Consider the following 72089-nt stretch of genomic DNA (forward strand, 5'->3'; position numbering starts at 1 on the left):
GCGTACAACGCCAAGTGAGGGGGGCGGTACATTTTCAGCGCATAAACGCTTGCTCTGAAGGAAGAACACTAACGGCACCGAAGACAAAGCCCGCCGAGAGATGTTTGGCAGCAGCCAAGCAGGGTATGGTTGGCGGCGGCGGAAATATGAATTACTTGCTTCTCTCTAACTGCCCGTTTACGTTTTAAAGGGGTGGAGACACCAAATTTGTGGTTCGCGCGTTCTTAGTTTCAAACGCTTCTTATGGCTCCAGGAAGCATGACACACACTCAAATATTCATGTATTCACAGTGAATAATTTATTATCGCATTTTTAGGTGAACGATTTTCGGTTTCGGTTTCGGAACGCCGAGTTGTACAGTGACGTCACAGAGGGGGAAGATCAACTACTTCGCCTGGTCACGTGGGCCCACAAAAGTTGTGACGCACCTACTGCTGCATCGTCCGAGGTGTATCTACCATGCATCGTCTGCTTTCTCACACACGTGCTGAGCAGCGCATGAAAAAAAAAACAACGGCATGGCTATAGCAGCTCGGATTCTGACGGATCTGATTCCAATGAGTGAGGACATCGACTTCTTTTTGATCACACGCTAATATCGCCTTCGCGGGTTCGCGTGAGGATGCGAAACACTTTGCAAAATGCCAGTGAGCATCGCTGCGCCGCTCTACCCAAGCTGCGCCCACAACCGGTGTCACACTTCCCCGCCGTGCAGCAGTACCTGAGCGCTGCTTGGGATGGTGTACAAATATCACAAGAAAAGACAAGATCGCCTAGTTATCAGAACTGCCAGCTATACTCGAGCAGCGACAAAGCATATACCTGCTTATGTTGGGAGCTTTCGGCAACGGCACCGCTCGCGGGCGCTCCGGGCGACGAGCTCTGCTGCTGCCTGGCTGCCGTGGTCGTCGCTAGGCCTATAGCCTGTTTCGCAAGCGGCCGGCGCTTCGGAAGTCGCCTACTTTTCACAAATAGCTTTAGTGTCAACAGCATCATCTCACAATAAAATAATAGTATGGTCAATCTCCTCGACGCCTTCGGCAGCGGAGCTTGCGGGCGCCAGGCGAGCCGGACCCGAACGTCGGGCCAGCGGCAGCTGCGAGGCGGTTGTGGCAAGAAATTTGCTCATATCACAGTTGTTACCTCTACCAGCAGCTCAGTATTAGTCAGCGATCCTCAAAAATGACAATTTTTTCACATTTCTTGTCCCATGGTTTATTATTTACGTCAAGAACACCCTTCAGCTCGCTTTTATGACGTCGGCAGACGGTATCCAGGCTGGCCGACCGGCCGGCAGGCTCGGCGTACTTCACGTCCGCACAAGAAAATACAAAACAGCCATGCTACCAAAAAGGATATGCTTCCTAGATTCGAGATACGACAGCAAGACTGTGCTAAAAGTGGATCTTCGGCAACGACACTGCCTGCGGCAACGCCGGGCGACGACCTGCGCGCTGGTCCCAGACTGCCCTAGTCGTCGCTAGGCCTAGCTGGTTTCGTATCGACTTCGCAGCTGAGGGCGCTTCGGGACTGGCCAGCGTAGGGTGCCTCGATGCCAGCGCTGTGTTTCAGGGTGGGGACACCCACTCCTTTCGGCGCCATCTTGGTTCTTTCGAATGCGCCGGGTGTGTTGCGGCGGCAGGTTATCTATCGGTCAGAGAGAAGGGGACGGGCGTGTAAAGCCAATACCACCGTGATGTAAATGTAATTTTCTTCTCTGCCGTCTGGTTAGCAGTCTGCTTACATAAACAGTTGGTTTCCAAAGAGGGTGTGCGACACATGTCCCGTGTATCGTAATCTGAAGGTGGCAATATTTTCTTGCGAGGTTACCCTTTTTTATGAACATTTTTCACTCGTATGCTTCCCACAAGCATCACTGGAATTATTATTACAATTATTATTGCACTTGGATGGAATATTGTGTTCGCAGCACTTTTAATAATAATTTGTTTCTTATTATAGATATGATTAATGTGACTAGAAGAAAAATGACACGTTGCATAAGTAAGCCCAAAGCAGTTAAAGTGCCTATTGAAGAGGAAAAAAATTACTAAGAACATTTTTCAGCAATCAAACACAATTTATTTACAATATTAAGTAGTCATTTCACTTTATAAGCTCTCAGGAAGGTTATCTGGTTAAAATGTGCTTGCCTTACTGTAGGCTCGTACCTGCTACAGCCTTGCTAGCTTAACACTCGGCTGGTTTTTCAGGAGTGTTAAGCCATCGCGGATAGATGCGAAGCCGTGTGGAGACAAAGCGCTCAAGAAGTTTTCCAATCACATCTTTGTGGAGGCAACATGGGTTTCCTGGCAAGGTTACATGCTTTCCAATAATTTTCTTCAGTGCTTTCAAAGGCGTGCTCAGATGGGTCAGATCTTGAGCTTCAGCAAAGGACTTGAAAGCACTCACACTGGAAGACAACGTCCACCACTTGTCTGCTTGCATATATGAAATTTCTGCCACCTTGGACATATTGTTTTAGTTGAGTAAACAATTACTAAGAACACTTCTCATCAATCAAACACAATTTATTTACAATATTAAGTAGTCATTTCATTTTATAAGCTCTTAGGAAGGTTGCCGCAAATAAAACGCGACAACTGGGCACCGACGGACAAAACGAAAATATACGAGGTCGAGTGTCACGCTAGTAAGACTGTAGCAGGTACGAGCCTACAGTAAGGCAAGCACATTTTAACCAGATAACCTTCCTGAGAGCGTATAAAGTGAAATGACTACTTAACATTGTGAATAAATTGTGTCTGATTGCTTAAAAATGTTCTTAGTAATTTTTTTCCTCTTCAATCGGCACTTCTGTCAGCCTACTCATGCAACGTGCCATTTTTCTTCTAGTTACATAAATATGACTACAAATCCATAATAAGAAACAAGATTATAAGCTCTCGGGATGGTTATCTGGCTAAAATGTGCTTGCCTTACTGCAGACTCGTACCTGCTACAGTCTTGCTAACGTAACACTGGGCTGGTTTTTCAGGAGTGTTAAGCCATCGCAGATAGATGTTGCCCTTTCGCGCTCGATCCAGTGCACAGAGGGACACAACAGCCAGTCATGTTTTGTTAACAAGCACGCACATCACAAGGCGCTACACAAAACACGAGCTATCGCTCCACAACGCCACCAGGACAGTGAAACAGAACGCACGCACGCAGGTCCGTTCGGGTCGACGGCCGGCCGGCAAGAACCAACATGGCGCCGAGAGGCAGCGCAGGGTGATACAAAGGCTGTCCCCACCCTGAAAAGCAGCGCTGGCATCGAGGCACCCTAGGCCAGCGCTCAGAAACGTGCTCCGCTCGGCACCCCTTTACTGTGAACTCGTCCCATAATAAGAGATATGTTCGATTTCCACGACGTCTTCATCAACGGAACAGGCGAACCGCACCAGGTAGCAGCAGCACAAAACCGGCTATGGGATGAAATTTGCTTGCTTCGCAGTCATCACTTCTACCAGGAACTCGGTATTTGCCAAAGATCGTCAGAAACGATGCATTTTTGATATTCATATATCCCAGGGTTTGCTATGAACGTGAACAAACAATACTATCGCGTTCTTCAAATGCCGGCGGTCGGCACGAAGACTGGCGCAGGCCGCCCGGCTCCAAGGAGTGCGCCCTATGTCATTATGACGCTGCCGCTCTCCGCGTTCGCATTGGCTGCCGCTTCCCGTCGTTGCGTTTGCCGCGAGCGGCCCGCCGTTGACATCTAGCAGGCCGGACGCAGGCGGCGAGCTGCAATCGGACGGTGCGACGCTGCTCGCAACGGCGCGCCGCAAACCGAGCGAGGGGCGGTTTGCAGCAAACGCGGCTCGCTGGTGCGTCGACTGCGCTCACGCGGCTGTGCCCCGCTCATCGTACGTCACTGTATTTTGGTATGACGTCACTAAAACTTTAATTTTTCTTCCCACCTTGTGACGTCAGGGTCGATGGCGCTAGCGATGGCTCTAGATCGTGAGAGTGAGCATTTAGGTAATCTTTGGAACCGAATTAAAATATTTTTTAAGCGTTTGTTGTGTCCAACACCTGGCTGTCAGTGCCCTTGCATACATAGGAATCCCATAGCAGGCTTTTTATAGCTTCAAAATTTGGTGTCTCCACCCCTTTAAGTTGAAAGCCTTTAAGCGCTCATACTCGCGGCCATAACTCTGTCCATCCTTCCGTTACATCTCAACTGAAAGCCATAACTAGTCATTACTGGTCTGAAGTCATGAGTAACTAGTGATTAACCAGCCATGACTAGTTAGTCATCACTGGTTAGTCATGACTTGTTAGTCAGTCATTAGCCAGTCATGACCAGTTAGCCATTAACCAATCATGACTAGCTAGTCAAATTAATTAGTCATGAATAACTAGTCATTAACCAGTCATCACTGGTTAGTCATGGCTGTTCATGACTTGTTGATTAGTTAGTCATTAACCAGTAATGACTCGTTAGTCATTAAACAATCATGACTAGTTAGTCATTAACAAATCGTGACTAGTTAGTCATCACTAATTAGTCATGACTAGCCAATCCAAGTCGCCCCATAGCAGCCTCGCGTGTGCCTACGACCGTCGTCTCGGTGGCAAGGCTTTCGCCTCGCGCACTTCAGACCGTCAAAATGCCCCCTGAATTTTAAGGCGAAAGCCTTTAATGCCTCATACTGTTGTTAGCAGACGCGTCGGCAGGAATGTAGACAGACGCGTCGGCAGGAATGTCGACAGACGCGTCGGCAGCCGTGTCGACAGACGCATCGGCAGATTTGTCCGCCTTTCGGCGTCACTGCTTACAAAGAAACTGCGCCGAGGGTGGGAATCGAACCAGGGCTTTGCCATTTGAAGAAGAGACGCTACCACTCCGCCACGAAGGCTGGTTCCAGCATGAATAAAGGCGCATCTAGTGAATGCATAGGTTTCATAAATAAAAGGAATAAAGTGAAGGAAAGGAAAATAAAAATGAGAAAATAAGCAAAAATAAAAGCAAAATAAAATAGGATATTAAAATAAAAATAAAAAACAAAACAAGATAGGAGCAAAAATAAAAAGAATATGAAAAATAAAACCGTAAATACAAACAAACAGTGCGCCAGGAAACGCTTTCGCCTTGCAGCACTTTAGAGAGCCAAAGTGCCCCCTGAATTATATTATTTGAGTCCTCGTCAAGGGCTACAATAAGCTGTCCTTGATGAACCAGAGGTGCCTCTTGGAACTCTTCCTCCTGGAGACACGTTTCCTGTTCAGGTCTTTGATGACCAGTGCAGCTTCTGTTGGGTTCCGGGTATGATGGAGCATCGAGCCTTCAAGGTCGAAGTTCTCATGGTCAACGTAGGGCTCGTGTGAAAGGCCGCCAAGCTGGTCATCTGATGGCGCATGCCTTAAAGGCGCACTGAAAAGGAATCTGAACTCGTCTTTTTGCCGCGGGAACTCGATCTACACGTTCCTAGCATTCTTAGAAACTGCGGCTTATTGCCCTGTGTGGCCGATTTTCCTAATTAAATCGAATTAACGTCCGGCTCCCGCCTTTCTTTTTGAATTCTCCCTCGTACGGTGGGCGGAGTCGACCAACGCGTGGAGTACCCTTCAGCCAGCTCCGTGGAGGCTTTGCTTTCGCTGCATTTTGTTTTTTAGGTTTCCGTGAATAAATAGTTTCATTTGCAGATAATATAACCGCAAAATAAGTCCGCAGAAATAAAAATACGCGCGGACTATTTGCTTCTACGGACTACTACGCATTACTCCGCCGATGGCAGAGCGGCAAGTCGCCACGGGACTGGGTGAAAGCACTCCCCGCGTTGGTCGACTCCGCCCACCGTACGAGGGAGAATTAAAAAAAAAGGCGGGAGCCGGACGTTAGTTCAATTTAATTAGGGAAATCGGCCACACAGGGCAATAAATCGAAGTTTCTAAGAATGCTCGGAACGTGTAGATTGAGTTCCCGCGGCAAAAAGACGAGTTCAGATTCCTCTTCAGTGCACCTTTAAGTTACCTGAAATAAAGATGTCAATGAAATATTTTCTCGTATCGCTTTAGAAAATATAAACGTTCAGTTTTTAGTGGTGTGCAGTATTTTGCAAATTCAAAATAGCAGAGAACCAGTACAGAATGTGTCTCGAGTGGTAAATGGACGTGGTTAATCTCTGTCAAAGCTTTCGACACATCCTCACATGACTCATTAGCGCAACCGAGTAAACAAAAGGAGCAAAACAGTGTTTCTCCTCGTTTCCACGGAATCCTCTTCTTCGGCCACCCAGAGATATCGAGAGGCCGCCTCGCTCTCAAGCCACCTTGTTAGAGGCAGTAAATATTTCCTCCTCTCTGCTGTCAGCAAAAGAGAGGGAAAAATACCTTTAAAGGGACAGTGAGGAGAGCTTTATTAATATTTTTGTTATAGCAAAATCCGACAGTTCGGCATTTCATGGCTTTGTTGCCACTTGGCCGGCAGCGAAAGATGCATTTATTTCTGAGAAATTTGGATTCGAAGTTGAAAAAGTTTTTCCCGCCGCTCAGATTCAAACTTGGGATTCTGCTATGACGACACAGGACTAAGTGACGTGAAACATACGTGCCCATGACGTAATGCAGACTCCGTGATTTCTGACAGCCAGCACAGCGGCCTAACAGCAGCCGAAATGAAAGCTACCGCCGGCCGCAATAGCCGATAGGTGCCTTCAACGTGCGGCCGCACGTTGAAGGCATCTATCGGCTATTGCGGCCGTCGCTACCGTCGCTTCGCTTACGTTTGCACCGGCGTTTTGCCAGCGTTACGATGAATCCTGTTCTTGAAGTCGTCAACGAAGTTCTCGCAAATAGGCACCTTTAGCATACCATACCTTCTTACCGTTAGCGGAATAGACCAGATTCTTTTACCCTCACACGCAGGCTGCAGGCGCGCCCCTACTCTCGACACCAGTCGCCATCTATCGGCGCGCGCGGACCGATGGACTGCGGATCGCGCCGGCGCCGCGCGTGGAATGCATGTTTACGTGTTCGCTTCTGTCGTTGTAGTGTTTCGTCATAACGTATGAGGGTGTGTGCGGTGCGTCACTACTCACATTTTCCCTCTACCAGACAGTACTGCGATTATCTTGAGCGCAGTTAGTCGTTAGCGTGACATCTCGTTAGCGTGAGTTTTTTTCCGTTGATTTGGATGTGAGTAAGTGCGGCGAGGCAGTGCGCGTCTGTCGCGTTGTTTGTGCCCACCATGATGATATTGATATTGATCATTAGCGCTCGTGTACTGTCTTCACCTTTTCTGTGTCTCGTTTTTCACGCTACGTTTTTCAATGATGATATTCTGCTGGCTCAGGATTCTAAACGCTGGCACCACAGCGGCGACGCTGCTCAGGGAAATTCTGGAATAGTATTGCAAACAGCAAGGATTTTTCCCGCGGAGTAGTCGGCCAGGTAGCGTACGGACTGGAAACCGGCACTTCTAAGCAGATTTCTGCGCTGGCGTGTCGTTTGTTGCCGTCTTTTACGTGCGCTATCATCTATGATAATTTTAGGCGCAGGAATGTGGATTTATTGATTTGAATCAGTGGTGTAGTAAATGGATAGGCGAGCTGCAGACTGAAGGTTGTCCCGACGAAGCGCGTGTTTTCCATCACCTCCTTGCGCTGAGCTTGCTCTAGTTTCCATTAAACACATTTCATGCACAGGATTGTAAGCACGACCGCTACCGATTTGAGTTGCTCTTTCCGCACGCATGTCATAGGGATCGGGGGGGGGGGGGGAGGATTTACCGTAGTGTCTTTCTGCTTTTGCTATCTACCTTAATCATAGGAAAATATGCGCGATTTTAATACATTCATTCACACTTAGCCAAACGCCTACGGAACGCTGTCACACGCGGCGAGAGCTACAGAATAAAAGGAACGCGACTTCGGACTTCAGAATTCGTGAAAGCTGGATTCGGTGCTAATATCTATTCAAGATTTGATAATTTGAGCAAAAGTACGTTTTTACGCACCATTTTGTTTTTTGTTGGCGCTGCGACTCAGATAAGCTCACAGCGGTAATTTGTTGATAAACTGGCGCACCACGCATGCGACAAAAAGCCCTGTTTGTGGGTGGTACTTTATGGCCGAAGGATTAAGAGTGCATGGGAATTGGAACTGCATGCTAGCCGCACACCTAATACTTGATATTGAACAAAAAGTTTGTTTTTTTTTTTGCAGTGGACCACCAAGACGATAGCGATATAAGCACGAGCGCGTTCTAAGCGTCAGCGCAATTCACGTGAATGTCAAACTAAATGTCATTAAAACCCATCAATGTGCTTCCTTTGATAACGTGAACACTTCCTGCAACCCAGCTACGCTGCGGAAGTATGCTCCGCAATGTTTTTTTAGCGCCCGAAGCGCGGCTATATGCAGGCGCGGCCGCGGAGCTGCCGCAGCCCCGCAGTCCCCAAAGAAACGCCCGCACCGCGGCGCACCAGTCGGCGGAAAATGGCCGTGCCCAGGAGCGGCTCTGGATTCTGGTCTATAGGCGCTGATTGGTCCCGATGCTGCAGGCGCGCGCGTTGCTGCCGGGTACGTGGCGCCATCTGGCGACGTCAAGGAGATTTACGCATGCATTGGCTGCGCCTCAGTGATTTGTGGCTCCTCGTGTGCCAGTGTTACTAGAACCATTGGTTCTAGCAATATTGTTTTGTCCTATGACGTCATGAAGCTTGTACTTGCGAGTTTGGCCTGTGGCGGCGATACCTGTGTTTTGGTTCTTGCTCTTTTCTACGTTACAAGAGCTTTGTTGTCAGTATGAGTGGCGTTTTTGTAATCAGGAGCTGGTATTCTGTCGATACAAGCCAACTTCGATTTCTCCTCAGTGTCCTTTGAAGAGCTAACCGTGGTCGCAAGAACACAGATCATGGTCGAGGCCGGAGCCCAGATTCACGACTCGTATCATGATCTGAACATGAGTCCGGACACACTCACGACTCAAATCGTGATCTAATTGTGAGTCCCAACCACGGCTTAAGAATATATTGTTACACCGTGGTTCGGACTTTTCTTGCACCGTGGTCCGAACTCACTCATGACTCGTATCATGATCTGAACGTGCGTCCGGACTCACTCACGATTAAGATCATGGTGTTAATGTGAGCCTGAGTAAGCTTGGTGAGTTGTCCCGAGCGAGTCTGTCGGCCTATGAACACGACACGTGGTCATACTACCAATTGTGTAACAGAAAACGGACATATTTTTACCACCGAACACATGCAAGGGGCACTTGGTCGCTTCGAACACAGCTGGCAACATGGTGGCTTGCAAACGCATGAATAACCCTGCTAATACCTTTGGTGTGAAGCACTGCTATCGTCGTCTTAACAAAAGAAAGACAATTATTAGTAAAAACAGTGTCAGGCATCCGTAGCGAAAGCAATCAGAGTAATAAAAAACGAAACGAAAACAAAAATGCTAAGAACAACACAGAGCTGATTCATACGCAAGGGATTACAAGCGTAATGCATGGGTTTCCGAGCTGTCCTGTTACCGGCTGAGTTCGATGCGATCATGTGATGTGTGACGTGTTCGCTAGTGTAAATATGCCTCTTTTCTGACGAATAAACAGCTACTAGTGTACTGTCTTAATGGCGCTGCTGTTCTGTTCAATCGTGCACCAATTTGCTCAAAAAATCCTTTATTCTGACATACTGTTCAACAAAATTTGTTGTAAGATGTGCCTCATGTTCACGGTACGCACAAAGCAAAATTATGCAGACACTTAAAGCATCGTCAGGCAGTAAGACATAAAGTCCGTTCGTGTGACATGCTTTATGCAGGTGGCAGTGTAAAATTTGTAGGGAACACGCTCAACAGTATTCAGTACATATGGCAGCTCCTTCAGTGAGTGCAAATCAACATTGCACACGTCTGGTTATGGAGCTGATCCTGCCAGGGAGCTATATTCAGAAGTCCATCATTCACTACAATCAACCTGTTTTGTGCTTAAAGTTGTGACTCTGCAATGTCTAGCAAGCAAATAGCAGGTTCAAAAAGCAATGCAGATAATTCTTCTTATGTAACGTAACACTCACAGATAACTGATCTCAGTGCTAATTTCATGATGTACATTTGTGCCACAGAAATAATTAGTGTGAGTAGTTACTGAAACTTTGTGAGACCAAAAGGGTAGCGCAAAAATAGAGGCACCCTGCAAGCTATCTGCTTGCTGCACGGCTTCGTGAACGCGCCTTTCAGACCTCCTAAAAGCACTCTGCTGGCCTACGACGTTCTAACGGCGTTCAAATCCAGCGCGTCGCCAGCCAGGACAAGTCGCAGTAGCAAGTCAAAAGCTCTCCACCAGATGACGCCACATTTATTACAGGTCTGTGCACCTACGCTTGCGATTCTTGCGGCCTATGCTTGCGACGTTGCGTTACGTCGGCTGCAAAAATCTATCGCAAAGCCGCCAGATGGCGACACGTATTCCACAAAGCTGTCGCTCTTCCGGTTTTCGTGGCAGCGTCCGCACGTCTGCAGCATGTTCCAACTCGACCGACGCTCCGTGCACGAATTACAAAAGCGGCAAGTATTTGGCGCTGCTGCAGATTCGACAAAGGTATACAAGTGCAGCCTGTCAGTCTGTCTAGTGTCCTTTTCCTGCACTAACTACGCTGAGAGCTTCGGCGATTATCCAGACCTGAATGCTGGACTTCCTCTTTCTCTGTGTGTTTGCTTTAACTGGGCGAAATGGAATCCGCTCTCGAAATGAGTTCGCGTAACGAGTTTTGCCTGTTTCTTAGCCCTCGCGCAGGCGGCTGCCACTGAGTAACGTCAGGCTCTGGGAGAAAGAAGGAATGCAGTCAACGAAGTGATGCTTCGGTGCCGAGAGCGACGACAACCGGTTGGAGATGTAAGCAAGAAAACAGGCACATTGGACAACCGGTGCTCGAGATAACGCGAATACAAGTTTATCGCTGTTCGTAATAAATGCATCACGCTTCCTCGAACCACCTCAACCCTCTTAGATTATGCACGTCCGGTGGTCGAACATCTACGTCGCTGGGAATAAAACGTATTGGGTCCGTCCGACATACCATTAGCTACAGCCAAAATTTGGGTGCAGCATGTTAAAACATATGTAGCAAAGAACCATGCGTCGTTAGCCCGCGTAGCAAAAGCCACAATGGCGCTTTCCCTGTGCCATAGTCGCCACATGCCAAGAGCTCGGCACCACATAACCTGCTCCAAAAGTCCCGTACCAGAACCTCATCAGAAGCCACGGATGCTATTCTCATCCTAGGTGTCTTTAACGGATAGTCCTGATGTCTTAATATAATCTGTGTTTCCATTTTAGACACGCACACGCACATACACTAGAGACAGTGAGAAAGAGGGCGTACAAATGGTAGGGTTTCATTGACAGGTGGGCTTTTTTTTTCTTCATGAGCATATATGAGAGCAGCCTATTCTCATTTATATTGTGGAGTGCTGATTTTTTTATTCTCTTTTCCAACACTGTAGCGATCTTTTTGGATTTATTTCTGTGCATCTGAACCGTCGTATGCGTTTATGGCTTACATTATTGGTATATCTACTGTCACGTTAAAATGCTCATTTATCCGCCTTTTTTTGTTTAGTTAGGTGACATAGTGCTCATCTTTGTAACACATACCACACATTTCGGTCAACTCAGCAGCTCTGTTCTATATAGCAGTATGGATCCAAAGGAGAAATTTTGTATTCTTTTACTAGTTTTTTTTTGTGCTGTGTCTGTTTCTAGGAAGGGCCTGCTCCGCTCATAAGGCTCTCTCCCAGTACGTAATGGTCTATCCATATAACGCGGATAATTAACAATGTTCACAAAACTCTCGGCTACCTTCGTCGTAATTTACGTCTAGATTCACCAGCAGTTAAATTACTAGCTTATAAAACATTAATTCCGCCAAAGTTAGAATACGCATCTCCCATTTGGGACCCCGCTCAACTTAACCTAATTCTATTGAACTTGCCCAAAATCGCGCCGTTCGATTCATCTACTCAAACTACTCATACTCCACCAGTGTTACTTCCCTCAAAAATAATGCATGCCTACCTAACCTCAAGCAACGTCGCACAGCTGCAAGGCTGTGCTTGTACCACAAAATGTATCATAACTTTTCTTACAACTGTCCTATCCAGCCTGCTCATCGTTCTTCAGCCCGCACAAGCCACCAAAATGCCGTCTACCCACCTCCTGCTCGCACCGTGACCCATCTTCATTCCTTCTTCATCCAAACAGCGCGTGACTGGAACAGTCTTCCCACAAGTACCATCCTTCATACAAACCCGGACCATTTCAAGAAAGCCATCGAAAAAATCTGTTATTAACACCAGATTGCTAGCCCACCCCTCATGTAAAGCCCTCACCCGGGGGCCCTTGAGGTATTTGTAATATTTATTTATTTATTCATTTATTTATTTATTACCTCAAAGGCCCCGGTTGTGGGGCATTACATGAGGGATGGGCGGATTACATGCAGATTATATAAAGATTACAGAGTACATAAAGATCAGGATACATAAAGATTACAGGATACATAAAGATTACTGATTACATAAGGATGGCCTCAATATTTTTCTTGAAGTCGATGCAGTTCACGATGAGTACGGCTTCCGGCGGCAGATCGTTCCAGTCCCGAGATGATATGACAAAAAAAGAACGGAAATGAGATGTTGTTCTTGCAGCGGGTGGGTATACGGTCTTGATGTGGTTGTTGCGGCTAGAAGGACGATGAGCTGTTGATATGATAGATGATCCTAAAGGTGAATGATAGAACTTGTGGAATAGGCATAGTCCAGATATTTTTCTTCTAGTTTCAAGGTTAGGCAAGGATGCTCTGGATTTTAAAGAGGACACGCTAGTATAGTAAGAGTAGTCACAATAAATAAAACGGATAGCGCGGTTTTGAACTTTTTCAAGGATTATAGAAAGGTTAGATTGATGAGGATCCCATACTGCTGACGCGAATTCTAGTTGAGGTCGGACGAATTTTTTATAAGCTAATAATTTGATAGAAGGGGTAGTAAAACGAAGATTTCGACGTAGGAAGCCAAGGGTGCGGTTAGCGTCATTAGCGATGTTCGTGATATGCGAAGGCCATGTTAGGGTATGAGTTAAGGTGATGCCAAGATACTTACAGGAAAGAACAGATGATACTTCAGAACCGAAAAGAACATATTTTGAGGGAATATGGGATTGCCTGCGATGAAAAGAAAGCATGCATGTTTTAGTAATATTAAGGGACATTAGCCGATGTTTGCACCAAGTTTCGATTTGGGTTAGATCAGTTTGGAGGGTGTCAGAGTCAGTTCTGCTGGTAATAGGGCGGTAGATTACACAGTCGTCGGCAAATAATCGGATATTCGAGTTGACGTTAGAGGGAAGATCGTTAATGTAGATTAGAAAAAGCAAGGGTCCAAGCACTGTGCCTTGTGGTACACCTGAAGTAACGGGGGAATAAATAAAAGTAATAACAGCGCGGGATGACCAAGACAGAATAGGACACAGGACGAGCGCCCTCCTTCACATAGGGCCATTGGAAACCATGTCGCGGGAGCGGCATGCCCTCAGGAAACATAAAGCAGAGCCGCCTCTACGTACAGATCTGTGTAAGCGCGGAGAAAGAAAAAAAATTCAGGGGCACTTTGGCTCTGTAAAGTGCTGCAAGGCGAAAGCCTTTCCTGGCGCACTGTTTGCAATTGACTGCGAGACTGTTTGTGCTGTACTAGTGCTTTATTTGACTACGCACTTTGACTACACATTACAACTACACACTTTGATTGCCGACTTTGACTGCTTCTTCAGCACGACTCTCTCTGCTTCGTTGAGTTCGGTTGTATCCATGGCTCTGTTCGCAGCACGGTGTATTCTTACACCGTGTTTCGCAGTAATGAGGTATATAATGCGGTCGCCACGGACGCCTTACGCCACCTGTCGGAGCGGACGACAACTATTTTTCATTAATTGTCTGCTCCTTTTAAAAGGGCCGCCGCGGTGGCTCAGTGGCTATGGTGCTCGGCTGCTGGCCCTAAAGACGCGGGTTCGATCCCGGTCGCGGCGGCTGAATTTCTTTGGAGGAGAAATTCGAGGCCCGTGTACGGTGCGATGTCAGTGCACGTTAAAGAACCCCAGGTGGTCGAAATTTCCGGAGCCCTCCACTACGGCGTCTCTCATAGCCTTAGTCGCTTTGGGATGTTAAACCCCATAAACCAAACCAACCTTTTAAAAGGGGGCGTCAGTCATCCGTGGGTGACCTCATTACTTCGAATCCGCGCACTCTGACGTCATAACCATTTGGACCAACCGAAAAGCGTGACATCTCTGTTGACAACCTTGTCGACAACGATGAGGCATTAAAGGCTTTCGCCTTAAAAAACGCCTCAAAGGACAGCGAACGCAAGCAAAGCGGCGAGACAGGTGCGAGAAGGTATCAGGAATTTGAAGGACTGAGAATTTGAGGTCTCTTCGGATATATGTTGATACCAGTGGTGTTCGATCCGTAGAACTCGCATGAATCGCTCTGTATCCCTCTGGTTTCCTGGAGTAGGGGACCAGAGGTGGGTGGGGAAGGGTGAGGGGATGTTGGGAAAGGGGCGTACGTGCCATGAGGATGCATTGGCAGTTCCATTGGAGAAATCTATAGAATGGGGGGCGTGTCATAGTCTGATGCGTCCTCGGGGTGGGGGCTCTGAAACGGCCACAGGGCTATTTCTTTTTGAGGAGGGGGAGTCGGATGGGAAGGAGAGGGCTGTAAGTGTATGTTGGATTTGTTCTATGAATTCCGCCCGCTTGGCGGCGGCGTTGGAGAGTAGTGAATAGGGCTGTGAGTTGAGTGATCTGCAGTGTTTGTGCCTGAATTTGTTGTTCTATGGCTTCTTGGCGTTGTGGTATGGAGGGTTCCTTCTATCACAGAGACACCACACCCGACCTGTCCTTGGCTCTGTCATCATCATCATCAGCCTGACTATGACCACTGCAGGGCAAAGGCCTCTCCCATGTCTCTCCAATTAACCCTGTCCTGCGCCAGCCGCGGCCACCATATTCCCGCAAATTTCTTAATCTCATCCGCCCACCTAATTTTCTGCCGCCCTCTGCTACGTTACGTTTGCCTTCTCTTGGAATCCACTCCGTTACCCTTAAGGACCAGCGGTTATCTTGCCTTCGCATTACATGCCCTGCCCAAGCCCACTTCTTCCTCTTGATTTCAACTAGGATATCATTAACGCGCGTTTGTTCTCTCACCCACTACGCCCGCTTCCGATCTCTTAACGTTACACCTATCATTTTTCTTTCCATAGCTCGCTGCGTTGTCCTTAACTTAAGCTGAACCCTCTTTGTCAGCCTCCGCGTTTCTGCCACATAGGTGAGTACCGGTAAGATACACCTGTTGTATACTTTTCTGTTGTATACATTCCACATTTTACTTGGCACAATACTGCCATATACCTACTTAGTGATCATTCCATCCTTGTTGTCAACATACCCGCACAACAGCCCCGACGCAGGGCAAAGGTGAGACACACTTCGTGGTCAGGCTTCCGCCAGTTCTTACCCCCACCCCCGTCTAACCCCTCCGACTACACTTCATGGGTCGCTGATCTAAGAAACACAGAGTCACGGGCCCCACGTAAAATTTTCAATCCTACTCCCTGTGACAACCCTTATCCTCACCTTCTACGACTGTGGAAGCGTAGAAAACGTCTCCAACGCACATTAGCTACACAACCACACAACACACAACCCCGCGACAGAATACAAGCACTCCGCAACGACATTATCTCCCACTGCAAGGCACTCGACACCGAACAGTGGACACGAACATGCGACCGCTTAGACAGAACTTTACATCAAAAATCATTCTGGTACCTTCTAGGACCTCAACCTCATCGCACACCCGCTCTCGAACGCCTCTTCGCCACCCTGCAATGGAGGTTTGCACTAACCTCCAACAACTTTATTTCCCACCCTCATCATCCTCTTTAAACTGAACAAAGCATGGCGCAGCCCTCCCCGCACTAGACGTCCCCTTCACGCACACAGAACTTGATACAGCAATCGCACGTTGTAACACACATTCATACCGAAACCCAATAAACCCTCCACCATCAATAATCTCCGTCCTATTTCCCTCACCTCCTGCGCGGCAAGCTCATGGAGCACATGGTGCTTACCGGCCTCACTTCACATATTCAGACCACAGACTATCCCCCCCCCCCACCCTCATTGGTTTTCGCCGAGCACTATCCACTCAAGACCTTTCCCTTCTCCTTCAACACACTTCTTTAACACAAATGCTTCAGACGCTGCGCAGGGCAACGTCTTAGTAACAGTTGACATACGCAAGGCTTTCGACAACATGTCACACGACCACATACTCACCATACTAGCTGACACGCAGTGTGGACACAACTTGTAAAATTACTTACGAGCTTTCCTCTCCCACTGCTCCGCTCGTATCCGCTATCTCTACAAGCTGTCGTACCCCATCCCAGTCACTTGTGGCACTCCACAAGGTGCCGTCCTCTCTGCTATTCTCTTTAACCTAGGCATGATCCCGCTCGCCCGGGCCCTAGCCGATATGCCCAACCTTCATTTCCTCTTCTATGCAGACGATCTCACCTTGTGGGTCACAGCCGACTCATCGAGAGAGGTCCAAACCACGCTCCAACCGGCGCTTAACACCATTTTCTCACACCTCTCCCAAGCGGACCTGCAACCAGCTCCGGAGAAATCTGAACTTTTACTCCTAACACGCAGTAAATATCAATGGACGATGAACCCCTCCATCTCCCTCACCCTCGCCGAACAGCGCATCTCCCGCGTCGACTCTTGTCGCGCGCAGGGTATGCCACTCACCTCCCTACCCCTTCCAGAGAGGCATGGGAGACAACTGCTCCTCGCTTGAGTCCCAAAGGGCTCTGGTGAAACGGGCGAGAGACGGGGCCTCGTCATGCGGTGTCCCGGACTAGGGACGCCGACCATGTAGCGGGGCCACTCTGTGGCTCCCAAACTCAATTTCATCAATTAAAAGTTTTCACCACCACCACCAACACTTTCACCTCTGCCATCAATCTGTCCATACGCACATGCCACTCAATCACACACTTACTCCGCCGCGTAGTCTTAAAACATGCCGGCCTCTCCGAGACATACGCCAGCCGCCTTGCTCAAGCGCTGGCCCTGAACGAATTCCTGTACTACATCTCTTACTGCCCCCTTACAAGTACACAACACGACGAACTAATCCGGGCCCTCAATGCACTATACTGTCACGTTGTTATGACGGCAATACAGCAGTCAGGAAGACAGAAACAAGCCTTGCAAACGAAGGTCTTTATTTGGGCTGACTTGCGCCCGCAAAAGAACTGAATCACTCGGTGGCGGCGTAAGCAACAAACGTGCTCGTCAGTCGTCGAACTACGAATGCCAGCCGCTCGCGGCTTCGCTCAATTTAAAGCCGGCAAGGAAACTTCGAGATAACAGGTCAATATCATCTACAGTAATATGGAAACATGTAGATGCAGCTCTACATGGCTGTGATCAAGCGAGATTAGCCAGGTCGCTTCTCGCGTCACGAACAAAAATGATAACGCCCCTTTCCTGCGGCTTTGAGCGCGAACGAACGGCCACTACAGTGATACGTGGCATTACCCCCCTCCCAAAGAAGCGTCGCCTCGATGCTTCAAAAATGAAAATAAACACGGAGAACGCAAACTTCGAGTCCTTTAGCGCTCATAATATGGCTTCAGGCGTACGACACGTACGACATCTGGGCGTGTGCGTCGCCGCTGAGATGCTGTCGTGCCGTCGGGGATGACTTGATAGTCGAGGTCACCGATGCGACGGAGAACCCTGTACATGCCAAAGTAGCGTCGCAGCAACTTTTCACTCCATCCACGGCGGCGAATTGGCGTCCATATCCAAACACGATCACCTGGTTTGTAATGGTGTCTCGTCGGCGCAGATTGTAGCGTCGGGCGTCGGTGTGCTGCTGGTCTTTAATGCGAAGCCGCGCAAGTCTTCGGGCTTCGCGATGAAAGTAGGCGGCGACGTCGACGTTGTCTTCATCTGAAACGTGCGGGAGCATTGCGTCGAGTGTTATCGTGGGCTTCCTGCCGTATACAAGCTGGAATAGGGTAGACCTAGTTGTCTCCTGGACGGCAGTGTTATAGGCGAAGATCACGTAGGGCAGAATGGTTGGTTGGTTGGTTTATGGGGTTTAACGTCCCAAAGCGACTAAGGCTATGAGAGACGCCGTAGGGGAGGGCTCCGGAAATTTCGACCACCTGGGGTTCTTTAACGTGCACTGACATCGCACAGTACACGGGCCTTTAGAATTTCTCCTCCAAAGAAATTCAACCGCCGCGGCCGGGATCCAACCCGCGTCTTTCGGGGCAGCAGCCGAGCACCATAACCACTGAGCCATCGCGGCGGCCGTAGGGCAGAATGGCGTCCCACGTCTTGTGTTCGGCGTCGATGTACACGGAGAGCATGTCTGCGATGGTTTTTTTCAGACGCTCTGTGAGTCCGTTGGTTTGCGGATGATACGCAGTTGTCCTCCGATGGCTTGTCTGACTGTAGTTTCAGATGGCTTGCGTCAGGTCCGCTGTAAACGCCGTTCATCTGTCTGTGATGATCACTTCGGGGGCGCCATGTCGCAGGAGAATTTGTTCGACGAAAAATTTTGCGACTTCTGTTGCGGTACCACTAGGCAACGCTTTTGTTTCGGCGTAGCGGGTCATGTAGTCGGTGGCCACTGTTACATTTCTGGGCTATTCGGCGAACGACGAGCAAGCGGCGACACCGAAGGTTGTCTGGAATGCTTTTATTCCATCTCAACAGCCTGGTAGGAAAGAGCGGCGGAGCGCTCTGCCGTGGCATTTATATAGATCGCGATATCAGCGTTTTTCATACGCGTCACGATGAACAAGCAATCAGCAGTACGTTCCGCGCGACAGAGGCTGTTATCACCAGAAGAACGTAACACCACGATGATCCCCTTGTTACCCGATCATGAAGTCGGAAAGAGGCCGAGGAGGTCCATCCCTATTTGCTGAAAGGGCTTAGTTGGCGGTGGTATGTGGTTCAGGAGTCCGGCTGGTTTAGTCGGAGGCGTTTTGCGTCGCTGACACTCATGGCATGTTTTCACGTAATGGGAAACGTCGGCAACTAGCCGCGGCCAATAGTGCTTCTCCTGGATGCGGTGCAACGTGCGAGCAATCTCTAGATTCCCTGCGGTCGGCTCATCATGGCATGCCTGCATAATTTCTTGCCTGAGATTTTTTGGGGCACGACAAGAAGATGCACAGTCCTGTTGGGCGCGAAGCTCTTCCCCAGGAGGACATTATTATGAAAGACGAAGGACGACAGTTGGCGCATAAACCCTCGGGGAGGCGATGCGGTCTTGACTTTCAGATAATCAACTAGGCTTTGTAACTCAGGATCCGAGGGCTGCTGCTGCGCGAAACAGCTGGCGCTTACCGGTCCTAAGAAAGCGTCGTCGTCTTCCTCTTCCGGTGCTGCGTCGACGGGGGCTCGCGACAAGTAGTCTGCGTCGGAATGCTTGCGGCCAGATTTGTAGACTACAGTTACGTCGAATTCTTGAAGACGCAGGCTCCAACGAGCAAGGCGGACGGAGGGATCTTTCAAATTGGATAGCCAGCGCAGAGCATGGTGATCGCTCACAACCTTGAATGGTCGTCTGTACAGGCAGGGGGAAATATCGACGTTGTCCAAATAATGGCGAGACATTCTTTCTCGGTGGTCAAATAGTTGGCGTCGGCTTTCGACAGTGAACGGCCAGCGTACGCGATAACTTTCTCCTGCCTACCATTTTTCTGAACGAGGACCGCTCCGCCTCGCACCCATTCCACGCAACATGTCCGCACACGCACACGCTCGCCGCCGGCAAGCATACGCATACAACCACAAGCCACCCTTGGACGCTGCGGCGGTGGCCTACACAGACGCCTGTCTCACGGAAACCGCGGGCTTTACAGCAGCCTTCTTCCTGCACCCTTCCCTCTCTACAACCAGCACTAACACAGCCGGTCCATACAGCTCCCCACCCTCCACTCTCGACCTAGAAATACACGGGATCGCCGATGCCATCACACACCTTGCCACCCTAGCCCCCGCCCCCGCATAGGTTGTCTATACAGACTCGCAGGCAGCTCTGCGTGCCTTCCACGAAAGAGCCCTCCCCTTCCCTACCCGATCGGCCTTAGATGCCGCCCTCATAGCAATAAGCCCACGACCGGTGGCCCTTCGGAGGATCCCTGGTCACGTGGGCATTCCCGGCAATGAGCTGGCTCACCAGCTTGCCTGTGATTACACCGGGCGCCGGGGATCCCATGCACGAGCCCACCGACGGAGCAGGCGGTTAGGGCTTACAAACACACTGTCGAAGAATACTACACACAGCAAAAAATTGGACTTGGCTGATTTACCACCGCCACACCCATCCTTATCGGTCCGTGAAGCTCGCATTCTTCGCCGCATACAGTTTAATCTCTTACATACACCAGCCAAGCTTCATCTGTACCGATACGTTTCTACACCTCGGTGCCCAAACTGTCCGCACACATATGCGGACATAGAACACTGCCTTACGCAGTGCCACTCAGCCTTCCAGTCCCCCGCCTATCCTGTCATTAACAGTTCCTTTCTTGTTTGATACTTTTTTCTGTGTTTTGAACTTTATTGGGCTCACTTTGTACGTTTTGTTGTATTTTGTTACCTTTGTTGCGTATTTTGCTTTTTGTTTTTCCCACTCCCGCCATAGCGCATATAATTGCGCTGCAGTATGTATAAATAAATAAATAAATAAATAAATAAATAAATAAATAAATAAATAAATAAATAAATAAATAAATAAATCCCTTCCCAAGTGGGGCTGTTGACGTGTCTACCTGGCAGTGAGAGGTAGTGCTCTTTTCTCTTTCTCGAAACTTAACTTCAGCAGGTTGCACTGGGATAGAATACTTTCTGCCAAATCAAATGTTGCCGTTCTAGCGTTGACTACTCCGCTCATTACTTTGACTAAGAATTTAATGAAGATTATGTAATACAGCGTAACTGAAGGTAGGATAACTTTTTTGCTTTCAAAATTTTTATCGACTATTGGAAAACGGGCGCAATGGGGGGGGGGGGTGATGTGCACTCATTCAGCGAGCTGACGCAGGCCTACAGAGCCTCACGCCAGCTCTATCCCCCGCCGCACCCCTCCCTAGATGACAAACAAGCAACACTCTGGCGCAGACTACAGACACACTCTCTCCCCTCACCCCTTAACCTAGCCCACTATCATCCATCCTTTCCCACTCCCGCATGTGCCCTATGCCCAGAACTCTTCGCTTCTTCCCTCCGCATCCATTCCCTCTGCCCGGCGGACCCTCCCCCGCGGGACCTAGAGAACCTCAAGACCTGGGAGGACTGGGAGACCTTGCTGCTCTCGGAGGACCCTGCCGTGCAGACCATCGCCACCGGCCGGGCTGCCACTGTTATGGACCTCAGGAACATAAACACTTGAGTGCAGTGGGGTTGTTCGGGGACCCTGCGGCGTGCCCCGAATTCCTGTTGTAATAAAGTTGTCTCTCTCTCCCTCTGCCATTGAACCTAACACAGCATAGCCTGAAGACAGTCAAGACATGCGTGCTAAGTGCTTGTGGCAAGAGTAACGACTCGTAACATAGAACTACAGCTGGTCGCAGTTGCTTGTTTTCCTGACTTCCAAGAAGTGTGTGTACGCTGCATGTGCTGCGAAGCCAATGCAGAATGTTTTTCAGGCGTCTAGCCCAGTAACCGTGTGCAACAGAAAGCCGGCTGCGCATACCAGCGTAGCGAGCTGCTGATAGGAGTTAAAAAGTGTTGCCAATAAATTGCCACATTACACAATCAACTACTTTGTGCCCTGTCCCTCGAGGGTATTTAACAAAATGGTCGGATGCTCGATTAAATTTTCTTCAGGGAAACCATCGTAACGCGGTCGTGTACGAACGAGTGTCTGAGAACACGTAACAAAAGGGCGAGAGGAGAAAATTGTCGCCTTCTAAGCATTATTCAGGAATCCATCGCTGAAGGCACCAAACGTGCTCGTTTTGAAAGCACTGCTCAATGATATTCATGTGCGGAACAGCGATGCTCACGGTGTCTATGAGCATCCCTGTGCCGCACTTTGCGAAGCAAATAGCATTTGTTTTCATCTGATTCACAGTAGCAATCGGGCGCAGTATATAAAAAGAACATTCACAGCAATAAGATACCTTTTAAAATGTACAGTTTTAGATGGGGTCTTTTCGAACTCATAACTACTGCAGTACCGGCGATATTGTGTGCGTAATGTTTGTTCCCACAATAGTAAGAGTGTATGTTTTCTACATGTCCCCCACGATCAGTCTTGATGCGCGTTTGGCCTTGAGGCTCCGTGATTCGCCAGGCAGGCGCACCTATGCGCGCTCGCCGTCTCGGTCGCTGTGATACCACGTGACTGTAGGAGAGGGCAGGCTGTGAGAGGTGCAGTTGCGCACGCTATTCGGCTTCGCCATTGATACCGCGTGAATAGAAGAGGATGTAACAGTTGCTACGTCGGCGGTTTCTCCCTTCAGTTACGCCATGAATGAGGCGCGCACCGGACGGGTGGGTGTGTCAGCTCTTCTGCGTCTCCGTCAAGCCGCGTCCGATCATCCAGTCTATATATCGCGCCGAGAAGGTGTACTGCAGAGGACGAGAGGTAAACGAGCCGCTTAAACAGAGGAGCAACGAGCTAGACCTGCGAAGCAATGGAGCATAGCTTTCGCTCTGTATAGCTAGGTTTAGAATAGTTAAACCTAACTAAAGTTATTTTTAGGAAAGGATTTCGCGAACTGTCTCACTTCTCATCATCATCATTATCACTTATTTTGCCCTTAAAAGCCCCTATTGAGGCATTACATAAGGAGTGGGGGACAAATAAAACACAACTGAGAATAAAAAATGGCTGTGGTTTAGCTCTGTTTAAACCTGGTGGTGCTGCGAAAGCAACGGTTGCCTGGCAACGCTTAGGATTCGCTTGTGGTTAGGCGTTTTGGCTAAGCTGCGTTGTTTATACATGAAGAAGACACATAGTGAAGCATTGGTTACAACTTTATTTACACCAATGAATACGCTTCGATGGTCAGTAGAGTGTCTGGGTTTCTACTGCTGGCGAAGCGAGCGCCGGCGACGGCGTCGCCATCTGGCGAAGCGAGCACCGGCGGCAGTTGCTGCGGTTGCTAGGCGACGGCTCAAGGTCATTCGTGGAGTCGCCGCCACGGCGAAAGTGCGGCCGCGCTGAAGAGGCGAAACGGTGGGCGCAGTGTTGCTTTCGCAAAGAAACGTTAAAAGTGAACACCTCAACCGGGCCGTGAGAGAGCGCAGGAAGGTGGGAGCGAAAGAAGAAAGAGAGAAAGAGGTGCCGTAGTGGAGGGCTCCGGAAAATGATTTCTACCACCTGAAGATCTTAAACATGCACCGACATCGTGCAGCAAAAACATGCACCCCACCTACCACGAACCCAGACGCAGAGCTCGCGCTCGGGCGCTCCACAAACACTATGGCACGGAACCGTATGCTGTTTGGGTGGATGCTGCATGCACAGGCGAGGACGCGGTTGTAGCCATCACAAACCCTTCCCTCAAACCGATTGCCACCCTTCACATATCCCCCGCTGCCACTTCGGAGGAGGCTGAAGAGGCCGCCATTGCCCTGGCCATCACACGCACGGAGGCCCGATTTATACTATCTGATTCTAAAACTGCCATACTAAATTTTGCTCGCGGGAGAGTTCACGTCCCTGCATTTCGCATACTGAACTTCCTCGCCGCACACCCGCTCCGCCACGTGGAGCTGATATTTGCATATTTGACACGATGATTCGCAGCAGTAGTTAATGCGACAGTGAAGCAGCGAAAAGGACAAGGAACGGTCTACACTGTACGGAAGAAACTGCTTTGCCTTAATAAGTGCATAGCAGCTGAAAGCTATCCTTTTAAACACCTTTTAGATGTGCTTCTTGTAAATGCAGGTGTTGGTCAAAGATGACGCTGAGGTATTTGTAAGAATACACCTGCGGAATCCTACGGTTGTTTTAATGGTATGCGAATCGTATCATTGCGAATGTTTCTTCTCCTAGAGGGGAATACTAAATATTTAATTATCTGCGTTTATTGTTAATTTGTTTACACAAAACCATGAGGAAATACTAGAGAGTTAAGATGTTATCATATTTTGCAGGTCCGAGAGCGATTCACCTGAGAAAAAAAGAGGAGTGTAATCTGCGTACATTAGGACCTTGGAAAATCGGACGGCTTGCGGGTGATCATTCACGAACATAGAAAGAAAACTGGACCCAAGGCCTGCCACTTCTTCATCGTTTTGTTTTTTGAAGCAAAGAGTTAAGAATATCTGCACCATACTCGATCGCCTTTGACATTCCGTGAATAGCAGTGGATATACAAGGTGAAAAATTGAAGACTTCAGAATCGCCGTTGCTGAATTGAAAGGATGTACCTTTCTGTTAACAGTTATAGTAATCAAACAGGTTTTTTCTTCTTCCGTTCCCGTTTTTGCGTTGTTTTTTTCTGCCTTAAATTTCCCTGAGCAGAGGCGGTGATGTCTAGCTCACACAGGGGAGACCAGCTTTGGCTGATTAACCGTGCAAGACCAGCTGCAAAAGCCAATGCGCTTCTGGAATGGGGGCCCACCCAACTGAACTCGATTTGTTCTGTGCATTAAATGTTTCTCACTCACTCGAAAAATCCCCGGAGAAGCAACCCAGATGGGCCACCTAAGTCACGTGACCTTGTGGCGTCGTCATAACCCGCCCCCACCGGATTGCGAGCGAAGTGACCACTGAGGCAGGAGGCAGTTAAACATCCATTGGCCACGCGGGGTTGCTAGCGAAGGGTAACTTGGGTCTCACCACCCCCACCGGTGGCAGCACCTGCCGTCGTAGGACAGTCACGCATCGGTTAACAGCTGCTCCGATGCGCCAAGAGTGGTATGAGGACTCCAAGGGGCCTACTATTAAAAGTCGAGAACAACAAATTCTGCACATAGGAAATATTAATAATAAATAAGTTTTATTTATCATTCACCTGCACGTGACAGATATGGAACCCAGGCGAAAAGCTGCATTTGAGCAGCTTGGGTGTGTCTGTTGCTCTACAAACAAAACATGCTCGAGGTGGACGGAGAAATAAAAAAAAGACAAAAGGCGGTATACAGACAAAGCTTGATCACGCTCCCAATTGAGACCATGACAAATGCACCGCAGAATAGTATGTTCGAATATCTCGATAAAAGAATCTCACATTATGCACAAGGCCAACTGTCATACGAAGTAATACGAAATGCACAGAAATACACAAATAGATGCAGATAAGCACAGAGAAAAGTCTACTCATCTCTATTCACAAAATGAAATTCCAAATCCTTAAGAGAAAGAATAAACATTACATACATTTCCTGGCATTCGTGGACTGTATCTTTTGTTAAGAGCTGCAATGCTTGTTTGCCATAATTAGATCGATTGCGCACAAGAAGCAATTTCTCGTAATACTTTCCGATCCATGCGTTGGATCAGCTAGAGTACTGAGAAAATCAAACTATACGCTGAGAAAGATTGAGGCGATGGTCATAGATGCGATGAAGTACAATCTTACATTGAAGGAAAAATCGGCGTGTGTGCTGATGTAACCAGCTACAGCAAAAAGCCGACTTTTTTGTTTTGCATACCTACCCTACTGGAGAAAACCGCACATACCCTACTGAAACGAATCCGTATTCAACTATATGGAAGGCATACGGTTTCCGTACATTTTCCGCAAGGCGCATACAGAAATCAAACGGATGCCGTACGGACTTTACGGAAGCCCATATGGATCTTATAGAAACCGTGAGGAGGTTACGGACGGTTATATGCGGAGAACATGCGGGCGTCATATGGTGTTACGGACGGCCTTATGGAATACACGGTGGGTACGGACGGCTGTGTGCGGAGAGCATATGGACTTCATAAGTTGTTAAGGACGAACTTACGGAACGTATGGAGTATGGACGGATACGGACGCGGCTATATGGCCGGAGCGTACGGAGTCCTTACTGACGTCATTTACGACACATGCAGTCTGTATGCCTCTGCGCAGCACTTACGGAAACTTATCCATATGAATGGATGGTCGCAGACATATATGTATGGAAGTGGATCCGCTTGTGTAGATCTGCATCCGTATATATAGACCCGAAATATGTCCCAGTTATGCATGCATGGATCTGCTCGGTAAATCGATGCGTGAAGACGGAAGCGACGACAAACGCCCGTTCTTGTAAAACAATTATAACCGCTGGCCTGCCGTCACTACAACGTGAGAATATATCTTGAGATATGCGGTAAAGATGCAAATTTAAGCGCGCGGTTGGACTTTCGCACACGGCTAGGAACGAGCAGCGCTACACATGTGCACGTGCGCATGCATGACGACGGACGAAACGGCGCAGAACGGTGAGCAATATGGATCGCCGCGTACCGGCCCGGCGAATAAGCGCGGTTCAACGGCAGCTGCTGAATAATGCGCTGCCGCGGGCAGAAGCGACACTTGATCCGGCAGCGGGTATTCAGCATGTACGGGGAGCAGCGGATTTCCGCGTACGCCTGTGGTCGAGGAACCTATGAAGGCCTTTCGTCTACATCGCGTGAGAACTGGATCTTCGAAGAGCCCGCAGGGAAAAGAACCTTTTCGGATACTATGCACATTAAAGACTGCGAACAGAGAGGAGAGACTATAAACGGGTGCCACGAGGGTACGCACTACGAAGGCACTCTCAAATACACATATATGCTCTGTTGTTCGATATACATTATTACGGGAAACAATTAGGCCGAATGCATTTCATCAGAAATTGCTGTAAATCAATGTAGAAAGCAAAATACTCAAAAGAAAGCACTTAATTGATTCTTACAAAACTGGCCAAGAAACAGTCCCAACGTTGTGTGGAACCAGTAGACACCTCAGTAGCTGAGCCATATTTGCAGGCCCTTCACCATTCTGGTAAATATTCATAGAAGACTGGAGTTTATCAGTGCACCTGCTTGTTTCCTACTTGTTTCAAATTAAACAGCCTCTTTCAGGAAAACCAGCAGGGTCCAATTGTGGAAAACAGCAGCGCACGAGGGCAGGATTATGAGAGAGACAACACAGACGCGGTTTCCATTATGTTGAACCAGTTATAGTCCGCAGCAGTACAGTTGTGCTACCTCAGCATTTAGCAGTCATTACTAACAGTTAGGTATATGGCCTACCTGCAGTTATTATGTATAATACATTCATCTTGTCACGTCACAGGATGGTTAGTCATGATAATGGCAAGCCCCAACACTGGAAAGCAACAGATTACATACAAGGCATAAACAGTAATCACCGAATACATAATAATAATAATAATAATGTTTGTTGTATTGTACGAAAAGAATACAAAGTTCCAGAAGCAGGCATGTCAAAGCCACCAGTGGCTTGTGGACTAGGCCTGGCAAAGTCAGCAGACGGGTGTGCAATAGCCAACTTTGACATATGCAAGGGAACAAAATGTTTGTTTTATTTCACGAAAAGAATACAGAGTTCCAGAAGTGGGCATGTCAAAGCTACCAATAGCTTCAGGGACTCGGCCCAACAACGCCAGCAGACGAGCACGCAATAGCTAACTTTGACATATGCAAGAGAACCAAAAGTTAGGAAAAATCAACATCAACAAGGGACAAAATAAAAATCAACATCAGATAGGTAGCACATACATATCACAGAAATATGGACTAATACATTTTAACACGTTACTCAGAACCAAGCATGTTTTTTTAATGCATTTCTTGATGTAACCAAGAATATATACTTCATCTGGCAATTCATTCTGAATTCTCGGTACATAAACACAACATCTAGCTTCGTCATATCTCGTCAAAGAGCGCGGGACTACAAAACAAACACTACTTCAATGACTTCAGGAAGCTGTGTAACATATTTTAAAGTCACTGGACCAGAAATGTCGTACCAGCACAGTTTGCACAAACAGAGTTCAGAAGCACGGAAAGCCAAGTGCTGAGAAGATGTTAGGATTTGTAATTGGAGTAAACGTATGAAGCATATAAACAATATTTGGTTAATTAAATAGAGGACATAACATACAAAAATGAAAAGCGCATGAACCACATTGCACACACATACAACACAAGAGAAAAATTGCAACAAAAACAAATCCCAAAAAACAAACCGGTATGATGTCCCATCATATTACAGTTCAGTGATACAAAAGATTGAAAAGAAATTAAAGCACAGAAAAGTTTAAACAGCACAAAATTTAGGTAGCTAATGTACTCTTTGGAGTGTACCATCAGATAGGATACAAAGAATTGGAAAATGCTTCTGCTTCCACGGACTCGCATTATTACAATGGCCATTCCTCTCAACACTTTAGTTTCAAAACAGAGGTATAACTGGCCATTAGGATCTTCAACCTTCTTGTGAAACAGTACAGCAGCCTGCATTTTCCAGTAACTGAATGCACCATGACAATGAGCTCAACCTTTTGAATTAGAAGCTAGATGCCTATCTATTCAACCCCACTAGGCTCCCACATTTTACTGAAAGTAAGCTCGGACGTCTGGCAAGTTGCAAACTTTACTGAGTGTAACTGCACCCAATAAACCATAGTCACACTACATGGCACAAAAATACTTGCATATTTAACCTATCACCTGATTTTAGCCTACCCACCACTTTTCCTTCACCAGGCCAAATGTTCTCCGAAGCTAGTTTGACGAAGAAAACACTACTGTAACCGCAAGACATTTTCTACACCAGCAACTGTCCTTTCCTTTCTTTCTTTACTGCAGCGGTGGCTTAGTGGTCTCAGCATCCGATTCACAGGCGGAAGGTGCGGGGTGTCATCCCCAGTGCTGCCCATCGGGGATACAATGGGTACAAGAATTCTCCTGGTCTGGTGCTCGACTTATTTAGGATGAAATACTTGGAAAATGGGTCTTTGACCCCACCTTGAGTAGAAGAAAAGTACCCTCTGACATGGAGCTCTTTGGCCACAGATTGTCTTGCGCTGCAAAAATCCGTCATCATCAATCCTTTCCTTCTTTATTTTTTAACTGCAACGGCGGCTTGGTGAATATGAAATTCAGTCTAAGATAACTGCTGGTACTTAAGTACTTAAGGGTAATGGAATGGATTCCAAGAGAAGGCAAGCTAGCAGGGGGCGGCAGAAAGTTAGGTGGGTGGATGAGATTAAGAAGTTTGCGGAAATATGGTGGCCGCAACTGGCAAAGGACAGGGTTAATTGGAGAGACATCGGAGAGGCCTTTGCCCTACAGTGAGCATAGTCAGGCTGATGATGATGATATGCCCAAGGCCGTGGGTCTAATCCGAACCATAGTGGCTGCATTTTAATAAGGCCAAAATGCAAAATTGTCTACGCATTCTACGATGTCGGTGCATGTTAAAAATCTCCAGGTGGTTGAAATTACTCCATAGCCCCCCAGAAGCAACCGTCAATAGCCCACAGTTTTGCTTTTTCATTTAAAATTCATCAATCATATTTATACGTTGCATTTTGTACCACTGCACTGAAAGAGGTTCTTGGTTCTGGCCAGCTTTTGTCATGTTCTATTGGTCGCTTTCTTTTAGCTGAGATGTCAGTCACGCTCAATAAAGTTGGGCAAATCACATATATATGCTGTATCATCAGCTGGTAATTCAATCAGAAGGCATGGTGCAAGGATGTCACTCAATTTCAAAACAGAAGGAGTAGTCATAAAAGACAAAAAACACTCGCTAATATGTCCTGGGAGCCTGTGTGTGCTATCTATACAAACCAGTTTCTTACAAAAAAAACAGCACTAGTGGCTTCACAACAGTCGTGAATTATTTCAAAAATCCTGTCAATGACAAAGTAGTCATTGTCTAATGCTCTCACTGCTGTGCTGTTGGTTTTTTTCGCTTTTCTGTACATTGAAATCTAACGTTCGACGAAAACTCGTCTGGTCGGGAAGAAGATTCATGAAGTCAATAGATGGAACGCCGACCAAAAGGTTGTTGTTTAATATGAAGACGAAGACGTTTCGGCTTCCATACGGAAGCCTTGATCACTGGGCGGAAAGCCCAAAGCACATCGCTTAAGTGCGCCGCAGTAATCGCCCCAGGCATCCTGCGTACGTAGGCGGGAGATTGCCTGCGTTGTGGTTGAGGGTTTTTTCTGTTGATTGAATTATTAGGGATTCCAGATATCGACGTGACAGCCAATTCTTCTCTCTTGCGATGACTGAAGCTTCTTCCCAGGCTATTTTGTGCGTCGCGGCTTCCACGTGTTCCGCAAGTGCATTAGAAGCAATCCTCTTGTTCCTGACGTCGTTTTTGTGGTCCCTCAATCGTCTTTCGAAATTCCCGCTCTCGCCGATATAGCAGTAGTCGCAATCTGCGCAGGGAATCTTGTAGATGACGCCAGGAAACTTCTCTATCTTTATCTTGTCTTTGACAGATACCAGCTCGTGCCTCAGCTTGCACGCCGGAACGTGAGCGACGTGTACGCCGTAAGTGCGTAAAACGCGAGCCAGAGACTCGCTCACGCCCGGTACATATGGGATAGCGGCTCGGGCTCGGCGCGGGGGACCAGCTGGTTCTGACGGGAGTGATGACCATTGAAGAACCGAATCTACGAGTAAATGCGGCTACCCGAAGCACTTCGTAGATTCCGTTCTTCAACGGTCATAACGCCCGTCAGAACCAGCTGGTCCCCCGCGCCGAGCCCGAGCCGCTATCCCATATGTACCGGGCGTGAGCGAGTCTCTGGCTCGCGTTTTACGCACTTACGGCGTACACGTCGCTCACGTTCCGGCGTGCAAGCTGAGGCACGAGCTGGTATCTGTCAAAGACAAGATAAAGATAGAGAAGTTTCCTGGCGTCATCTACAAGATTCCCTGCGCAGATTGCGACTACTGCTATATCGGCGAGAGCGGGAATTTCGAAAGACGATTGAGGGACCACAAAAACGACGTCAGGAACAAGAGGATTGCTTCTAATGCACTTGCGGAACACGTGGAAGCCGCGACGCACAAAATAGCCTGGGAAGAAGCTTCAGTCATCGCAAGAGAGAAGAATTGGCTGTCACGTCGATATCTGGAATCCCTAATAATTCAACCAACAGAAAAAACCCTCAACCACAACGCAGGCAATCTCCCGCCTACGTACGCAGGATGCCTGGGGCGATTACTGCGGCGCACTTAAGCGATGTGCTTTGGGCTTTCCGCCCAGTGATCAAGGCTTCCGTATGGAAGCCGAAACGTCTTTGTCTTCATATTAAACAACAACCTTTTGGTCGGCGTTCCATCTATTGACTTCATGAATTTTCTGTACATTCTGCTGTGCAACACTGTTCCCTTAAAAGCAAAACGAAAGTGTTCATTTACAGCAATGACACGACTGAACATAGCATTCAGGGCATTGGTCTCCTCCGCTGACAGGCTAGGCGTGCGGTTGAAATAGCCCAAAAGAAATATGCGTAGCAGCAGCAATTAAAGGCTTAGCTAGTAGGGCATTGGTGAATTCCTGCACTTTTCTTTCGAAAATGTGCAGTGTCGTCATGAGCTGCAGTTGTTGCAGCATCACCGCGCGTTCCACAACCTGGTTTGGTATCCCTTTTGCACCAGTTATAGTCTTCACAAGTCTGCCGTTTCCACTTTCAAAGACAAATGCGCTGTGCCCCGACAAAGGTCCAAAGTTTTTTGCAGCTGTCACAAGATGAAGCAGCTGGTGCACATTAAAAGTCATCATACGTGGGCCGTAGAGTGTTCTTGTCCTGGACACAAACTCTTGCAGCAAGCGACCTGCTCAAAAGAGCAGCCATGCTCACAGTGAAAGATTTCCGCACAAAACCTAATCTTTTAAGTGTTTCCTTGTGATTGCGCTCTATCACACCACTGTTCCAACAAATCGGGCGTGCTTTACCATTTACAAAACATTTCTTGCAATACCTAACAAATGAAGCAAAATCAAAACTGCTAGACTTGCTTAGTTGCACTGTAAAAGGCATCTTAATATTCATTTGAGTGCTTATTTTTTTTTGCTTCTGAAGAGGAACTGCCACAGCGTGCATGGTAAAAGGATTATGATGTCACCATTTTCAAGCAATTTTATATCATATAGAGTAAAAGCGCATTAGTTCGAACTCGCTAAATCAATATGCTGCTTTACTCGAACTGGCAATTTCATCCCATCAACATCAGGAAACGCGGCATCAGCACAATCCCTACCATAACCTTGTGCCCACTTCCAGAAACTTAAACTTCAGCACTAGTCTAAGTTCAATAGCAAGCTTTGTTCAATGCCCCCTGACCTCGGATGAGTTCTGAAATTCAGACAGCACCTTTATCAAGAAAAGTCTTGAGGTAAGAAGGGACCCCTATTTCAGCAGCTTCATCTTCTTTCTTGAAACCAGGTGGGTTCCAGTTTCTCATCTTAATGTTTACTAAACTAAAAAGTGGCTGAAGGTCAGTAGCAATTCCATCAAAATAACATGGTTACGTCCTATGGAAGTTAACGCTGATGAATAATTCCTCCTGTGAATATTTTTGGGGAACATGCGGCAAAGAACTCGTATTTGTGAATGAGCTTCTCAACAAAGTTCGTGCATTCATTCATGATGATGATAGACTCTCAGTCATGACAGCTTTACGTGATTTAAAGCAGTGGACTAGTTGGTGTTTACACTGGAAGGACAAAGCAGTAGCACTAAAAACAGGAACGACAGGATAGAAGAAGACAACACAGGCGCTAGCGCTTGTGTTATCTTCTTCTATCTTGTCGTCCCTGTTTTTAGCACTACTACTTGTTGTATCCTTTCTTGTTTCAGTTTCGTTTCTTTCAGTGAACATATCGCCATCGTCATTCAATATGATTTCCTATATAAGTGGCTTGACTGTGACGAATAAAAGAGAGTGTTTCTGCATACTGCGCTTGCGTGGTCCCGTGTCATGCGTCTGGTCTGAACCAGACACCACATATTGGCGACGAGGATGAACCGCCTACGGTGCAAGGCGACACGGAGCCCTTGCAGCCACGATCTCATCGGCGGCCAGGAGTAACGCAACCTTTGCGTCGAAGCACTAGGGTACGCCGACCTGTAGAAAGATTTGGGTTTTCTTTACCTGAACAATAAGTGTTCGCGAGCGCTACGAATGATTTGGTGGAGCGGCGCCGGTTTCGCCAAAGACGACAACTGCCTGGTGAGACATTTCAAGCATTTACAAACAGTCTTCGGGACCTTGCGTCTACTTGCAATTTTGGCAGTGCTACCGATAGCATGATTCGAGACCAATTATTGGAAGGCACTTCGTCACGAACAACACGTGAACGCATGCTTTATGAAGGGTCTTCGCTTACATTGCAGCGTGCTGTTGACATCGGGAAGCAAATTGAGCAAACACAACAAGAGCTCGGGGAATTCGCGCATAGCACTGTGAACAAGATTCAAGATGTGCGAAAAAGGTCAGACTCTGAGCAAGGAAGTTGCTACAGGTGCGGCTCGTCATCGCATATGGCTAACTCGACTGCATGTCCGGCGAGGAACAAGCGTTTCCACTCTTGTGGAAAAATTGGTCACTTTTCAAGCATATGCAAATCGAAGAAAAAGAAATATGCCATTCGAAAGCCCGAGAAGGCCAACGCCGTCACGGTACTTCAAATCGGTGACCGTAATGCGTCGGCGAAAGATATTCGAGCCAACATTTCTGTCGGGAAGATAAGATTGTCGTTGATTGTCGACACAGGCGCTACGGTTTCTTTGCTCAGTGAAGAGCACTACCACAAATATCTAGCCGACACGTACTCATTACGACCGCCGACTGCCAATTTGTGCAACTATTCCGGAGAACAAATCAAGTTAAGTGGTTGCTTTCTTGCTGACGTATCTTACAAGGGAAACAGAGCCAGTGTGCTTTTTCATGTCACAACCAAGGGCACTTCGCTGCTGGGGCTTGATGCCGTTCGGAGCCTGGGAATCACTATCAACGGCTCAACCTTGAATTGCTGCCAGGTGACATGCCCTGATTCACTGCCTTCAGAATTTACGCACCAGTTTGCGCACTTGTTCACGGAACAGTTAGGGCATGTGAAAGGCTTTGTTCACCATGTTAACTATCGTTCATCTGTGAAACCAGTCGTTGCAAAACTCCGACGCCTGCCGCTCACGCTACGGCAACAGGTATCGGTAGAGATACAACGCCTGCTGGCCGAAGATATAATTGAACCTGTCGACGCATCGGAGTGGATTTCACCGATCGTCGTCGTGAGGAAGAAGGACGGTTCAATTAGGTTGTGTGTGGACCTACGTGAAGTGAACAAGGCAGTAATTGCCGATGCTTTTCCTCTTCCGCATACAGAGGAACTACTTCATGAACTAGCTGGAGGAACGTGCTTCTCAAAGCTCGACTTAGCGTCGGCATACCACCAGCTAGAACTGACTCCGGAAAGTCGGGGACTAACCACCTTTATCACACACGAAGGATTGTTTCGTTTTAAGAGAGTGTGTTTTGGCCTTGCATCTGCCCCTTCAGCCTTTCAGAGAATGATGCAGCATATTTTGAAAGATTGTAAAGGCGTACTTTGTTACATTGATGATGTGATTGTGTGGGGCAAGACATGTGAGGAGCACCACAAGAATCTACACCAGGTGCTAAAACGCATTGGTGATTCAGGTTTGAAGCTCAACCAGAAATGCACATTTGCTGTCTCAGAACTATCCTTTTTAGGGCATACGGTGAGCTCAAAAGGGCTCACACCATTGCAGTCTAAGGTTGACGCTATTGTCAAAGTGCCTGCTCCTCACGATGTTGCCACTTTGAGGTCATTTTTGGGTCTCGCTGGTTACTATGCTCGATTTGTGCCGCGATTTGCTGATCTCGTCGAGCCGCTTAGAAGGCTCCTGCGGTCTGGTCAACAGTTCCCGTGGGATGATGCGGCTGAGCGTAGCTTCCAGCTTGTTAAGACAGCTTTGTCTTCAAGCCCAGTCATACAAATGTTTAACCCAGACCTTGATGTAATTGTTACGACAGATGCTTCTGATAAGGGTCTGGGAGCCGTTCTTCAGCAACGCGATGGTGACAGCGTACGCACGGTGGCCTTCGCATCACGTGCCCTGACTCCTGCTGAGCGGAAGTACTCCGCTGGGGAACGGGAGGCCCTTGCTTGTCTCTTCGCGTGCGAGCGCTGGCACGTCTACTTGTGGGGTAGAAAATTTTTGTTACGTACGGACCACCAGGCACTGGTGACGTTACTTTCAGCTGCCGGTACAGGACGCCGACCTTTGCGTATATCCAGATGGTCAGCTCGACTTTTGTACTATAACTTCGACGTAGAGTACCAAAAGGGATCGCAAAATGTCGTGGCCGATGCGCTTTCACGCCTACCTCTTGACTGTGATTCGCAGCAGACGATGCAGGAAGAAATTGTGTCCGTTGTATCAGAGTGCCTAACAAAGGAACGGCTGCAGGTGGCCACTGCTGCAGACAGCACACTGCAACAGGTTGTTGTGCACGTGGTACATGGTTGGGCGCCTAGAAAAGTTTTGCCAGCAGAAGTAATGCCGTACTTTAACGTGCGGGAAGAGCTTTCTTTCGTTGATGGCCTTTTGATGCGCGGTGAGCAGGTAGTTGTTCCGAGTGAATTAACCTCGCTCCTGGTTGGTTTTGCGCACGAAGGTCACCCAGGAATTGTGAGGACGAAGCAGAGACTACGTGATCTTTACTGGTGGCCGCGTTTGAATAAACAGGTAGAAGAAAGCAATTCATTTTTGTCATATCTGCCAGGCCGCGGACAAGTCCGCTAAACCGTCGTTTGCACCGCTGCAGCCGGTGACGTTTACAGCGCTACCATGGCAGAAGTTAGCAATGGATATAGTGGGACCGATTGACTGGGCCCCTTCAAACTGTAGGTACATGATATCGCTGATCGATTATCATTCCAAGTGGCCTGAGGTTGCCTTTTCATCTACAGTAACGTCACAGAGTGTGGTCGATTTTTTGCAGACTGTGTTCAGCCGAGAAGGCTATCCGGAAGAAATTGTCACAGATAATGGGCCTCAGTTTAGATCGCAAATGTTTGAAACATTCTTGAGAGAGAGGGGTATTGCGCATCGTTGTTCTTCTCTGTACTATCCACAGGGAAACGGCGCGATTGAATGTTTTAATCGCGTGCTGAAAGATTTCATGCAGGTTGCCCGATTGGAACAACGGCCCCTCCAGGCTGCTGTGGTTGACTATCTCGGCATATATAGGTCCACGCCGCATGCGACAACGGGTGTGTCGCCAGCTAAGTTGCTCCACGGGCGTCAGCCAAGGACAAGACTCAATACAGTGGGTTTGCCGACAAGAGAGGGTGTCCATGCCGGTTCGAATGTTCCTGCTAGGGTTAAGGCGAAGCAGATGTATGCAAAACAGTATACGGACAGGAGGCGAGGTGCGAAAAGACCAGCCTTTAGAGTAGGGGACTTCGTTCGTGTACGCAAGCCAGCAGGCGGTGGGAAAGCGTCGGTAAATTACATGGGACCTTTCAAGATTGTCGGCAGAAAAGGCAAAAATAGCTTTTTGATGAGCGACGGTCGTTGCTGGAACGCGTCTAAACTAGTTCGGGTTCCCTGCAATCAATCGCAGACAATAGAACAATGGGCATGGGAATTGCCTCATCACTACTCGGGTACCGCTGAGCCTGAAAGCCGCGCAGGCGCTGAACAGGGTGAATTGTTGCGATTGCCGGAAACAAGGGCTGAAGTTACTGAAGAAGTGGTTGCTCCTTTAGAAGATTCGGTGGAGCAACCTTTGCGTCGAAGCACTAGGGTACGCCGACCTGTAGAAAGATTTGGGTTTTCTTTACCTGAACAATAAGTGTTTAGTTCGTGTTATTTTGGTTGTTGTAAATTACTATGTTGTATTTTCAAGCGGGATGCGATGTTGTATCCTTTCTTGTTTCAGTTTCGTTTCTTTCAGTGTACATATCGCCATCGTCATTCAATATGATTTCCTATATAAGTGGCTTGACTGTGACGAATAAAAGAGTGTTTCTGCATACTGCGCTTGCGTGGTCCCGTGTCATGCGTCTGGTCTGAACCAGACACCACACTACTATATCAAACTTTATGTGAGACATGTGCGAGTGGTACATGCTGAGTGGTCCATGCTTTATTTATAGCTGCCATTTACATAATATCATTCCACCTCTATTCTATCATTCTCTATCATTCTAACACAGTTACTGTACATTTGAAGTCATGCTGCCAAACATGTTTCACAACTTCCCTTTCTCATATGTACAATTCGCTGTGAATGCTTACATGCGTGCAATTTGCAGTTCAATGCATTTTTGTAACATTATAAATGCAATACAATTTTACAGCCAATAAAATGTATAAACTTACCAGCATGATGCAGCTGTTCATCAGTCAACTCTTCCAAAAGAAGTGTGAAGACTGCTTCCACAAGCAGCATAAAATGATTTAAATGCCGCTGGGGAAGAATGCCTAAACAACATGGCACAGCATAAAACAGCAGCCAGTGCCACCACTCGCTTGCCTTCCAATGGCAGCGTTCTTTAATCGAACGTGGCAGCCTTGTGAAGCAGTGTGCGGGCTTGATGGCAAGCAACCTGTTGTCAAGCTGCTCCAATGTTGTCGGGCGCCCTGAAGCAATAAGAAAGAGATGTGCAATTTAAATGCAAGTAATTGAATGAGCCAGCCAAACAACACCGCTTGCAAACCATTAAACAGCAGCATATTCCAAACTGAGCCTGTGGCTTTTTGAATGCAATGTTGTTGCTGTGTGCCATAAGAATGAAGATAGCACGAAGCTGAAGCATTCATGTTGGGAACAAATCATAAAGGTATGCCTACCCTAATGACCTTGCTTCCTGATAACAACGGGTATTTAGTTCAGGAATCCTAAGTGCAGATGTAGTGCAGTTAATGCTTGACCATCAGACATAACTAGTTGAGCCCACTTATAATGATTACAGTTATAACGAGCGCTTGCCTATCAGAGGCCAGTGCTACCATTAAAACATGTATGATGGCAGTGTCATTTCGTCCAAGATAAAACAAACAACCATGGCTGCCCCACTCACAGTGAACAAGGAGGTGCTGTAAACTAGCGACACTTGTCAAACTCATGCTTGCCGCAACAAAAGAGCTGCAAGACATCTGTGACACCCCCTACCGCATACCTCGAAAGTGGCAACCCAAAAAATTAGAAAAAGCCGCGTTCAGAGTACGTAACCACCAACCAAGCACGCTCTTACGGGGGGTTCAATGTCAATCAGAATGTGTGTATTCCAGCTAGGCAAAAGAAGGAAAGAGTGAAGCAACTGTGGAAGGAAAGGCATGAGAGGTGCAAGCCAGGGGCAGCACTAAATACAGATATAATGTATGCACGTTTGCTGAACTACTAATGACAGCAATTTGGAAAATTTGAATGCCAATCATGCCGTATGCCCTGCTGGCCCCATCAGTCACGTGAAAGGCACTGCCTGCCCAACTGGCTGGCTGCTTTCCGCACAGATACTGTGTATAGGCAGAGTGTGGACAGTAGAGTTCACAAGCTCTGCATGCACATGTGCTGTGCTAGCTTCAATGCTCCATCAATACCATGCATCAACGATGACAAGGAGGCCGAACTGCCACCATTGGTGCGTATCACACCCCTCAAAACTGAGAAGCTTGTATGCATGCAGTAACACGAATCAGTACAGTAATACCAACCTATGTAGAAGGGTTCTTGGCTGTTGCAAGAGTCAAGCCAGTTATCAGTGAAGCACCTGGTGACGCCAAGGAGCACGCAGTGCATGTACTCCACTGTCTGCCCAAAGACCACGTTGAAGTGCTTCAAGTGAGCAAGTGGCGATGGCCCTTCACTCCATTTACTGCTTCGTTGACTTCGAGGGCAATCTTCATTTCTCGAAGCATTCTCTTTGGTGTCCGCTCATCATTCACCGTGGCTTGCATGTATCGCTGTCCACCTGAAATAAACAGACTTTGATTTTATAACATCGCAGAAAATACAAGTGACTTGTGGGGTAAGCAGGGTTCAGCCCCGCAGCGGTGGCTCAGTGATTACGGCGCTCGGCTGCTGACATGAAAGACGCGGGTTCGATCCCGGCCGCGGTGGCTGAATTTCTTGAAGGCGAAATTCTAGAGGCCCGTGTGCTGTGCGATGTTAGTGCACGTTAAAGAACCCCAGGTGGTCGAAATTTCCGGAGCCCCCCACTACGGCGTCTCTCATAGCCTCAGTCGCTTTGGGACGTTAAACCCCAATAAACCAAACCAAATAATATAGCAAGAGAACATTTCCCACTGATACACTACTGTCACCAACAAACTAAGGCTACCACTAGTATATATTTTTTCCTGAAAATTTACGGGCCCAAACATACCGTAATTTTCAGCAGCACATCTTCGATACTAACAGCTTCCAAAACCTGACAGTTATACAAAAACAGCCTAAGAGTCTTCCCTTCTAAGGTGAACTCAAAAACACATGATTACAGTTCAGTCACAGCTCCGCACAGCATAACGACAGCAATGGCCATTTTATTTTGCCTGTGCAAGAAGCTGAAGAACAATGAAAACTGCCTGCACGAGCTCATCAGTTTGCATGTACCCGACATACGACGCATACTTGTTAACGTTAAAAGTACACGAGCATGTACAGTGCATTAGCTTTAGCACAAAATCAAAAGCTATGAGTAAAGACTAAGTAGGTCTTTCGCCATGTCTTCTCAATGTCTACATGTCTTCATGTTGGCTATGAAGAACTGCTGCAAAGGCAAAGGGGAGAACTTACCAAAGGCAAACCCTTTGACAAGCTTCGAGAACTCGAAGAAATGAATGAATGAAGTTTATGTGCAATATATTTGCCTTGTGAGGGCAGCAGAAGTATGAAAAGGCATTCAGTGGATTGGCTAATCTAGAAGAAAAGACTCGCATTCAGGGTAGGGTCCAAGGTGCAGGGCATAACATTAGCACAGAACTGCCCGTTATGCTGTAAACAAATTGTGCATAAACTCTATATCTTCAATTTCTTAAGATAAAATGCCCATTACACCTATAGCAAATTCTATACTTTATATGTGCACTCCTGATGCGAAAGTTCTGCTGCCAGAATATATGCAATCTTCTTGCAAGGCAAGGGAAAGAATTGCTTAAAGACTTTATTTAACAACATACTCGTATAACAACAGGTGACCTAATAAATACATCGAACTTATCAGAGTACTTTACCTTCGCGGTGTTCTCCACAGGCGTAGCACCAGGGGCAGCCAAACATTCCGTTGAATTGCACCATGTTGCTAACGGCAGCCCGAGCAGGAGCATCTACGCAACAGCATACAGCATACACTGCTGATCTCATTGTCGTTGAAGCTTGTTCCCAGATAACACGACCCACTCTGTACACTTCATCGACAAATTTCGTCATGAACAGGGTCATATCAGGGTGCCTTCCAAACCAAAGGCCACCAACCAAACAGTTTTTCATCCTGAAACTGGGTGGCAGCTCGTTAACGAAAAACTGTATGGGCCACACTGATGATGAAGAGGATTTGAAGACGGGGCTTCCATCTGTGGTGACAGTTAGCGTCAGGTCCATCCAGTTCAGCTGATTACTCTGGCGTAGCTCCCTGCAAATGCTGCCACTTGTGATGTCTCTCAGGGTCGTTGTTGATCTTTCAGCATCTTCTTTCAAATTGACAAGGTTGCTGTAGAGATCAGCTTTTGTTCTTGCTATCAAAGTCTTCAGCTGCTCCTTTAAATCCATAATAACAAAAAAATTCCCCTTCGCCTTGAGTGATCTCACATCACTTGCCAGGACACAGGCAGAGCACTTCATTTTGGATGTCCCACTCACTGGCTTGAGCAGGTTGCCACAGACACTGCAATAGAAAAAATGCTTGGCGACCCGCTTTGCTCTTGAAGCCCATAGCTTCCTAAACAAGTGTTTTGATCGCGGGAGCACATTTCCTCTAAAGCCAAAAAGGCCCTCAATGAGAGCCAGCAGATCATCCAAAGCAACCCAAGTAAGCCCATGAGCAACAACAAAGGCCATAATCATTACAATTGCAGCTGCCTTGGTTGTCGTAGAGCCAGGTAACGTTGCTGAATCTAAATCAGCAAAGCCAGGTGCCAGGAGCTCATTTTCATCCAACAGTGAATCTAGGTTTTCGGCTTCCTCCTCAGATTCACTGCCACTTGTGTCGTCGTCCTCCATGTGTTCACTGTCACTTTCATGAGTTGGGATGTCCTCATCAGACCATTCAGCATAGTCACCTGAAAGTGTAGATCTGGAGCTCGATGGCGACGGATGACGCGGTTCATAAGTAGGTTCAACTGGTTCAACTGTGCGCTCAGTCCCGGGGATGCCCTCATTGGCCACTTCGGTTCTGTAGCCTGAAACAGGAGTATTCACACCGGACGACGGCTGCGCCAGTACACGATCGCATTCCTCTACGTGTTCAGTGCCACTTTCAAGGGTGCCCTCATAGATCCTTTCAGCACTGCGCCCGCCGGAAGGAGCAGGTGTCGAGAGAGATGGCCCTGTGTTCGCTGTCGAACTGCTGGCACTGGACGACGGCTGCGCCGGTACACGGCTGCATGTTCCCGTGTGTTCATCACTTACAAAGGGGCCGCCCTCGTTGACGCCTTCAACACAGTGCTCACCTGAAGGAGCAGATGTCGGAACTGACGACGTTTTGTCCGCGGTCGAACTACTGGCACGCGCGTTCTGAAGGATCGCCTCTTGACGCTGTCACCCCGGCAAGAACTCCTCGTTTTCGTTGCTTTTTCCAGTAATCCGTGGACTTCGGCACGACAAATGGTTCATCTTTGTCAAGATAGCGCTTACGTGTCCTTTTCGTGGGACGAAGACTCATTTTGCTGCTTGCTGGCTTAATAACAAACGCAGCAAGCGGTTATGGTTGCAGCAACGACGGTATGGCGCAACGACGGTAGCGACAAAGGAATGAAAATTCAGGGGGCACTTTGGGTCTCTAAAGTGCTGCAAGGTGAAAGCATTTCCTGGCCACTGTTTGTTTTTATTTACTTTTTTATGTTTCATATTTTGTTTACAATTTATTTGTTGCTCGTTTTCTTTTGTTTTTTATTTTTATTCGCTATCTCATTTTTTTTTTCATTTTTCTTTATTTTCTTATTTTTTATTTTTATTTCCCTTTTCCTGACTTTGCTCCTTTTATTTTATTTATGAAGCCCATGCATTCACTAGATGCGCCTTTATGCATGCTGGAACCTTGAGCCTTTTAAGCAGTGACGCCGGAAGGCGGACGAATCTGCCGACGCGTCTGTCGACACGGCTGCCGACGCGTCTGTCGACACTCCTGCCGACGCGTCTGCCGACACTTCTGCCGACACGGCTGCCGACGCGTTTGTCGACACTTCTGCCGACGCGTCTGCTAACGACAGTATGAGGCATTAAAGGCTTTCGCCTTAAAATGACGATAAACACCAATGTTTGTCTCTTTATAAAGGGTGGACATTACAGATCAGATAATATGATGATTATGATGCGTTGGCTAAAAACTAAGCAGTTCGTTCTCTCAGACGAGGTGGTTGAGGAGGATAAATGATAAACATTATTCGTCTGCCTGTGGATCCGCGTCGTGGTCCTTGCCTTGCAAGGCACCGATATTTGGTTTAAGTGATCCCTCACACCACTCCCAAGCTCTCGCTCGCAAAAAAAAATATTAAAGGCGCAGTTGACTAAGTAATGAAAGGTCATAATAGATGGTGTGCGGCTTATACATGAGCAGAAACTGTGATAGAGAACTATTAATAGTGGTTTTGCGAGAACGTCATGCATGCAAAACTTATATATTACTACCAACATTCCCGTTTGTCACAGCGCTATATTCGAGTCATATCCGCCGTGACTGTCATGTTCTTCGTGCAAGTATATGTGTGCACAATCGGGCGTGAGATATTGAAAGCAGGCACATTCCAATTATGTAGGTCGTCGCGACTTGTGTATGTCTGTCTCTCTTTCTCTCTCTTTCTCCCTGTGTGTGTTTGTGTGTACGCATGCGTTAATGTCATTGCGGCACATGCTGGTACGAATGCAATTTTTCTACCACTTTAATCTCAGCACAAAGCGTCAACAACACCTACACAGAATGAAGATCCAGACACGTTCGATTAAGTTATATTTAATTGTTTATCTGGTTTCCCTCCTTTTTTATTTTTTTGTTAGTCGGGAGGGTGCGTGCTATTCAGTTGATAAAACTGCGGCCTGAAATTAAGGCTCAGCTTACGGTTGCGTGGTAGACCATGACTGTTGACCCGTTGAGACTCATGAGCACTTGCACACTTGCACGTAATATAACACGAACTGTGCACATATACTGTTTCCTCTGGAATAATAGCAGGGAATTCTTTTTCTGTGAACAACACGACAAACCGCACAGTATGAACGAGTCTTCCTGTCTGAAGCAGACGACATAATGTCGCGGAAAGCATGAAAAACCAAACAAGCCGAAGCCATCCATAGCCTCAGACAGTTCTGTAGACATCGTGGTTTGCTCGGTCGGCGTGCGTCGTATTTTGGAGCTTTTGACTGTGCACATTTGTAAAAATGGAAAAGCCACAGTTTGCCTATGTGGTTTACGAAGATGGAGGTAAAGCTGTAGTTAGTGTTTCGTGCATAAAAAACTACAGCCCACAGTCCGTCAAGGAATTGGCGAAAAATAAGCAGGTTTATTGGTGCGCCAATAAAACAACCAAATACGACGAGGGCTACTACGTTGGGCACATCGAAGAACTGGCCGGTAAGTTTTATGTCTGGAGTTGTATGCGTTTGGCGCATAATTTTAATGCGCAGTGCTTTTTTTTGTTAACCCATGGCGATGAAGAGCTATTTGCAACAGGCCGCTGCATGTGCTCCAAGTGGGCTGCGCTGATGAGCATGGGCCATCACCCCGCTTTAAACGTTCCTGTCAGAAAAGCCCCGTCGTGCTTGCCCACTATTCAAGTTGCCCAAGTTGCGATTGATTACATGCCGAAATCCCAGCACCTCGAGGGCCCACTGCCCTTCTTTGTTTTCCTTTCTTTTTGTTTTTCTTTGTGATGTTGCATGCATGCATATCTTGTAGTGCTCCTATACAGGGCGTTGCACGTAACATAGATATGTGAAAAAGATATTAGAAGTGCATCAGCACCTCTGTCTGTAAGAGGGTGCCCCTCCATCTGATAGGTAGCCCATTGTAAGCCGAGTCGTCACTTGAAAGTCAAGAAAGGGAAAGCGGTGAAGTGACATTGTTATTGTTCAATGCAGCCTCTGTATATTTTTTTGTTTAGCATTGGGAGCTCATTGAAGTGAGCGTTGGATGTTCCTTCTATTTATTTGTTACCCAGCGCGCTGGTCAGTAGGTAAAGTGCTACAGTAATGCGAGAGTGCAGTGGCGGGGTATTTTTAATTTTAAGGCGTATCCTTTTGATGCTGTAAAAAAAGTGGTGAAGGAAGTATGTTGCTACAAGAAACTGAATAGGCTGTTTGTGGCCTCCATTCGCATTTTTGTTTTCTGCTTGGTCTCAAACTGAATATTGAAATTACAAGTACTCAAAGCTGTGCAACGTAGTCGCAAACAATAACTCCTTTGTTTCACCCCTTTATGGTGTTGCACTTCTTTTAAAGCTTTGGCTGAAGTTATGTAAAACATTGCTTGTGTACTATCCGGGACAGAAATCTCCAGGACTTGTGTGAGCAGTTGATACCTATGTTAGCCAGTGTGATGGTGGAAGTTTGACTCACATACTTTAAAGTGTGGCAGTCAGATGACATGATTGTTTTTATACATACCACGTATGCATGCTTTTGAGGCATCCTAGAGACTTTCGACATCAATATTACATATGCATTTTTTATAAACAGTGATGAATGCAGTAGTGCACTTGTGTTTGTGCTTGGTGTGTGTATTCACCAGCCTTTATACCCTTGGTGTTCTAATGACATTCCTTATAGCAGCTCACTGCTTGCATGAACAGATTTTACTGCAATGTGCAACGTTGGGAAAATCCCTATGTGAAATACATCACCCTGGTTTCAGTGACAAAACAGGAACTGGCCCGAAGGCTGCAAAAGAGACGCATTCGGTGGCCCGACAGTGTCTTTGATGGACCAGTGTGCGGAACGTCTGAAAAGGTAAGTTTGTGGTGAGGCTAGTTTCAAATTTAAATAGTGAAATTGCGTAGTGGTTATAAGCAAGTGCATAAATGACAGCTTTCGGCTTGTGGTGCAATTATACAAGTGGGCATACATGACAAAGCTATTGTCACAAATGCGGGATAGTCAACATTCTGCAAACAAGTTAAGCAAGAACCTCATGGCATGTACCCCTGTCATTCATCAAATTTAACGTGATATCCAACTGATTACATCTAGCACAGCACAAGAACAGAGAAGGATAGTCCGTCGCGGTGGCTCAGTGTTTATGGTGCTCGGCTACTGACTCGAAGGACGCGGGTTCGATCCTGGCCGCGGCGGTCGAATTTCTTTGGAGGCAAAATTCTAGAGGCCCGTGTTCTGTACGATGTCAGTGCACGTTAAAGAACCCCAGGTTGTCGAAATTTCCGGAGCCCTTCACTACGGCGTCTCTCATTACCTGAGTTACTTTGGGACATCAAACCCTTACCATTTCCCAAACCCAAACCAAAACCATTTCTTTTTTATGATCCGGATCAGAGAGCTATGGAAAGAAAAAAGATAGTTGTAACGGTAGGAGACAAGAACAGAGTGGGTCAGGGAACAAATGAAGTTAAAGGCAACAAAGTCGAAATCGGGAAATGTGCATGCACAGGGCATGTAAATGCAAAGGAAAGATACGTAACCGATGGCTACTAAGCGAACTGACTGGATTCCGAGAGAAGGGAAGCATTGCAGGGGGCAGCAGAACGTTAGGTGGGTAGATAAAATTAAGTTGCTTGTACAAAATCGCCATAGCCAGCACAGGAGTAGATTAATTCGAGAGATATGGGAGAGGCCTTTGCCTTGCAGTGGGTGTAGTTGGCTGCTGCTGATGATGTTTATTATTTTCATTCCATTCCAGAATGGGGCACTGTCAGTGGACATGCCTCAAAGCCGCCTGGATGTAGACCCTGCCTTCGGCATAGATACCGTTCAGGTGTGAATTGAGTTTGTTTAGAGAATTTCTCATTGCGTTTATGATTTTACTGTTAACAGCTATTTCCCAGCTTGGAGGGATTGAGACACCAACTTTTGAGGCTATACAAAGCTTATTATGGGCTACCTCGTATGTAAGATCACCTGTGGCCAAGTTTGGATGTGAGCAGTGCTCAAAATATATTTTAATTCACCTCCAAAGAGTCCATAAATGCCCTTCACATAATCAGTCAGCTTGCTCCAGCTCGTCAAAATGCCTGACGGTGCCGCAGCAGTAGCAATCCTGTGGCCCTCTTCATTTTGTGTTGCACACTTGAGGAGTGATATGTGAGCCATTGTGCACCATGGCACAATACAATAAAATGGTTGTGTGCGTGGTTGACTTGTTGCAGAAACAGTTCATATTTAGAACTTAATTCACAACGATGAGAGAAGCCAACAGCCACAGAAACCAAGGGACACAGGGAATTTTTTATTTATTTATTTATTTATTTATTTATTTTGTGCTGTTGTTCGATATAGAATATTACTGAATATGTTATTGCTTAAAGCTAATTGATTAGAAAAGCAGAATAAAAAACAACCACATGCCGCCGGTGGGATCCGAACCCACGACCTCCGAATTACGCGTCCGGTGCTCTACCGCTGAGCTACAGCGACGGCTGTCAGATCTTCTGCTTTCGGGGGTATTTATGTTTACAAATAACCTAACCTCGAGAGTGTTCATCAGCGCCACCCACGTTCTTAAGCGGTGGACGTGGCACGTCCTGAATTACCTCTGATGTGACGTAGAACGCCATCGAACGGCGAGGGTGGAAGCTGTGTGAGAACCCTATTATGCTTCCTATGGCGTCAAGGCTGCCAGAACAGAGACCCTCGCAAAGCAATTAAGCAAACAAGGGATGGGGAATGAGGGGCTCGTTATAAATATGAGAGAAGCCAACAGCGACAGAAACCAAGGGACACAGGGAAGTTTTTATTTATTTATTTATTTTGATGACAATGAGTGGTACCATTACTATCTCGGCGCAGCCTTCCGGCTAGATGAATAGGAACAGCACGTGACTTTCTTTTTTGTTTTAGCTTTCTCACTTGATTAATGTAGCACCGATCCTGGCTAGCCTTAGCATGTCATGTTGAAATTAGCCGAGCGACATGCCTGCAGATGAGAAAGAGCATCCGATTGGCTGCCTCGATCCAAGATGCTCTCCGTAGATGGCACTGCAATGCACGTTTGCCTTGCTCCGCTGCTTTCTGTGTTAAGCGCACACTTATGCTCCTGATAGTACATCTGTATGACTGCAGTGACATTTAATCCATGTTATACTATTTTTCTTGCTGAAGGCACTGCAACCTGCAGAAATGGCATCCTGCAGTCCCACTACCAACCAGGTGTCCAATGTGTGCGTCACTCAGGTATGAATTGAGATTGCAGTTCGCCACTATATTTCGTAAAATTTCACGATTTTTACCTTATTCTTCAACTAAGCTCCACGTACGTGTGATTACCATTACATATAGACGGTGTTGCTTTTTCAGTTTACATAGGGATATTATGGTGTTTAAAAAGCTTTTAGGGTAGTGTTGTATTTTCATGTTTTTTAACGTTGCAGAACTCTCATTTGACACATTTTCTGAGTTATGGGTGTTATGTGTTGTTTGCGAACAGAGTTAATGGGGAACAAAAGGAAGCACACTAGAGTTGGCGAAGCCGCTTGCAATATCTGAGCACCTCTCTTCATTCGGGTCATGCATATCTGTACTGAAAGTTCAGTGATGTTTAGTGCTGTACAAAGTGCGTTCTCCATGCCATGCACCATTGTGTACAGTAAAACCTCGTTAATGGAGATGCAAAATAGAAAAATCTCCAATTAAATTCGAATGTTGACTTAAGTCCCCCGCCAAAAAATTGCCAAAAACAGTTTGCATTGTAATAAGTATATCGGATGAAAAATGCGCTGCGGTTTTGTGCATTTCAAGTGAGGAGTGTCTAACACTGTGGGCTGAAATGGCCATTAATCGGAGCGCGTTGTGGTTTAGTGTACAAGAATGTATTAAGCTTTTGGTTTATTTTAAAATTATTTGTTTAAAATGTATTTGCTTTGTCCCCCCACCCCCTTATGTAATGCCTCAACAGAGGACTTTAAAGGTAAAATAAATGATGAAGCCGCCGCGGTGGCTCAGCGGTTATGGTGCTCGGCTGCTGTCCCGAAAGACGCGGGTTCGATCCCGGCCGCGGCGGCTAGAATTTCTTTGGAGGAGAAATTTTAGAGGCCCGTGTACTGTGCGATGTCAGTGCACGTTAAAGAACCCCAGGTGGTCGAAATTTCCGGAGCCCTCCACTACCATCTTGACAGTGAAAGCGCTCAAAAAGACAAGGACGACAGAAAAGGAAAGATATACAAAGCGCTTTTAGAGCCCATTGTACTAGAAATATAATTGAATAATGGAATTGAGTGGGCGAGTTGGTTTTCCATCTTGACAGTGAAAGCGCTCAAAAAGACAAGGACGACAGAAAAGGAAAGGAAAGGTATGTCTTTCCTTTTCTGTCGTCCTTGTCTTTTTGAGCGCTTTCACTGTCAAGATGGAAAACCAACTCGCCCACTCAATTCCATTACCCTCCACTACGGCGTCTCTCATAGCCTTAGTCGCTTTGGGACGTTAAACCCCATAAACCAAACCAAACCAAACCAAAATAAATGATGATGATAAAACAGCCGCCGCGCTGGCTCAATAGTTATGGTGCTCAGCTGCTGACTCAAAAGACGCAGGATCGATATACCTGGGGTCGGCTTGTACATTGAAGAATGCAGTCTAGATAATTTTTTTAGCTTGGCAAACAAGGAAGCTCTTGCTTTGTAACATCACACTCAAGGTGCTTATGGAGTATTGATGTACGCAAGACAATGTTTTCTGTTTTGGGCCAAGAGTTTATTGATAGTAGTTGGATAATCATGCCTAGGTCAAGGACCGCACCAGTCTGCAATTAGTATCTCAATCCAAAAAAAGCGAATCCTGGTAAAGTATTCTTTTTACAAAGATTTTACAGTGCACTTGGAAAAAAAAAATGTTTGCCCTTCTAGTATTCTCCTGGAATGAGTGTAATGGCCATTGAATATTTTTTAGGTTGGTAATAGTGACACATGGTGAAATGTACCGATGTTTCATTCCTTTAATATCCTGTAGGGAATAAAAAATTGGTAGTTTTTATGCCTGTTTTAGGCACTGATGGTATACCTAGCTATCACATCTTTTTGCCAATTTCTCGAATTGCATGGTACATAATTACTTAGGCCTTGCATATTTTCCATGTTTTGAATTGCGTCCTTAAAGGGTAGCCTTGTGTTTTATGCTGCATTCTTTTTGCAGCTTTTTGTAAATGTATAGCAACTTGAGTGGTACCGAATTACTAAAACTTCAAGTATTATTTCGTGAGCATATATATGCTATAATTATCCCTCATGTGTCTGAGGTCTTGGTGTCTTAAAGTGTAAATGATATTTGGGAACTTAATGTTGCTAAGGAAGAACACTGCTAGGGGTACAAACGGCATTTACTTTTATGCGTGCTTCTGCTATTTGTGTTCTAATGTCTAGATGACATGGGAACACCCGCAGGGTGTACAAGGTGTACTACAGGGGTGCTTTCATAAAGTTTCAAACTGCAGCTTCATCATGCAGATGCAAAATGTCTGATTTGGAGGTATCATTTCTGTCATCTAATCTCTTGATTCAGGTGAAACATGTCGGCGTTGGGGAGTTACTGCACATAGCACTCTTTTCTTTGGCCATGCAGGTACTTATTGGGCCTGGTGTCCAGATCCCGTCTGACAAGTGGCAGCACCTCATGGACCAACCGAAGGATAGCCTCTTTGTGCGGGAAGGAGCGAAGGCAATTTGGGGCATCCAGAACCTGTACAACAGGAGCGTCACTGGAGCCCCTTGCCGCCGCTACCTGCATAAAGAGGGCGGCCCTGAGACCACCGAAAAGAAGGCACTGACACCAATGAAGCTTGAAGCTCTGAAAAGTGCGTGCTTTTCTGTCATAATTAAGCTTAGTTTTCTTGAATTAGACTTGCAGGTGGATGTGCAAACTGTGGGTATGGCAAAAGGGCTGAATTGTATTGTGCCCATATTGCATGACCTGAAATTGAGTAGTGCACTGTGATGTTTGTGCGCACTGCTCAGGCTGCTGCGTATGCCTAGGCAGCAAGGAAAAGGATGTTTTTTGGGTGGTGCTGCAGTTGTGACTTGCTGGCTGGTGCACTTTGTACTTAATAGCTGTCTTTCTATCATCCTGAGCTAATCGGCACTCATTACTCTAGCATGCTAGGTGCCAGCTGCACTTTGGGCTAACGTTTGGGTAGGTGCACTTTCACTGGGAGTTCCCAGTATATGAGGCTATTTTCTGTAACATTGTAGCATATATGTGCTGCTGTGGTTTGTGAGTTGTAAGCGCAGTAGCTTTGTATGCAAGGCAAACCTGGTTGGTGGATAAGCTTTATTGCTGACATGGCAAACATGAATCATAATGTGGTTTTGGGTTAGTGAAAAGTATCGGCAGCATGTTCAAATTGCTCAACTGAACTGCATGTAGCTCGTTTGGAGTATGCTCCAGTGATACGGCAACATGGTGTGTCAGAAGGCACAGCACCTGTGGTGTGCACAACACCACTCATATGTTTTCAACCAGGGGTCATGTGCTAGAGTGGTTGGCTCTCAGGTTCACTGACTAGGAGTGGCTACCTTGTAGCGATGTGTGCCAGTGATAGCTGTTTCACCAAGTCAACCACTTGAAAATGTGCCTCCAGATCTGTATAGCAGATTAGTTTTCACATGCTCTCCAGTGGGCACTACAGTGGACTCCCTTTAACAAAACTCGATGGGGACAAGGAAAACTGTTTCATTTATTGGCAGTTTCATTTAAGGGTTGTGACCCCCCCAAAAAAGCTGTGCAAGGTAGTTTGCTTTAGGTTGGTATGCCACCGCTTCACCAAATAGTCATTCATCATGGTTAGGCTGCACATGTGCTCTGAGCAACCCTCTTGCTGGAAGTACTGCTGGAGTAGTTCTACTGCCTGGCTTGCCTCATTAGTTGACACTAGGGAGGTTGATGGTTGGCTGACAGAGGTGCGCAATTAAATTAGCCTGAAAGCATTTTAGGTGTAAATTGTTCTTTCCAAGCATTGAACGTGCTTTTAGAGTTGGAGATATTGCCCCAAAACTACTTTTTGTCTCTCCTTTTATTTTATTTTTTTCAGGTGCTTTTGAACAACATCTTGGGAATCACCCAAGTGACATCCCTAGCACGAAGAGACGTGCCAGTGTGAACAGGCACCTGGCTGATATGCTGAAGGTATTGAAACGTTGAAAAAGTAAAGCTTTTTTTTCTCATCTTCACTTCATATTGGCTCCTGTGTTTCCTGCACATTCGTTTTCAAAACCAAAAGTGCGAGATTATGGTTTTGAAAATGCAACACATTTAAAAAACAAGCATTTCATAAGCAAATGACATTGACATTGTTCATAGTACAAGTCACAATGTGTGCTTATTGCAACAGTGTAATTATGCAATATGTTTTAATAATTGTGCACCAGTTGCTTTTCTTGATTAAATGCATTTCTCTATTATTTTTGCATGGAAAGCACAGAGAAGTGACTCTTGCTATGAGGGATGCCATATAGTGAAGGGCTCCAGAAATTTCGGCCACCTGGGGTTCTGTAACATTTTGATATATTGCATGATGGGTCTCCACAACTTTGCCTTCATCAAAACGCGACCACTGCAGCTGGGATCGAACCCGCATCCTTCAAGTAAGCTGGCGAGTGCCATAACTACTGCGGCACCATGGCGGCTTATTCCGTATCATTTCTGCATCATACGGTTCAGCAGAGAATTCCGTACAGTCCGTATAATACGAAGTCGTAAGGATTCCGTATCATATAAGGCTCTCCATATAATGCGGAAGTCCATATTATTTCCGTATGATATGGAATTCCGTATTCCAATAAGTCGTATATATGGAAATCCGTATTGTATGGAGTCCATATATGCGGTTTTTTCCAGTAGGGGACTGCAAACAGCTGCCATAGCCATGGTGACTAGTTAACCCGATTAAGACATTGTTAACCACCTTTCATCTGCCACTCCATACGATACCACTCCCTAGGTTGACCCACTACATCATGAGAGTTGGTCGATGCCATTGGTTGCAGGGGAACCCTTTGAGGGGAAATGGCACTTGTTGAGTTGTATGTGACTATAGTACGAGGAGAAATAACAGTGCACTTATATTGTATCATAGTGGCTGGCACATGTTCTCATCCAGCCCGTTTTAAACGTCGCATGTACTTTCCAAAAAACATCTAGAGCATCCACATCAGGCATTACACATAAGCATTTTAAACTTGTGCATCACATTATTCTTCCCAGTTTTTTTCCTTGCTACATTTTGCAGTCTTATAAAAAGTTAATCGAACTGTGTGTAATATCTTGCTCGTTTTTTTTCATGGTTGATGTTCCCTTTCAGGTGTTCCTGGGGGAAGGTGTGTGGCTTCCAGTCACCACATACGAGCGGTTGATGAGCCGCCCTAAAGACAGCGTGTTTGTGCGGGAGGCGGCGGTGGCAATTTTCTCCTCGGCAGGCCTCATCGGCCGAAGTGTCACTGGCGCCTCCTCCAACCGAACCAAAGCTGATCCGAAGCCTCCATTGGATTCAATGAAGCTTAACGCCCTCAGCGGTATGTGTGCAATAGCCTGTCACTTATATCCAAGAACTGCTGAATAAGAAGCCATATGCTTTCACCTTTTGCATGTCTTGTTCCAGAGCTGTACTCATCGAAAGTTTGAGTGTGTTCATAGTACATGCTGCGTAATTCGAACAAAGGGGAAAAAAGAATATTTGGCTCAGCACAGAAAATATGTAGTGCTACAGGTAGCTTTCAGTATGCGCTGAGCTTATTCATGCATGCATGATCATTTTCGTTTTTGCATTTGTGATCTCATTCGCTGCGAACACCCAGATTTTAGTGATGTTAGCTGCTTTCTTATGCACGTGCTCTTTTGCAGCCTTCTTCAAGCACTACCTGGAGAAGCGCTGCAGTGGCCAGGACGTGGTGGAGCGGCACCGCAGCCTGGGAAGGACGCTCGCCATGAAAATTGCAGACGTGACGAAGAGTCAACTGCTAAAGAAGATGTGAACTTGGCAAGTCCAAGAGATGTACCGTATTGTGCGTTTTTATCGTAAAGATTTTCAAAATTTTTCTTACCTCAACCGCTGGCTCGTTTGCGGTGAAACTGCACACAGAGCTTGCGTATTATGGTAACTTTTGTATCGTAGCAAGTTTTACAACGGTACTTACTTAGTTGAGCCGTGCATGATGCAAAAGTGTAATCGTCTGCGTCGAGATCGGCGTACCGAAACCCAAAACACCGAGTTTTTGCTGAAGGGCGGCAGTAGCGCCATCTGTCTTCCACAATGAAATTAAACAAGAAAAACACAGCTCAGGACTTCGTGACGTCGTCCTCCGACGCTTTAGGAGAGCCACGAAAGCAGATGACATAAGCTGAATTGGATAAAGTCATGGGACGAAAAAAAGACGTCAAACAATATTCTTTTAATGGCACAGCCTCGTTAAAGTAGTTGTTTCTGGCATTTTTTCCACTCAGTTGGCCGAAAATGTTCGAAGCGCTTCAGCTGAAGCAGACTAAAAGGCCGGAACGGCGTATTCAAAGGGCCCGCGCTACTTGCAACGCTCGCCTTGGCGCCTTGTGACGCTTTCGACTGCAGAAGAGAAATGGTGCTACGGCAGCCGTTCAGCAAAAACTCGATGTTTTGGGTTTCGGTCCGCCGATCTCGACGCAGACGATTACACTTTTGCATCATGCATGGCTCAACCAAGTAAGTACCGTTGTAAAACTTGCTACGATACAAAAGTTACCATAATACGCAAGCTCTGTGTGCAGTTTCACCGCAAACAAGCCAGCGGTTGAGGTAAGAAAAATTTTGAGTCTTTACGATAAAAACGCACAATACGGTATGCAAAAGGGAGCTAATAGAACTTCTCAAGTGAAAAACCGTTTTATCTATCCTGACATCCCCGAGGCTGCATGCTGCTTAACAGCCGAGAGGTCTGCACTAGACGACCTATTGGGTGTTATCAAATATAACCAATATGCTATAGGACAAATAGAGCTATTGGACCCATAGCCTAATGGTCATATACAGCTATTGGTCCTAAAGGCCTATATGACCAATAAGGCTATTGGTGTCAATAACCATATAGGCTATTGGTTTTTCCTATTGGGAATTTTTGCTAGGAAACCCCGACAACCACTTCGTTTTGATCCGCTGGCCAGCGATTCCGAAGAGGAGGCAGGCGTCAGGCCCGACGCAGCTCAGATTGTGCCAGCGAACGCCGAGCGTGTAGGCAACGTCAAATGGTAAAGGCGCGTTCACACTATGCCGACGATCGGCCGATTTCAGTCTGGCGATGGTCGGCGACAGCGATTTTCGTGCCGTCGGCGCGTCTGTCACACTGCGCAGACGCCGACCGAGCACCGGTCGTCGCCTGACGAGCGCATCACCGTAGCGTCGCCGAGATAGCAGCCGTCGGCCGACCCGTGTGTCACACTCTGCCGGCAACAGCGCCGACCTCACGCCGACGTTGTCCCATCCCGACAGCTCGACGCTGCTTCTTCGTGCGCGCTGCTCGTCTGCTAGCTCCGTTGATGAAGGCGTCGTGGAAATCGAACTTATCTTCTATTATGGGACGAGTTCGCACTAAAGTGATGTGAATAGTAGGCCTTTTATTATAGCACAGTCGATTTCCAAAGCGCCGTCAACTGCGGAAGCGAGACCACCTAGGCCTAGCGACGACTAGGGCAGCCTGGGACCAGCGCGCAGTTCAGGCGCGTTCACACTAGGCCGACGGGACCCCGAGGTCGACGCGACAGCGAAGCCGACGGTCGCGTCGGACAACCTGGTCGTTCCCCGACTAGCCAGTCACACTGCACCGACGACGACGACGACGCCCCAACGACCAAGCGTCGTCCTAGTGTGACAACGCCGCCGACCAAAACGAGACCCGTTGGCCGACGTGCCTTGGGCATATCGGTGGCCGAGCGAGAACATTCGCCGACCAAAAACAAGTAGCGAGCTCAGAGCGCAAAGTGCAATCATTATTTAGACAAATAATGCAAGCGCAGCAACATTCATCAAGCCATATGGCCACTTGGCCGACGCGCCGCACTGATCGTCGCTTGCGAACTGCCGCCCCACTGCAAGCAGGGACACGGAGCGGTGAGCATCGCTGCACCGCTCTACCCAAGCTCCGCCCGCAACCGGTGTCGCACTTCGCCGCCGTACAGCAGTCCCTCAGAAAGACTGCTCGAGCAGCGACAAAGCATGCCTGCTTATGTTTCGAGCTTTCGGCAACGGCATCGCTCGCGGGCGCTCCGGGCGACGAACTCTTCTGCTGCCTGGTTGCCGTGGTCGTCGCTAGGCCTATCCTCTTCCGCATCGAAGTCGCAGCGGCCGGCGCTTCGGAAGTCGCCTGCGCTATAATAAAAGGCCTACTCTACACATCGCTTTACTGTCAACAGCATCATCTCACAATAAAATAATATTATGGTAAATCTCCACGACGTCTTCAGCAGCGAAGCGAGCGGGCGCCAGGCGAGCCGGACCGCAACGTCGGGCCAGCGGCAGCTGCGAGGCGGTTGTGGCAAAACGTTTGCTCGTATCACAGTCGTTACCTTTGCCAGCATTTCAGTATTCGTCAGCGATTCTCAAAAATGACACATTTTTCACATTTCTTATCCCAGGGTTTATTATTTACGTCAAGAACACACTTTAGCTCCTTTTTATGACGCCGGCAGACGGGATCCAGGCTGGCCGGCCGGCCGGCATGCTCGGCGTACTTCACGTTCGCACAAAATACATAACATCCATGATACTAGATAATGCTTCCTACATTAGAGCACGGGCAATATGCCTCTGCAAAAGTGGATCTTTCGGCAACGACATCGCCTGCGGCAACGCCGGGCGTAAAGCACCATCGCACTCGCGAGCGTGCAGAAAAAAAAAAAGACTCGTGAGCCCTCGTAACCAAGGTTGCTAGGCCGCGAAACCGCAAAACTTGGTCCCGTACGTCAGAAAACTGTGCAATGACGTAGGAAATACTTGCTTGTGTTTTCTTCTCTGTTCCTACGTCGCATTGATGCACTAGCGATGGCTCAGACTTCAAGAGTGAGCATTTTCACAAACTTTAAAATGAAATTAAAATATGTTCTAGACCTCCCTTAAATTTAATACTTCGCTCTTATGGTCCTCACATACAAAGGAAACATATGGCAGTCTTTTGTACAACGTTGGTATTTGTTGTCTCTACCCATTTAAGGAAGTTCAGCTTGCAAGCTTCGTTCTAGCAGTCAGTTATTTTTTAATTGAGGTGTACGCTAAGGCTTTGGACTGCAAGCATAAAAAAGAACGCCATAATTCTAGGCGACTTGTCGCAAAGCAGAGCTACAACCACTTTTCTTTTTGCGAGAAAATATGCCCTGGTAATCTTTTACTGTGTGTATGTGGCTATCTTAAAAGAAATAAAAGAACCGTTCTTCGCACACGTGAATTTATCCATGGCAGAAAATAACCGTGCATAAAGGCAAATTTCACACAGATCAAAATTTCGAGGTGGCGCACGTAAATTGAGAACTGACTACATGCCGAGAAAAAAAAATTGGCAGGGGCTCAGCTTGGTTAAGCCCGGAAATTGCAAAAGCAACCTCATCCGTTTCTTCAGCCCGCATCCGCCGACGGCGTTGCTGTTGCGACTGACAGAAGGATGAAAAGGAAAGTGCAGAGGCTTGCCAACTGGCTCCAGCCGAGCCACCACCGCTGCCACGTGCAGATAGAGGAGAGTTAAAAGATCAGAGGAAGGAGAGAGAGGAAAGAAAAGACGCGCGTCGCAGCAACAACCGCGTCCGCCCAAGCGGACTCGACTGTGAAAACAGACAAGTGTTTGCGGGTAGGTAGGCTGGAAACGCTGATTGGTCAAAAAAATACGACGTCATACGCATGACGTCATAGGTCACGTGGTATTTAATGACGTCATGTTTGGTTGTGGACAGGCATGTTTTCCCTACATTTTTCCCCGGCACCGCTCGTCAGCGGACGGGGCTGCTCGCGAGGAGCCGAGAGGCGAGGAGGCAGCGTGCACTGCAGCGTTGCCTCCTCGGCGCGTCCCCGTCATGTCTTTCGACCCGCCGCGGTGGCTCAGTGGCTATGGCGCTCGGCCGCTGATCCGAAAGACGCGGGTTCGATCCCGGTCGGGGTGGTAGAATTCCGATGGAGGCTAAATTCTAGAGGCCCGTGTACTGTGCGATGTCAGTGCACGTTAAAGAACCCCAGGTGGTCGAAATTTCCGAACCCCTTTCACTACGGCGTCCCTCACAGCCTGAGTCGTTTCAATAAACCATAAACCCATGTTCTTCAGTGCGCGCGCGAGATTAAAAAGCGCACCTGTCGCGCTGCGCTGTCACACTGCATGCCTGCTTCCGTGCATTTCTTGCGGACTCCTTTCAGTCATACTTAGCTATACTATTGACCACAAGGCTTCTTAAACAGTTATTTCAAGTTTTATTGCTATGTATAAAGAATATGTTTGTAGCAGGTGCGTGAGCCCGAACAAAAGAAAACTGTTTTTATTCCCCTTCAGTATTCCTGCTTATCGAGACTTGAGCATTTATATGTTGCAGTACAACTTTTTTCAGGCATCACAACTGATGTTTCGATGTGCTTGGTACATATTCATCTTCAGTAGGGGTGTGCGAATATTCGAAATTTTCGAATATATTTCGAATATTATAATTTTGGTATTCGTATTCGATTCGAAATCCCAGTATTCGTGTTCTTTCGAATATTCGACCCGGCGCGAATATTGTATCTAGCCGAATATTCATTGTGATCACCGGCGTTCATTTCGGTCCGCAAGCCCTATCGACAGAGACATAACAACATGGCGGCGCCCAGAGCAATGCTCATGGATGAAGGAAAATTTTGCCTTGGAATTTTTCCTTCGAGGAGAGAAAATTTTTCCTTCCTCCAAGGGCCATGGCGTAGCTGACTGCGCTGGTGAGCTTCATTGTGGCTGTACCTGTGTGCACGAAGTACCTCACAATACGTGCCAGGTCAGTGCCAAGTGAGAGAGAATTTTCTGTGGCTGGAGGAGTCGTTTCAGCTAGAAGGAAACTACTTCTGTCTGACCATGTGGAGCAGCTTGTTTTCCTTTACGACAACCTTTTATGTTCATCCCAGCAACGCGCTTTTGTACTGATGGCAAGCTAGCCTTAATCAATACTGTGTTAGCCATCCTCTCTGATATTACTCTTCCAAGAATAATGTTTGAGACTTTGATACTTTTTGTGCAGCCACACATACCTTTTGTGTTCATTCAATCATCGATAGTTGAACTGTGATGTTCTTGGGTGCTCAAGTAAATGTTTTGTAGTGGTTAAATGCGTCTGTCCTTGATTATTCGATATTCGATTCGATATTCAGAATCAAGTATTCGTATTCGATTCGTATTCGAAAAATTTGATATTCGCACACCCCTAATCTTCAGACATTTCATGTCTGTTGGGTAAAAAAATATATACGAAATAATACCTGACTGCATCAATTGTGACTGAGGCAACTAGCATCACGTATAGCATGCTCTTGAAATTCCTCTAGCTGTTGCACAGAAATCTGTAATTGACTTCATTGTAGCTTCATACTTGCAGCATTTAAACTCTGCACATAGCTCTTTTTTCACAAAAGGAAATGTGATTAGGTTTCTGAATAGAGCTGTGCACGGGCCGCAATTTCGAACCCGTGCCCGGCCCGGGACTTCACCTACCGACAGGAAGCCCGGCCCGACACTGAAGGACCCTGAGCACTCTCGTGCTCGGCCCGACCTGCAAAGCGGCGACGACACAAAAAGAGAATTTCAGGAAAATGAGTTTATTTCAATGACATTCAAATTTTGACCTCGCATTCCAGATCACAGTTTGGGATTATACACAAGACACAACGCATAAAGGTATAGATTTATCACTCTAAATATGCAAGTTGTTCATTGATGATGGCTTGATCGAAACAAGAGCGGCGCTCTTTCATTACGAATCCTGCGGCGCTGAAATTTTTCTCGCTGCTTGAATTGGGGGCCTCAACGGCTAATACTTCTCACATAGCAAGACGAGAAACGCTTGAAGTACGAAGTGGAATGACAGACGTGGTGTCGTAAGCCATGGATGGCGTGCCACGACAGGGGCGCGATTACGAGTTGCTCAAAATCGTCTCAATCGGAAAGTGTCTCAAAAAGTGTCTCATTTGCCCCGTTCCTATTGGTCGGTCGTGACCAGCGGCCATATTGGTTTTTTGCGTCACCGGCCGACGTCAGAAGTGCGCCAGAAGTGGTGACGTTGCTTGCCTAATTATGCGAGCCGATTGAGACGATTTTTTGAGACTGGAACGAGTGGTCTCAAACCGCTCGAGACAGAAAATGGCGGTTGTTTACATGGCCGGTGGCCGCGCGAGCAACGGTGTAAGAGGGTGCATGAAGACGGTTTTGACGTGCCGGACGAGTTGTTTCGACGTTTTGACATAGGAAGGAGCATAACGGCTGTGCGACGAACTCGCCGTTGAACTTGGAGGTGTGCGGGTGAGTGCGCGGTCAGTGGAGCGGCAAGTGCCTGTGCGCGCCTTCGCCGCCGGTGGGTTTCAAGACACCGTAGGAAATGAAGTAAACGTCGGTGTAGCCCAACCGACTGTGGAAGTGTTTGCGGTGAGTTGCGGAGACCACTGTCAAAGTTAAGTCACAGAAGGTGCGCGCTTTCCGACGAGACCCCCAAGACAAGGCGGCGGCGAAGGAGGACTTCCTTCGCATAAACTTTCGCCACCGCAGTATCCCCGGCGTCATCCGAGCATCATCCGAACGGAACGGCAACAACACCAACACGAATGTCAAGTGCTTAACCCGAAGCGGGCGGCATGTGTTGGTTACGAGGCGTCGTGAGTGATTGTTGGCGCAGTGACCGGGCGCGTGCCGGCCTTAATTCCCGCAGTGAGATTGCAAGCTCCCAGCAGCTGCACCGGTCTGCTCCCGTGTGTCGGCAGTTGCTGCAGTGTGATTATTCATGGTCGCCGGGTATTTTCGGAACAAAAATAAATAGAATCACGCATCGCCCTTGGAGCACATTTGCCATTGATAGCAGGCTAGGTGAGTTCACACTGGCGAGTCGCGGAGGTCGCGCGACAGGCTTAAATCGATTTGTTTCGCTTCCTCCCCGCTTTACATGTGCTTCGCAAACCGTAACTAATTGACCGAAATCGGTCGCCTAGAATACTAGCGCGACGTTTGCAACTCGCCAGTGTGAACTTGCCTTGACGCTGCCTTCGCCGGTTTTCGAACCAAGCGCTCGTTCCAAATTGATCTCGGCAGACTCGTAGCAATCACTGCCTTTAAACAGATTTTTCCGCGCACTTAAGACGTCTGCGCAATACTTTGATTCTGCGTAATGTGTAAAAAAAGAGGACAGCCGTCGAATCAGCTGATTTTTTTTTGTGGCTGCCATGTTTACGATGGGTGAATATGTGGGTGGAGGGATAAGGCTGAATGTAGCTGAATTCTTTGAATCAGGCGGCAGCTCACGCCACCTAGCCGACGCTTTTCCAGCGTCAGTGCGCCCTCGCGGCAGCAAAAGTGACTGAAGAGCAAACTTAATTGCAGAACTGAGGACGCTTCTTGTTTTGCTTAATGTTGTTAGGTTTGAAACATAGTTTGTTGGGAAAATAAAGCATTGTTCATTTTATTAACGGCTTGTTTACAGCAAAACGTTTGCATACGGTCCCCTATTGCGCAACTAAATGCTTCCTGGGTGGAGCCCTGCTACTAGCCGCTAAAGCCCCTAGCTAGGGACTTCACTGGCCACCGCTGATTGGTTGACTCCGCGTTCGCATCTTGCGGTGTCGTCATTTTGACGTCAGAGTCTCAAAATTGAGACGAAAACTCGTAATCGCGCCCCAGGAAGACTTTTTGGCTTGTCAGAGGATAAGCGAGCAAATAAGCGATAGGGCGGCGCTATCCTGCGAATGCCGATGTGGCCGCGACGTCCCTGCTTCTACTATTCACAGAAGCGTTTGCGGGTAGGTAGGCTGGAAACGCTGATTGGTCGATGGGATGCGCTTCTCCGTGACGTTTTTTGACTTCGCCTTCGTTCTCAACCGGACGTGGCGTCAGCGCGCCTTTCTCGACCTCTCCCTAGAGCGCCTGGGGAATCGCTAGATGCACCCGCCGCGCCGCGCGTGCGTGGTCAGCGGGCATTCGTTTCGTGATCCTCGGCGCGCTCGTTTCGAGGCGTGTGCAGCAATGGCGTTCGTGCGTGGTGCGCTCGTCGGCGACAGCCAGCTGAAATTTCTGTGCAGTTTTTGCTTGCGGCTTTCGCCGTTTCGCCAGGAGCACATGGATAGTGTCGTGCTCGTATTTAAAGTTTTTGCCGCGGCACTACAAGGATCCGCATCAGGCGCGCTGTGAGGACCGCCGTTTGACAGCTACGCTGACGCGCTTGTCGGGCGTGCGAATTCTCAACCCCGAGGTAAGGACTGAACTACATTGTCGCAAGTTTTCTCGTGCATTGAGGGCTCACCAAATTTCGGTGCTTGTAACGAAATTTTTTTTTGCAGCATCGTTCCCTGGATATGCTTCTCGGAAGCCGATGTCATTGTTCGCCGCGGACGCTGGGCCTACTGCTCGCCGCCACGCCGCTGTAGGTTGACGTTGAAGAGCTGCTCCAAACGGCCCTTTTCAGGGCCGCTTCATTGCTTCCTGGAAGATTGCGGGCATCCAATCTCGCGGCCGTGTTCCCTCTCTTTGTCGAAATCGGCGCCAGACATCAGAACCCGCGCTAGGCCTCGTTGCAGGGTTAAACGAGTGCAGTGTGGCTTTAGAGAAGTTATGACTTGCGCTTAGTCCAGCTATATCATTCACCCAGTGCAGTGTGCCTTTGCCTCTTTAGCGACTTCTCACGCCTTGTCGAAATCTGATTTAAAGCTCACGCCACGCCTCGTTGAATGGGTTAACCGTGTGCAGCGCCTAGCTTTGTTTTTTTGTGTTCTAACCTGTAAGCAGTGCACCTTTCTTCGCTCCTTACTTTTGTTCTTTTCAGTCGTTTCCTGAATCCGTCGAAAAAGCCGGGCTTGCCGGATGATTGTTCGCCGTGAATGGAACCACGAGGCGATCGCATCTGCATACACAGCACGACTTTGTTCCCTCGTGTTTTTTTTAACAAAGATTGCTTCGACAGCTCGGGCAAAACGAGGACTGCGCACGCAGTGTCGTCGCTGCTTAGTGAAGAGGCACAAAACGGATGTTGTCCTTACTAAAGGCCCTTCTCGGGGCCACCTCAGTGTTTCCTGGCAGACCACGCGCTTTCCACCCTGTGCACATGTTCCCCTCATTTCCAATCATTTGTAAGTTGCATATCAATGAATTAATAAATCAATCAATGCACTTTATTTATCAGAAAAATCTGGCTGGTCACCCTGGGCTAAAAGCTGTGCACACAGCTTGACAAGGCCCAGGGGACCATTAGATGACAGTTTTGAACGTAGGAAAAACAAGTTGGTACTTTAAAAGAACATGGAAAGTACACCAAACAATATAAGAGATAAACATTACAATCGTGCATTACAGTAAAGAAAAAGAAATCACTTTGACAGCAGACATACAGTATCAATTTACACTATAATACATACAAAAATTACGACATTCAGCACTATGGCACGAAATATAGAGAGCACATAAAGCAAAAAAGAGAATGCAAGTTACAATAGTACAGATAGATTAGCTGTTTACATTTACATGTGCATAAAATTAGTCCTCGGCTCCTTGGGCCTCCTTCAAATCCTGCAGAAGGCTTGAATTTGCAACTGCTAATATCAAAGAAGATTTAGAACTTCAGTTTGGGGTACATGGTGCATAGTACTTGAGAAAATAAACAATAGCGCCTACAATGACACACACAGAAGAACGATGCAGCACAAGCGCTATCCTGCGCTCTACAGTATGGAACTGTGACTGAAAAATGAACCTTCACGTCAGTGAAATATGAGTCTTTAGGCTGTCTACAAATCGTTATTACAGAAAGAAATATTAGTGAATGTTGCGTAAGAGGCTTGCATATTACGCTGTTTATTTATTCATGTTACCCCTCAAGGCCATGTGGCATTACACAGGGGGAATGGTAAATATACGAAAACTGGGAGAAAAATACAGTTGATTACATGAATATTAAACAGCGCCTGAATATACAATGTTAGCTAGTGCTACGCGGAACTGCTCATAATTTTCAGTGCCGGCAACTTCTGCGGGAAGGTGGTTCCAGTCGCATGAGGTTCGCGGCAGGAATGACTGCGAGCAGCATTTTCTGTTGCATGACATACTTCCGACTTTGTGATCATGATCAATGCGGCGGGATACAGAAATTGTATGGGGGATGAGGTGATTACGAAGAGCGGGATGATGGTACAGCTTGTGGAACAGGGTGATACGAAACAATTTTCTACGCGATGTAAGTTATGGGAGGCAGATATTAGACTTCATAGTAGTTATACTCGCTGTGCGGTTGTAGTTAACAAGGATTAAACGCACAGTTATTTTGCACCAGCTCAAGATCATTAATGAAGTTGTCATGAGCAGGGTGCCATACACGTGTTGCATGCTCGAGTTTTTATCGTATTAGTGTTTGATAAAGCAATAGTTTCAAATTGGAAGGAACGTTAAAGAAGTTGCGACGTAAGTAGCAAAGCATGCGATTAGCATTTTCAATTATGTTCTCGGTATGAAGAGACCAGTTAAGATAATAAGTAATGTGGACGCCGATGCACTTATATGATGAGGCTGATTTCAACGAAATGTTATCGATGTAGTAGTGAGGTGGGACGGAAGTTTTTCTAGATACACGCATGACTTTGCATTTGTTCATATATAGCTGCATTCACCACTCTTCGCACTGAAGTCAGTGGCGGTCTCGTCAAGTAGTCCCCTGCTTTGTACGTTCACCTTGTTAGCGGCTGTCTTATTTCACACAATTCCACGTTCTACACGTTGATAGTTATACGAGCACAATTCGTTGTGATTGTCGAGGAATCGTATTCCTGCCTTGCCGCCACCGTTGTCTTGCCATGTCGCCGGCGCGGCGGCGACGGCGGTGCCATTCACCTGCGGTTGCGGTGGCCAGCAACCTCGTCGGCGGGGGAGGGGGCGAAGGGAGCCACCCATTCATGTCTTTATCCCACCATGGGACAGCGATGCCAGCGAGGGGACCATCCCTTTCTGGCTTGACAAGGAGCGCCGACCAGCCGCCTTGAAGGAGGGGACTGAGGGCGCAACAAAGCCACTTCCCAGAACTGAGAAATGAAGGCCGCTAACCCCACTGGTGAAATGTCCGGGCAGGTGTTTTGACCTTAGTGGACATGTCGTGGCGGGATATCTCAGACGTCGGCTCGTTTCCCTTGGTATCGAGATGAATATTGCTCGCGTAAACGTTAACATTAAAAGGTTGAGTAATGGTATAATGTCTATACCTTTCGCCATTTATTTTTCAATAACAAAGCGGGAAAAAATTTTTGTGCAAATAAAATAAAAAATCGTTGTTTCTATTTTTTCTTTTTTTATATACAGCAGTCTGTCCGCTCCCCCTAAAACCACTCTGTGACCGCCACTGACTGAAGTAATGTAAGGTTGTTAGTGTTGGTTATTTCTCTAAAAATGACGCTAACATCAGCTAAAAGGTGAATATGAGAATCCATAAGAGAGCGGGGATCATTATTGTTAAATCAGGAACAGTAGCTAGGGTCCAAGAACTGAACCTTGTGGAACTCCGGAAGACACCTCTGTAAAACAGGTGTTATAACCGTTAGCAAAAACTAATTGTGAGCGATTAAGTAGACCTTCAATCCATTTCAATAAGTTACAGTCAATATTCAGATGTTTTAGTTTGTGATCCAAAAGGTTGTGACATACATCGTCGAAAGCCTTCGAAAAATCCAGAAATATACAGTCAGTTAGTGATGGTAGGTCTAGAATACAGTGCAATGCATGTGTAAACTATATTGACTGTGTTTCGCAAGAGTAAGGTTTTCGAAAACCATGTTGCGCTGACATAAAAAAGTTGTTCAATGAAAGGAAGTTAACAAGGTTGGTGAATATTATATTTTTGAACATTTTGGGTCAAGTATTGGTAAGGGATATGGGACGATAATTAAGAGGGGATGCTTTGCTGCCGGATTTGTAGACTGTAACCACCTTTCTGATCTTCCACTCAGTAGCAGCGTTGACTGGTCAATGCTGGAAAAGTTTGGTTAGTATAATGGGCGAATAAGCTGCAGTGCTTTTTAAGTAACGCAGTCATAACCCGGAGCGGAATGAACACTGAGTCCATCAATAAGCTTATTCACACCAGTAGGAGCAACAGTTATAGGTGGCATGAAAACATAGTTGAAGTGGTGAGTTCTAGGCATATGTATACATCAGATATGGGTGTAAAGTTCTCAGTGATTGCGCGGTTAAGAATCGTGACGCAAACGTCGGAAGGGATGGGGTCGCCTAACGGGTCAAATAACGCAAAACTATCGTCGGTGGAAGGATTAATGACCCGCCAGAATTTTTGACATTGGTGGTTACATGTGAGTGCAAGTGCTTTTAGCGCTTTTGAGCGCCTGAACATACATGTCGGAAGCCGCTGAATACGAAGTCCGATCACTCACTAGTTGGCGAGAACTTTACGATGCGGTAAAGGCTTTCTTTTTGTTAGATAAACGTTTAATGTGATTATTACACCAGGGAGCTATTGAGTGGGTGGTGGGAGTGCGTTCAGGAGTGTATTGTTCTGTGAGTTGGGTGACTATAGCTGTGAACATGCTCCAGTTAGTTTGAATGCTGCGGACACCAAAGCTATGGGAAAGCATCGATAAAAAAAATAGTTCATTATTTATCGCCTGAAAATTTGCTCCGTTGTAGTCTCGTATTATTATTTTTTTCTTTTTGTTAGTGTTCGGAGTGGCTAGAGTGCATTAGCAAGTGGTCGCTGATGCCTGGCAGGTATGTAATAGGTGAGACTATGTCAGATCAATTTGTCAGGATTAAATCTAGCGTATTAGACGCGTTGGCTGTTATAGTCCCTTGTGAGCACAAATGCACTAACGAGAATACTGAGCGCACATCTAAAAATTCGCGACTTCGAGACGAGAACGGGGACATTAAAGGGGAGTTGGTATTCTATGTTATCTTCGAAAAAATTAGATCGGCAAATAAAACAATACTGAAATAGATCATGGTGCTTTGTTTTTAAGTGTTTCCATAAAAAAGTATGGCAACAGATAAGGAAAGGCTTAGGTGATCGTGATCGAGGAGGTTAGACTGAATTATAGTGTAACAGCTTGAAACAGATCTTCACATCATTCATATATACTAGAACATCCCAGGTAGCACACGGCAGCGGGCCAATATTGAAAATCCACTGGCAAAGCGTGGCCCTAACTAGGCCCAGAGTTGCCAGTGAGCATCCGATATTGGGGAGACCGGTTCTGACCTTTGACCGAGTCGGACGTGTTTTTTTACGCTCCTTCGACTTCGGCCGGGCCTAGCTACGCCGTGCAGCAACCGGGTTGGGCCCGCATCGCCTGCACGTACGACCCGCAGGCAACGGACCTGGACCTAGGATAACCACCTCCCGTGGCCCCCCGGCCATGGAGCCCCACCAGGAGGCCCGCGGCCGCGGAATGCGCAAGCCTAGGACTGTGCCGGACGGACCTCGTTCGCAGAGCGCACGCCGCGACCGGTCTATCGATTCATCTCCGCTGCTAGAGAGGTGGATAGAGTGCGTGCAACGCGCAACACAGCGCGCTGCCCTGACTCCGGAGACGGCGAAGGCAACGCTACGCACCTTGGCCCTTCCGCCACGTGCTGCTGCGATGGCGGCGCGCGCGGACCAACACGTGGGAGCCGCCATGGGCCTTTTTCCAGTGGGGTGTCCCTCTAGCGGCCGCCACTTGCAAACCGAGTTGGGGGGCAAGCCTAGAAACGCCTTTCCCTTCTGTATGTTGAGCGTGCGGAGCAAGCGTGTGTGGTGTCAGCTAGCGAAATAGTTTTTGAGTTCGCGCCGCGTTCCGCATATTTTTTTTTTCGTCATAGACGAAGCCGCACTGCAAATGCGCGATACTCTTTGCACACCAACATCACTTCGCCGTTTTCCCAACTAGTTTTTGCTGCGTCGTGTGTGGTCGTGTGTGGTCGTGTTTGCAGCATGGAGGCACCTACGTGCAGGACTTTCTTCAGCCTTTTCAGCGAAAACAACTGGAGTTCAAACTTCAGAGATGCGCCGGCGCTTAGCCAAGAAGACGTACAACGTCATTTCAAGGCTGTGGACGCCGGGTTGTGCGAGCGGCAAATGCGCCGTGGCTGGAACTTCCTCCAGGACAAATATCTGAGGCACGTGCAGTGGCTGAGTGCAGAAGAGGCGGTGTACCTCAGAAGTACTTGTCTCCCTTCCATGAAGAGCGGGCACTACAAGCAGCTCGTTATGCTGAGCCGAGAGCCACTGCAAGTCGTGCAAGCTTTTTGCGAGTGTACCGCAGGGTAAGTACTTTCCTTCAACTACTGTAACATTGCACGATGATGCTTGCGCTAGGCCACTGCGTTACGCTCTCACTCCTCGCGGAAAACTGGCGAGTACAGGAGCAAATGAGCACCTTTTTACATTGAAGCTGTTCTGCCCGCACGCATGTGAACATGTTCGCAAGGGGATACCACCCGGCCGCGCGACGACCGGCGAGCAGCTGGCTTTTGCACCGTAGCGAGGGAACATGCTGCTCCTAAAACAAAATCCTATTTAATGCATCACTTCGGCTTATAAAACTTGTTCTGCTTTCACTCTCGTGTGCGCCGTGCTTGTGTAATTTAATAATCTCTCAATAGAGCAGTTATGTTGGCCCATTTTCTAAGCTGTTTACCGATCCATATTCAGGCAAAGACGTTCCCTCCAGCGAGTGCAGTTGCCACTTTCGGGTCATGTATTGTACGCAATTTTTTTGTTACTTTCCCTTCTCAATCAGGTTGAGCGAGACATGTCAGCACATAGCTGCATTGCTGTTTGCGGTTGTGGATTTAAAAACACCATCAACTACAGACCAGCAGTGTGCATGGATTGTGCCATATGCAGGTAAGTGTCTTTCATGCTCATATTTATGGCAATGAGTGAATTTCAGCCAAGAAATCACAAAATGAATGAGGTGTGAGATTTTTATTGTCAAGTGACAGAAAACATGTCGTGACATTTGTTTCTTCAGTGCGGCAGCCTGAACAGCGAACAGTTGTGTCCGCACTGCACAACCAAACAAAAAACTGACTATGTTTCACTGTTCTGCTCTCCGTATTACAGCGCACAAACAAGCACTGAGGCAGCATAGCTGTAGTATATCTGAGCCCGACCAGCCTCTTGATGCTGAATGCTGATGAGAAAGTTGCACAATATTTCAATGTAACAAATAGTTTAAACCTTCCTCCGTAGTTGAGCAGTTAGCTTCAGTGTGAAACATTGAAGCTGTAGCATAAGTAATACAGATAAGATTTCTCAGCTGGATTGCACATACATTGGTAGCACGTCATTTTTATGCTTTGAACACACCGAAATCAAAAGTTCAGCTTAATATAGGCACCATAATAGGCTACCATAATTGAAGTAAGTCATTCATTTATTGAAGATTTCATATGTTGCTCAATCTCTCCTAAACGTATTTTGTGCAGGAAACAGCCGCCCACCAGCCATGCCACTACAAGAAATCCCGTTTTGGAAGGTGCGCACTGGTAAGAGGAAGAAGGGCAAAACACCGAGAGGCGTTGATTCAGTTTCTCCTGTGAATATTGATTCAGAAGCTCTCATCGCCCACCTCCAAACCCATGAGCCTGATTTGCTGTGGCTACGTTATGCACAGCCATCAGATGCAAACAATACTGACTGCCAAGCTGCTCAAGATGAAAACTCTCCATTCATCCCTGCAGTTGCAGACACAGAAGACCTGCTCCTCGACGAGAACAGAGAGCTGTTCCGAATAGAAGTGAAAAAAATTTCGCCGATCTCTGCTCAGGACAGAGACAACATTTGTTGTCAGACACTTGGGCAGGCAGAGAACTCCAGGTGGTTTGAGGAGAGGCAAGGGCGCATTACAGCCTCATTTTTCAAGCGGGCAATCCACTGCAGAAAGGTGGACAGTATTTTGAAAGATATCTTCCAATATACTGCACAACGGCCTCTGGCCCAAAATGACCCCCGTCGGTATGGCAGGGAAATGGAGGCAGTGGCTATTCAGAGGTACATCGAAACACGCAGGCTGCTGGACATTACGGTAGATGTTCAACAGACAGGCCTGCATGTGCACAAGTGCCATCCCTTTCTGGCAGCATCACCGGATGGTATAGTGAAGGAGCCAACAGGAGAAGGGCTTCTTGAGGTTAAGTGCCCCTATTCTAAGAGGGGGCTAACAGCAGAAGGCGCATGCGAGGACAGAAAGTTCTTTTTCGAGATGCTGAATGGTGAACCAGCACTTAAGAAAAACCACAGCTACTACTACCAGGTGCAGGGCCAACTTGCCATCACAGAGTATGAATGGTGCGATTTTGTCGTATACACAGCCCACAAACTGCCAGGGCATGGCATTCATATTCAGCGCATTTTCTTTGATGAAGAGTTCTGGCGCAACAACATGCTGCCAGGTCTCCTCTATTTTTATGAGAGGGCCATCCTTCCCGAACTACTTACATGCAGAGTGAAGCGCCTAGGCAAACTGCACACAACTGGTGTGGGTCACATCCCATTTCGTCAGCACCAGCAAGGGTTCTTCAGGAGTGAACTTTGTGGGGGGTTAAAGATGGTCATTCGCAGGGTGACTTAAACTTTTTTCACTAAGGCCGAGCAAGATACAGCCGGGGACAAAAGTCTCCGGACCACGTGCTCCTCAAACGAAGCTTATAGCTCTGCTATCAGACAGCGGCTGGAGACCACACTTGTGTAGGTAAAACTTAAATTTTTGTTCTTTCATCTCCACAAGTGCGGTCTCCAGCCGCTGTCCGATAGCAGAGCTACCGGCTTCGTTAGAGGAACACGTGGTCCGGAGACTTTTGTCCCCGACTGTACTTTGCAAATTGTGGAAATAGTTTATTGGGGTTTAAGGTCCCAAAGCAACTCAGGCTATGAGGAACGCCGTAGTGAAGGGCTCCGGAAATTTCGACCACCTGGGGTTTTTCTGTCTGCAACTGCAGGGATGAATAGAGTTTTCATCTTGAGCAGCTTGCCAGTGAGTATTGTGCGCATCTGATGGCTGTGCATAACGTATACCCCCAACAAATCAGGCTCATGGGCTTGGAGGTGGGCGTTGAGAGATTCCGAATCAATATTCACAGGAGAAACTGAATCAATGCCTCTCGGTGTTTTGCCCTTCTTCCTCTAACGTGCATCGACATCGCACAGTACACGGGCCTCTGGAATTTCGCCTCCATCGAAATTCAGCTGCTGCGGCTGGGCTCGAACCCTCGTCTTTCGGGACAGCAGCCGAGTGCCGTAACCACTGATCCACCATGGCGGGGCAAACAAATTGTGGAAATGAAGGACGCCGTAGTGGAGTGCTACAGATCTTGACCACCTCGGGTTCTTTATTGTGCGCTTATATCACAGGGTAGATAGGCATTATTGCAGTTCGCCTCCATGGAAATGCAGCCACCAAAGCCAGGGGCCAACCTTGACATGAGCAACAGAATGCCAAAGCCACTACAGCGGCTGCCAAGAAATGAAGTTTGGTTTATGGGGTTAACGTTATAGCGCCCGGCGACGCTATAAAGCGCATGCGCTGAGATCGGCGTTCCCGCGATAGAAGAAAATAAAGAATGACAGCGCATGCTCGGAGCGCACACCCGGCACGGGCTGTTCGGAACTATAAGCCTGCCACGTTGGTCATCTTGCTCTGGTGCTCTGCTGCGACCCCGCAAATCCTCAACAGTGGTGACCCGGCGAACCGTGCCTTCTATCCCAGCGGCATCCTAGCAAGGCGTACTGGCAGGACCCAAGTTTCAACCCGCCGCTCCCAGTGTTCCGGCCCGCAGGCGTCGGCGGGTGGTTCGCCCAACTGGAGGCTGCGATGTACCTGAACGGCATCACCATCCAGCAGTTTAAACACGCAGTCCTTTGCGACATCCTCCCGCCCGACCTCCTGCGTCGGCTCACCTACTCTGCCTTCGGCTGCCGGCCATACAATGAGCTGCGTGCGGCCGTCTTGGCGGACTTCAGCGCCTACTACGTTCCGCCGCCGCTCTACGAAGCAGCTGACCCGTTTTCGCCGCCGCCAGCCTCTGGCCCTGCTCCGGCCTCGCTCGCGCCCACGCAGCCTTCATCAGAACCCGGCCCGCCTCAGCAGCGCCTCGCCGCCACTCCAGTCCAGCGTCTCCGGCCCAGCTTCTTTAGCACCGACCGCACCAGACGCTGCCGCATCGCTTCCGACAGCACATCCTGCTACTCCGGACACGCTAGCAGCACTGTGCGACGACTCCACGGCCCCAAATCCGCAGTCATTCCCTCAGCAGCTCGGTGAGGTGCCTGGCCCACCGTGTTTTGCCACGTCAGCGAACTCAGCGACAGATGCGCCTTGCGCCACCCTGTTCAGTGCCTCCGGCCGTACTGCCTCCCATAAGGACGATACAGCGTCTACGACACAGCCCGGTCAGCAACTTCTCTCATCTGCAATAGTGCCGCCGTCAGTCGAGCTCTTCCTCGACGAGTGCCCCA

General features: G+C 47.5%; 2 protein-coding genes and 1 pseudogene across 2 annotated transcripts; 2 read left to right on the forward strand and 1 right to left on the reverse strand.

Annotated features, from left to right (window-relative positions):
- Window positions 1-5164: 5164 nt before the first annotated feature.
- Window positions 5165-43395, reverse strand: LOC149356919 (uncharacterized; annotated as a pseudogene).
- A 6-nt stretch (window positions 43396-43401) lies between these two features.
- On the forward strand, window positions 43402-51661 carry LOC149356920 (BEN domain-containing protein 5-like). Its single transcript, XM_089576464.1, has 4 exons — window positions 43402-43866; window positions 45145-45239; window positions 50013-50244; window positions 51478-51661. The coding sequence occupies exons 1-4, from the start codon at window positions 43674-43676 to the stop codon at window positions 51585-51587; spliced, it is 630 nt and encodes a 209-aa protein (XP_089432590.1). The 5' UTR covers window positions 43402-43673; the 3' UTR covers window positions 51588-51661.
- Window positions 51662-52797: 1136 nt separating this feature from the next.
- LOC149356921 (uncharacterized) lies at window positions 52798-53440 on the forward strand. The gene is made up of 2 exons (XM_089577860.1): window positions 52798-52957; window positions 53286-53440. Exons 1-2 carry the CDS (start codon window positions 52798-52800, stop codon window positions 53414-53416), a joined length of 291 nt encoding a protein of 96 aa, XP_089433986.1. The 3' UTR covers window positions 53417-53440.
- Window positions 53441-72089: the final 18649 nt, after the last annotated feature.

The sequence above is a fragment of the Amblyomma mixtum genome, chromosome 3 (genome assembly GCF_055824585.1).
Source record: "Amblyomma mixtum isolate Tamu chromosome 3, ASM5582458v1, whole genome shotgun sequence".
Taxonomy (NCBI): domain Eukaryota; kingdom Metazoa; phylum Arthropoda; class Arachnida; order Ixodida; family Ixodidae; genus Amblyomma; species Amblyomma mixtum.

What these genes read in the sequence shown, in the direction of transcription:
- LOC149356920 (XM_089576464.1), top strand. Translation starts at nt 43,674, where the DNA reads ATGGAAAAGCCACAGTTTGCCTATGTGGTTTACGAAGATGGAGGTAAA. An exon ending in GCACATCGAAGAACTGGCCG is followed by an intron (nt 43,867 to 45,144) that starts GTAAGTTTTATG and finishes CCCTGGTTTCAG; the next exon opens with TGACAAAACAGGAACTGGCC. An exon ending in GAAGCTTGAAGCTCTGAAAA is followed by an intron (nt 50,245 to 51,477) that starts GTGCGTGCTTTT and finishes TATTTTTTTCAG; the next exon opens with GTGCTTTTGAACAACATCTT.
- LOC149356921 (XM_089577860.1), top strand. Translation starts at nt 52,798, where the DNA reads ATGAGCCGCCCTAAAGACAGCGTGTTTGTGCGGGAGGCGGCGGTGGCA. An exon ending in GAAGCTTAACGCCCTCAGCG is followed by an intron (nt 52,958 to 53,285) that starts GTATGTGTGCAA and finishes GCTCTTTTGCAG; the next exon opens with CCTTCTTCAAGCACTACCTG.